Here is a 70724-nt window from a genome sequence, read left to right as displayed (position 1 = left end):
TGATTAAAAGTATAATCTGCTCAATTATACATCAATTGCTTTACGCTGGGCGCATGTGTTTTATTAGCAATTTAAGTTTTAATCATAAGAATGGTTTATCCAAAATTGTTAGTCACATTACACATGAAAATGATACATGCTGCGCAAAGCGCGTGTGTGCAACTAGTGATGAATAATTATGCAATCATGTACTTTTAAGTTTGATCGAGTAATATTTTTTATAATCTTGGCATGTTGTACGGAATCTCCCGCGCTTCGCGCATGTTCACCCCAGGTAAATGTTACTTATTTCCCTTTTCAGTTTTCATGGATGAAAGTAAAGAAATAGAAAGAAGGACCTATTTGACTTTTTTTTAAAAGATAAGCATCTGTGTGCGTGGCTAGCTTGCCTAGCATACAAAAGTCGAGTTGGAGAGTGAAGGCAGCTCCATAAAATTTAGAGAAGTAAATAGTTGGGTTTTGGGTCTAGCTGAATGAAGTAAACAGTTGGATTGTTAAGAAAATTTATAGAATTTTATATGATATCTAGATGCCCGCAATATTGCATTGGTTGCAAATACCTTTCTGCATTATTATGAATAAAGTAATAAAATTTAAAATGGAAGAAGATCAAATAATGTAGACCCATGAACAACAAAACAGGTTTCATTGATCCCTTTTTAATAAATTTACTAGGTTGAAGCCCCAAGCATTGCGACGGGTGATAATTTTGCTAATGATGTATTGAAATTGACTACAATTGGTATAATGAATGAGTAAAAATAGAATGTTAAACATTGTATTATATGAAACAAATGTTCTTTAGTGCATTTTCTCAAACACCTTGAAGCACCATCCCGGAGTGAGTGCTTTTTTCATGGGAACATAACTATAATAGCCATATGGAAACATGCATAAAGCTTTTTGTATTCAGTGTGCTAATGGTTATATCTTCTTCAAATACAAAGATTAACCATTACCCCAAATACAAAGATTAAGCTGCAAGATCATGAATGCCAAGTAACATTCTGCGTTGGGGGGCTTCATGTTTACTATCCTCCTTCATGAGTAAGACAACACATTAAAATGGGTGTAAGTAATAATCAAGTCAAGTGATAAGAGGATGAAGAGTAAAAAATAAAATGCTGAATGAAGACTGCATAACACACACCTCTAAGTTGCAGTTTGTCAACTTGACAGTTTGACATAATTTACCCTTGCTTTCTCGGTTTGTCCCTTGCAAAGTCATGCGTTCAGAGCTTAACCATAAAATGGCAAAATGCAGTTTGAAGCACAAAAAGAAAGCAGAAACTTCAATAGCCTGTGCATTGTTAACGAAGTCTGATACACCTATTTCATTATATAAATAAATGAGCTCACAGAGAAAACTAAGTGTTTATTTTCTCATAGCAAAAGGAAAATACTTTCATCTCTCGGAACTTGGTATACATTGGATCCACAACAAATGACCATTCACGTAACTCCAAAATCTAATACCTCCCGAAACTCTCCATCACCAAAAACCCTAAATCTAAATCCATGACAGCCTCACTTCCAATAGCAAGTTTAGCAACCACGTAATGAACAAAAAAAAGTACCACAGGATCGTCTAGAAATCTGAAGGAAGCAATAATCCAGAAAAAATCCAAAAACTTTATAATTCAGTGGTACTACATCTACAAATTTATCGCCCATTTCAAGAATTGGACCAATAACACAATAAGGCAATTAGAGATCCAGTGGCGTACCTGAGTTTACAGGGGCCCATGTTTTCTTTTTTATTTATTTTAAAATCAAAAATTTTTCTTTTATTGGTTTTTTAATTGAAATATGTGGAGAATTGTTAGTTTTTAATTATTTTTTGTGTTTGGATTAATATAAAACTAATATTTTTTCAAAAATTTGGGGCCCGGGGCGACCTCCCGTGTCGCCCCACCCCAGGGCCGCCACTATAGAGATCATAAGATTGGTAGAACACTATAACAGTGAACCAAGCATTGCATTGCATGCCTAACTACAAGGGTAAAAATTGATACTTTATTGGTCTAGTATGGAAATTCTTATAGGAACTATCTTTTATTTTCAAAAATATAAGATCTCAGTCACGGGGATCTGAGTTATCCCAGTTGTTGAAGTGTATGCACATGATTTAATGTGCATGTAGAACCCATCATTACTGAGGTGTATGTACATGATTAATCTCTCGGGTTATTGGTTCAATCAGTGAGTCATTGGTCGAACCGCAAGTTCAATTAAAAAATAAAAAAAATATTATAATTAAACATAATGCTAAAAATAAAAATAAATACAAAAAATAATGAAATATATATAATCATAAAAAAATTGTATATACTATTGACAATTGACAATGTAATAATAATATATTATATTGACATATTAATTATATTAATATATTTTAATATATTAATATATTTTAATAAGTGATGATTGATATAAATATACATATACTATCATATTATATGTGAAAAAATAAAATACAGATAATGAAATTACAAAAGAATCTAAGGTTTTGTAGTAATTTAACCCTAAAAACTAAACATCTTCGGTTCACATAAAATCGACCGAGTCACAGAGTTTCTGGTCGACCGTCGGATTTGATCAATTTTTGTCGGATCATTTGCTTAAACTGTATTATTGATAAGACCATACCGATTTGATGGTCGGGTCACCGGGTTTTCCGTCTGACCAGCTAACACGGTCCGATTTTTATAACACTGATTGTAATAACCTGATTTATTATTTGTGAAATGAATCCGAGTTAAATTGTCATTGACCTCATGAACTTTTTCTGGTTATTTTTTGAAGACAATTTAAAACTTGCTATTGTTAATATTTTTAACCTCTCAACACCAATCCCACCGCAATGCGGATAACTACCAAGTTTAAGTATGCATAAGTATTTTTTTTTGAAAATCTACAGTCCAGTGTAGTCTCCCCTCAACCCTTGCCTCTACAGACTCTACTAGATGACCTGGCTCGAGTGCCACTAGAGAGAACTCGATAAATATTAAAAAAAAATTAACATTTCGAAGAAAGGTGTGGGCTTTCGCAAGAAGGATAAATAAATAAATAAAGACGGTGAGAATTGGTTGTTTGTTTTAATTAGGGATTGTAATTGTGATAATATAGGGATTTGATTTCAACCTAGTTGCAGTTTGGTATAGGAATTTAAAATTATATATAGTTATAGTTAGTATTGTGATAATATTGGATTAGTGAAGGATATAACTTGATTTCGGCATTATCTAAAGTTGCTTATCTCAAGTGCTATACTTGATGTGGAAAAGTTCAGCAATTATTTTGATTCTACTCGAATTTTTAAAATTGTAGGAGGAGATTTTCGATTGAGAAATAGTATACGAAGGCACCAGAAGTTGATTACTTAGATGCTGCTATTGTTACTCTGCTCCAAATACATGTAACGCAGGAACCTGGAGATGTTTTGATCTTCACTGGCATGGAGGAAATTGAGACGGTTGAAGAAATTTCTCCTTGGGATGAATAACAAGTGAATTTTTAGATGTGTCAGGGACGATTTCTTTGTTAATGTTTTCTTGTGGGTTTAGGGAGAAGTTCGAGAGGCTCTTTGTCGCAAGGCACTGTTTGAAGTTTCTACTCGTTAGATCTATGAATGTCAAAAACACTCATGTCTGACAAGTAGCCGTTAGTTAACGGATCGGGGACGACTACTAATATTTTTCTGGGAAAAATAATGAGTACACGCATGGAGCGGGTTGGATCATACCCAGCAAAATAATGAGTACACGCATGGAGCGGGTTGGATCATACCTGTATATGTTACTACTTTTATATATATATATTATTTATAATACTCATATTTTACTAATTAGTTAAACTCTACAAAAAAAGTTTTTAATAATTTGACATATTCAAATCAAGACAAATCATATAAAGTCATAAAATAAAAAATAAAAATCAAATGAATAATTAATGTTTGCTTACAAGAAAAACAATAATAAAAGATATATTTCAATACATGAGCCTAGAAATACATGTAACGCAAGAACTTGGAGATATTTTGGTATTCTTCAGTATTCATTAGTCAGGAGGAAATTAAGACGGCAAAAGAAATTTCACATTGGGATAAATAATGAATGAATTTTCAGATGGGTCAGGGACGATTTCTTTGGTAGTGTTTTCTTGTGGGTTTAAGGAGAAGTTTGAGAGGTTATTTGTCACAAAGCAAGTTTGAAATTTCTACTCGTTAGATCTAAGGATGTCAAAAACACTCATGCCTGATGAGTAGCCATTAGTTAATAGATCAGGGACGAGTACTGATATTTTTATTGGAAAAATAATAAGTATACGCATGGAACGGATTGGATGGATCATACCCGTATATGTTACTAGTTTTATATATACATTATTTATAATACTCATAGTTTACTAATTAGTTGAACTCTAAAAAAAAGGTCTTTAATAATTTCACATATTCAAATCAAGACAAATCATATAAAGTCGTAAAGGGAAAAAAAACCAATAATAAAAGATATGTTTCAATGCATGAGTCTCTGAAAGTTTTTTATTTACAACTAACTAATTTTTTGAATAGCATATTTTGATCTTATTTGACATGAACATGAATACATGAATTGTAAAACTCATACAGTATTGTAAGGTAGCTACAAACTGTAGAAACAATGATCCAGTAATATAAGTTGTAGATATTTGCTACAAAAAGAGATTTTAATAATTTAACATATTCAAATCAAGACAAATAATATAAAAAGGGAATAAAAAAAATGAATAATCAATCTTTGCTTATAAGAAAAGCAATAATAAAAGATAGGTTTCAATGCATAAGCCTCCAAAAACTTTCTATCTACAATCAATTATTTTCTGAGTAGTATACTTTGATCTTATCTGACATGAACATGAATACATGCAAAACAACCTTGTTTCAATTCTAGCACACAAAATTTTTTTGATTCGCAAGTGTACGAATCTCTCAAGTAATATAGTGAAAGAAGAGTGTCCAACCCACGATGACTATTCACCTATTGAGTATCGAAATTATTCTACTTCTAAATTATTTGAACAAAATTGAAAGTGATTGTTTTGTGAAATTAAACTAAACTAAACTATGCTAATCAAGAACACGGCAACAAAGATTTAACCAAGTTATGAAATACTAAGGCATACGATTCATCTAAACAATCCAATTCAAATATCAAGATCATGCTATCAAATCATTATCAATGCTTATTGACGATGAAATACCCTAACCTATCCAAGACCATCTCTTGAGTAGAATTGAAATTACTCAATACACGATAATCCACAATATCTCTATATGAGAGCACATTAAGTTCTATGGTATTTCATAGCAAAACCGCACAAATTACGTCGGCACATCTCTGTCTTCGTTCAATTCATGGCATATATCACAAGAACAAGTAACATGCGTCCTCTCTCGATTCAACATGTACAATAATTCATTCGAATAGTGATCAATCACTCAAAAACATTAAGCACAATAACATGTACTCAACAAGATTGATAATCATTTCAATAAAATAAATCAATAATCCGAATCATCATTGTAAGGCTACGTCGTAGTCTTAGCAAAAAGAGTTTAGTTCATGCTAAACGTGGTACAATCCATCATAGTCAGAGATTCCATAAGAAAATAGCAAGGTTGGTCATGAATTAGGTCGATGAGTATAATCAGAACATGTCTTATTCTTACACCTTGGCTGCTTTCATGGAACTAATTAAGAGGCGAAGTATTGTGTATCATGGTCCATGAGTTCTATTCAAAGGAATTATCATGGTCCATGAGTTGCTTGGCAAGGTTTGGCTTTTCGGGGTTCACATAGGGCTACTGACTATGCTGAATTATTTGCCTATTAACAGATGATGTAATTGAGAAAATTTCACAAGACAAAGCATGCATAGTTCTTTATGTGGTTGTTTCTATTCATATTTCCTCCTCATATACTGATGTTGTTTGTTAAAGCTCTGAGTGTTTGTCCTCGTGATCACACTCTTTAAAGATGCCTTCAACCTGCTCAATTCTTTTGGGTTTTCCTTATCACAAAACCAGGATAAAGGAGAGGTTCACAAGAAGGGCAAAGGCAGATAACTATAATCTTTATATCAAATTCCTGTGTTTTCTTGCTAAAAGTTCACCCAATTGTCGGTCCGCAGATGTTCGCATGCATTCTGAATACAGACTACTTTGAAGCCCGTTTTATGCCATTTACTACTTTTCATGCTTTTTTTTCATTTTTTTTTTTAGGGGGGAGAGATTAGAAATTCCATAGGAATTTATATGCCTATGCTGACTGGGAAACTGTCAACAAATGCTTTTATAAGAAATGTATAGTTTTTGTCATGTCTTGCCTCCTAGAATGGTCATGGTATATTTTTTTGTCTCTAATTGATATGATATTGATATCAGTCATTGATAGCATGAAATATATTAAAGGTGACCTAAATGTATTGACTGGCTTGATTCTTCTATTACGATCACAGATCTCAGGAGACCCTTTTAAGAAAAAAAAATAGATCCTGGCCCCAAGATATGTCTTGCATGTATTAGTGAGTTTACCCTGATGCTAAACAAATAAAGATCGGATGAAATGTCATTCAAATCTTGATTTATTTGATATTGTTGGAGACCAGGTGATTCTTTGATAATTTTTTGAGATCTTAATATGAATTTCAGCTTGAGGTTTGTCTTTGCTATAAATAGTTTTTTTTTCAATGGAAGGATGTAAAAAGCTATCAAGAAGAGGAACTTACACATGTGGTAGTTGAACCTTATGACACGTGGATGTGAAACTGGATCATTTGTGCAAATATTTTAGGCATCTTATTCTGTTACTAGATGGTATGACATCAAATTCATCTGCTATCATATGTACTAGTTAATCATTGGTTGAAAATTTTGATGAACACAGATTCTGATATGACTGCTTTGTATGCCACTCACATTAATGGTTCTGGCAGTTTACTTTTTTTTTTTTCAAGTAGCCCGCACACAGATTAAGATTGTAATTTTTGCCTTCTCATTTATGCTAGTTTGTGTTTCAACTCCTTGGATCATCACCTACTCCGATACCCTTGCACCTCCATTATGATTCCAGTGAACCAAATTCCGTCCTAAACTGGTTGGATCGATGATCAAAGTCTCAATTTTGGAAACCACTTTCGCAGTCAAAGATACATCCAAATGCAAACCTTCAGGCTAAGCAGGGAGAAAGTCAGACTGTAGAAGCTAAAATAGGAAGGCCAAAGCACAGTGTTAGGAGGATCCATGTTGCAAATAATGTTTACAATAGTTCAGTGCATGCAACCACTGAGATCCCATACAAAAAAAAAAAAAAAAAAACCACTGAGATCGAAAAACCAAAGCGTAACGTCAAAAAAATTTCAAGCCGTCCATCAGAACCAGCACAAGAAAATTCCACAAATTGAGCTTGAAAATGTGAAGCGTAACTTGAGAAAGGTTCATAACCCCAGGGCTGAAAATTCTATTCTGGCCGAGTTTGGAAGTGAGAAACCAAAGCTGATTCTGGCAAAAGGAATCAAGCAAATTAGGGGAAAATATTTTGGAACAGAATGGAAGTGCCTCAGGGGAGAAGAAGAAAGAGACAATTCTAGTGACGAACAAACTTTCAGATGATATGAACGAGGAGACAACCTTGACATCCACCCGGACTGATGTGAGAAGAAAGAGATAATAGGGACATCAGAACCGCCTGATGTGATGAAAATATACACAAACTTCCCAGAATCCAAACAAGACGATGATGAAACAAATCAAGAGCCATTAGAAACGAATAAGGCATTAGATTTACCCCATGATGATCAAGTTGTGGTTGACTCAAATACTTACAATGGTCAGGATGAGAGTCTCCCAATAACAAATGGGGAATCAGGTCGTAAAGGTGATTCGACAAACAATGGGAATCAGAAATCAAGTAGGAAAGCACCCACTCCAGCAAAGCAAGAGCACACAGAGAATGTTCTACAGAGCAGTCCTACATGGCCAAGCTATATATGTCTGTTGAGTGATTTTATGTGTCTGTTACAGGATATTGTCTTTGCCTTCTGTTTATTTTTTTTTGTTTTCCTGTTTCTGTACTCTTAGAGACCTCATTTTCTTTATGGCTAACCAACTTGGCTATTGTTCTAGCCTCTTGTTCATATCTACATATTTAGAAAGGGTAGCTAGCTCTTCATTTGGAAGGTGATGAGACTTAGAAAGGAGTTTTTCATCTAAAGTAGAAAGAAGTTAGAAAGGGGTTATGGATATCCTTTTTTCCGTTTCTCCTGAGACAAGTATCTAACCTCAATTGTTCGTTGCTATTCTTTTCCTCAAATCTTTTTGATAAGTATTCTGGGTTGTGTTTGGTTTTGCAGCAAAGGTGACACAGGAAGAGTGGCGAAGGTGGCTTCTAGTAAGCAACCACATAAGCATTTTTGACCAAAAATTGTTGACTTAATGCCATGTCACGGGAACCCTGACCGAAACTGTGTTAAATCTGACCCCATCCTTAAAAATTATCTCATTTTGAAACATTGGATGATGACATTGTAACGAAAAATCTTTGAATGCTAAAAGTGAACAATCCCTATCTTTCGGTGATGAAAAGTATAATTAACCCAACGTGAATGCTATGAAAAGCTCGAGAGGACATGAGGATAGAGAGTATATACAAAGAGAAGGGACATGAGGACTAGCCATCTCAAAGCCCGTCTACCACAAAGGATATCTTGGTGGATTTTGAGTTGAAGTATGGACCAAGGTCTTCAAGCTGCTTGTAATCTCTGGGAGTTGTGCTCTGTAACCCTTAGAGAGATGAGGACTTGCCATTTCAAAGCAATCCATAGAGAGATGTTGATGTAAACAAGGTATATATCACAAATAACTTGTTACACCAATAGAGAATCACTCTCAGAATGCAATAGGAATCTCTCCTTATCTCACGAAAATACTTTCTTATTACAGAGTTTGATGACAAAACAAAGGGAAATAACTAGTTTAAATAGAGTTCTCCACCATTATGACCGTTGCATGATTTGAGCTGTAATTGCATGATACTAGTTGATGTTGACTCCGTTATTATCGCCTCCTAGACTCAAGCAACGTGCTTTGTTAATGCTCCTCAGATTCACGCCAGTGATTTCTCCATTATCTTCCATCAGTGTTGATTCCGGATCTTGTTCTCTAATGACATCTTGCTGGATTGGGCTTGTGGACTTAGTAACTCTGCCAAGGGCCCATGTGAATAGATTCATGCCAGGTCCATGACCTTTTGCACCAATTCCCTCACTCTCCGAAAGATTCGACTCCGTCGAATGTAAGATTGTATTTGTTTCCTAAGGAGAACGATACCAAACACCTCTTCTTCACCGGTATTGTAGTATCGTCAATCCAACCAACTTGGTAAGGTTTAGGATGGTCCTCCGTTGCCAAACCCAATCGATCTGCCACAACTTTTGACACCACATTCATGCTACTGCCCCCATCAATTACTACGTCCAGGGCTTTGCCATCTCGCTCGAAACGCGTACGAAAAATATTAGTTCTCCTCCAATCTTCGGAGTCGGGTTCCACAATTTGTCCAGTCAAAATGCGTCGTATCACGCACATTGGTAGTTCAGATGGATCCAGTTCCTCATCAACAGCTCCAGCGGCATGATCTGTTGGTAAGACCTCATTCGCGACCTCCATTTCATCACTTTCACAAATCAACGCGATTTTTCTTCCTTTGGTGGGACAGACGTACGCGTAATGACCCAACGTGCCGCATTTGTAGCATTTCGGCCCACTGGATTCGCTTCCTCGTTGGTTGGGAGGTATCGACACAGTTGTAGAATTATCAGTCTTTGGAATGGTTCCAGAATTGGATGATGTACCTGTCAATCCACGTGGACTACGGTAGTCCATGTTGTTCTGGAAACGTCTGCTTGATTGGTTCTTCAGTCGGCTTTCTATCTTCAAAGCCAATTGAAAGGCTTCTCTCACATTGTCTAACCTGGCAGTTTCCATCTCTTTGCAAATCTCCTCCCTCAGCCCCTTTTTGTAACGTGCCAGTGTTTGTTGCGGATCCTCTACGATACGTGCACGAACATTCAATTCGTTGAATTTGGTGTTGTACTCTCGTACTGAACCATTACCTTGCTCCAGGGTCAGCAGCTCATGATAGACAACTTCTTTGTAGTTGTAAGGGAGATATTCTTCTTTGATGAAATCCTTCATGTCTCGCCAGTCCGAGATAGATGATAATCTTGACTGATAGCGTTGTTCTTCGAGACTTTGCCACCAAACACATGCTTGCCCTTTGAATTTCATCTTAATGAATCGTACCTTCTGCTCCTGCGTCATTCCAACCCATTCAAAAAAATTCTCCACTTTTACCAGCCAATCCATGACCTCGTGAAATTCCATGTTACCGTCAAATTCAGGAACATCCGCCTTTATCTGTCGCATCACTTGTTCAGCTGGGTCAAAGTGACCTTGTTGCTTGTGGCCAACACGCTGGAATTCAGGTTCAACGTCATATTGCAAATTGTGATAACGTTCACCGGTACGATAATGTCGTCGGTGGTGATAACCATCTACAGAGGCCAACCCTTCAAATTCATCTGCCTCTTGCTTGTCTTTCACTCCACTTGTTTGTGGTACGTCTGTTGAAGCTCGACCAATAGGAGTTGTTTTTCCAACCATTAGTTGTACTTGCTCTGTCAACAGGCTAACCTGTTGCGCCAAGTTTGGCAATTGTTGAAGGGCCTACGTAATAACTGGAAGTTGTTGAACCAGTGCTGCCATAAGCTCTCCTTGTTGAGTTGGATCTGTTGGGTCAGACTCAGACCCCGTGTAATCTTTACCCGTGCGTGTAGGCATAGTGTTGGATCTGGATGCTTCGATACCAAGTTGATGTAAACAAGGTATATATCACAAATAACTTGTTACACCAATAGAGAATCACTCTCAGAATGCAATAGGAATCTCTCCTTATCTCACGAAAATACTTTCTTATTACAGAGTTTGATGACAAAACAAAGGGAAATAACTAGTTTAAATAGAGTTCTCCACCATTATGACCGTTGCATGATTTGAGCTGTAATTGCATGATACTAGTTGATGTTGACTCTGTTATTATCGCCTCCTAGACTCAAGCAACGTGCTTTGTTAATGCTCCTCAGATTCATGCCAGTGATTTCTCCATTATCTTCCATCAGTGTTGATTCCGGATTTTGTTCTCTAATGACATCTTGCTGGATTGGGCTTGTGGACTTAGTAACTCTGCCAAGGGCCCATGTGAATAGATTCATGCCAGATCCATGACCTTTTGCACCAGATGTGCTATACCCTGGTAATATTTGCAAAAGAGACCGTAATGTCAAGGTCTTGAAGCTGTTTTTGCAATGAACAACTACTAAAAATCCCCTGTTTTAACTTTGGTGTCATTATAAAAATTTTAAAAAATGTGGGTTGATATTTATAAGGGGTGTTTTAGTAAAAAATGGGGGTGACTAAAGTTATCCCACGTTTCGGCCTCTATTTTGAGCTTGTTTCTGGGCTGTTTTTCGGACCCATTTAGCCTTTGTTTTGGGCTGTATTTCAGACCGGTTTTGGACACATTTAGGCCTCTATTTTGGGCTTGTTTATAGGCCCTTTTTGGCCCATTTAGCCTTTATTTTGGGTTATATTTCAGACCAGTTTTGGGCCCATTTTGACCTCTATTTTGGTTGTTTCTGGGCTATGTTTGGGCCCATTTTAGCCTCTGTTTTAGGCTGGATTTGAGACCTGTTTTGGGCCCATTTTGACCTCTATTTTGGACTGTATTTCAGATCAGTTTTGGGCACATTTTGACCTCTACTTTTGGCTTGTTTCGGGGCTGTTTTTTGGGCCCATTTGGCCTCTATTTTGGGCAGGATTTCAGACAAATTTTGGGACCATTTTGACCTCTATTTTGGGTTGTTTCTGGGCTGTTTTTGGACCCATTTTAGCCTCTGTTTTGGGCTGGATTTCAGACCAGTTTCGGGCCCATTGTGGCCTGGATTTCATACATGTTTTGAGCCCATTCTCACCACTGTTTTGGGTTGCTTTCATCTCCATTTGGACTTTATTTTACCTCTGTTTAGGGGCCAACATTTATTTTATTATGTAATTGTTTTGATTTCCAAAATCGGGATAGCTATCATCCAAGACAAAGACGGTCTTTACCGCCCACTTACGAAAAACAAATTTAATCATAAAATGGTTATCGTTAAATTTAAGAGTGGGACATTTAATTCATTTATTCCTTTGCAAATATTATTTTTGACTCTCCTCCAAAAAAATGATGATTTTTTTTTCAATAAAATTATGCAAGCTCGCGTACTCCTTTTTCAATGGATTTTGTCCCCGTGTAAAAGGAGTTGTTTCTAACAAATTCTCTCATTCTCAAAAATAAAAATAAAAATCTTTTCACAAGCTTGCATACTCCTTCTTCGAGGGATCTTGTCCTCGTATAGACGGAGTTCTTTCAAAAACCTCCATTTTCCAAAATTCTCAAAATATTTTCATTAGTCCTTGTTTAAGTCTTGATAACCGTGCAAGTGGGTGTCGTAGGGTAGGATGTTAACACTTTCCCTATGCTCAATCGATCCCCGGACCCAATTTTCAAAATGACAGACTAATATCTTAAAAGATGACTAATTGCACCTCCTAAATAATTGGTGACAACTTCATTGTTTTTATAAATACACTCGAAAACGAACGTTTATTTTCCTCAAAACAACGCGATTCCTCATATCATTCAGTTTTTTTAATAAATATAAAAAAATACATTTTATAGTTTTAACAAAATAAAAAATTATTATTTAAAAAAAAGAAAAATTGAAAAAAATTAATAATATAGTAGAATTGGAATTTAGGTGTAGGGCACAGTCCAAACTCCAAACACGAGTTGGCGGGAGAATTCTCTCACCAGTTGTTTTCTTTTCTGTCAAGAATTCTCTGGAACATGTCTATCTTCCTTCTCAATCTTGTTTGGATAGGACAGAGAGATAGAGAAGAGAACCAGAAAGCGAAATCTGGAGATGGGATTGGAGGATGTTGGTGATTTGGCTATCCATGTTATATAACTGAAATTGGATCCAGACGACACCGCCAAAGTGGCTTGTCTCAACAAGTTCTTCAGGGCTTCGGCTTCTGTAGATTCTCTCTGGTCCAAATTTTGCTTTGATGATCTTCTTCTTGCTTCCCCTCTTGACCCTGCCGGTGACACCGCTCCTTCTTTCAAGGTATGTAAAATGAAAATCAATCCATTATCGTTTCTGGGTTTTCGTTTTTTTTTTTTTTCCATATTTTTATTTCTGGGTCTTCTTCATGTCGACGATGTCGCCAGTCTGTTGTCTATCTTATTTAAGTATTATTTGCAGTATTTTAGTTGTTTAATTATACTTGTCTTAATTTCTTGTTGCGATTTCAACATGAAACAAAAAGAAAAGGGAAATTTGAGATACGACGTGTGCCAGTTTACAATAGATGCTTTATCAATTATCCACTGATCCCTTTTGTTGATTTTTATTAGCGAAAACTTCTTTTCAAAGCATGTCATTACAGAATCTCTTAGAGCATAAGTTTCTTAATTTCCTGGTAGGATTTGTTTAGAATATAAGGGGCATCACTTTTGCGGTAACTTGCCGATGTTTTGACTATTTAGTAGCAAACATATAAGGGTTTGATTTTGCAGTTGCTCAAATCTGTTTTCAAGAACGTATGTTGTATACCATCAAAGTATGCTACTAATGAGACTCACATTATAAGGATGATTCATGTTTGAGATAACATTGGCTAACTTTGTGGTACATCCAATGCTTTATTTGAATTTAATGGGGTTATTGATTGTTGTAGAGCTTATTCTGAGCCTAAGGTCCTGCTGTGGCTTTGTTTCTTTTTTTTATTTGTCTTTTAGATTAATAATGCTACTTTTCTGATTTATGTTTATCTCCAGGAAGCTTATCAAAGATGGCGAGAAGCTTTTGGTATGTACCCTTGGCCCCTAGTCCAACGAGTTAAGAGATGTTGGGATCAGCTTAGAAGCTGGTTGGCCACAAATTTCCCTGAGGCTGAGGCCACACTTCGTACTGGTGCATCAGAAGATGAAATTCGAGAGGTTGAGAGAATTTTGGACGTAAAATTGCCTTTGCCCACTAGAATTCTGTATCGTTTTTATGATGGTCAAGAATTTAAAGTAGACGATCTTTCAAGAAGTAGCAATGGCTGCTCATTAGGTGTCATAGGTGGCTATGCTTTTTATGATCACTGGGTCAATGTCTACTTGCTGCCATTAAGTCAGGTAGTCTTGGAGACGAGGAGCGTCGTCCATCACCTAGGAATTTCTGGTAGATCAAAGTATATTATTGTGGCTGCTTCTGCCACATTCAGTGAAAAGCTATTTTTCCTCAATTGTGAGAATGGCCAGCTACATGTTGGCACCAGGAAGCTTCCAACCGATGGACAAATGATTCAGTGTGTGCCCAGTGATATGATAAGCTCAGTGCATGATCTTAGCAGTGATGGACAGCAGAATGCCATGCTGCTTTGGCTTGAAGAGCATGGTCGTCGCTTGCAGAATGGCATTATCAAACTTCACGATGACAAAAATTTCAGAAGTATCTCTCTCTTTCCAGAGGAACCTCCCCTCTGTTCGACTGTTGTAACCAATGGTGTGAAGGTAAATATTGATGCTGACGCGTTGGTTTGGACTATCTGCGACTGCTAGTATCATCTTTATTTTGCTTTCTAACATTTAATATCTTTGAACTACATTTTGGTCCCAAATCCTTCTCAACTAAACAAAAACTCAGGCTTTGGCCTCAAAAACTAACATTTTTTGGGCTTGACAACCTTAACAACCATGAGTTGAATAGCCCTATGGTATGTTGCAAGAACACTATTTAAGATGACACGTACATCGTAGAGATAGCGGTGCGGCAGTGGGTAGAATTGAGAGAAATTGTATAGGAGAGAGTAGGAAGTAAGAGGAATGACTTGAAGTAGTGACGAATGATATGGATAATAGTAAGGATTGATGGAAGTATGATCTTTGACAAAAATGAATAGCAGAAACAAATAGAAGGAGTGGATTCCCGTTGATTTTCGTAGACTCATGTAGCCGATCCCAAAATTTTGGGAGAAGGGAATTGAACAGAGATATTTCTATATTTGCTTCTTTTAGTTGTCACTAAAGTTGTTTTATGTGCCCACTTCTACCATGGTCTGTTGCTGCTCCAATCACTGTCATTCTTCTTTTCATGTTTAGATGCTAATAATATTGATTATCACTTCAGGTTCGTGCTTCTGCGGTCTTTGTTCCCGAGTTATCGGACCTTCAAGATGGATCAGAGAAGTACTGGTTCACTTATTCGATCCGCATGTCCCTTCTTCCGGAAGGATGCATCATCAATGGAATGTATTTCAGCTCTTGCCAACTTCTTCGGAGGCGCTGGATCATCTGTGCTAATGATACTGTGGTGTCTGATGTTAATGGAGAGGCTGTTATAGGCAAGGTATAACTCAAAATTAATTTGTTCTTTCCTTTTTTCCCCTTCCTTTAAGTGAAAATTTTACTTCACTTTTGTTTCATAGAATTCCAGTGTGACGGTGCTTTTTTCCCCAAGCATTTTTTCCCATCTGAGGGTTTATTACAATGACTAGAAGTAAAGAACTCTCTCACAGAACTCAAGTGGTACCAGTTCTTATTTTCTTACTAGTACTACTAAAATTGTCTCACTTGTTTCATCAAAGTATGTCCTAGGTCCAAAATTCTCTGTTAAAGGAAGAAAGATGACCAATCCTCTTTGGCCACTCTTTTGTTGTCATTTCACACATACTTCACAATGGTTACTGACCATCATTTGAGAAATTGTTGTACTTTTCTGCTGTTTCAATTTAAGTTCTCCATGGATTGATGAGTCGGAACTGATGCAACTTGTCCTTGGAGTTGTTCTTGAAGAAAACTTATGAGTTGGACTTTTGCGGCAGTTTACCACAGATCCCGTCAAATAAACTGAAAACTGTCATATTTCCATGGCATGGCCTGTGTCAAACCATTTCATCGTAGCACACAAAATTATTTAAAAATCTTCTGCTTCTTATTTCCCTTGGAAATCACTAAATTTTTGTGGTATTCTTAAATTGTAATTAGGTAATAATTTGAATGAGTGACGAAAGTCTAAAAGTGTTCTTAAATTATATCTCGCTCCCTGTCTCTTATATGCTTTCAGTTCCCACTTTTGGAATCTGGTCAGAAAGAATTTGTTTATGAGAGTTGCACGCCTCTACCTTCTTCTCCTGGTTCTGTTGAAGGTTCTTTCTTGTTTGTCCCTGGCAGGTACTCATATAATTCCTTATATGTTTAAATTAGTTTTTTAAGCAACATGCTAACAGTCCTTTCAAACTTATCATCATGATGCCACTGCAATAAGTTTTTTTCACGTTTAAAAAAAGAAATAAAGTAAGAAAGTAAGAAGACGTTGTTAGGGCGCAAGGCTTGAATATTAGACTTTTTTTATGAGTATCCTTTTTATTAGACTTAATGTGTTTGAAGCTATTTAATCTTTGACTCTTTGTTTATTACAATGATTATAAATCCTTTGAAGTTTCAACTTGGCAGATAATACATATTTATACAACCAGCATAGTAGTTTTTTTATAAGATGGTTGTATATTGTATAGTTGTCTACTACAAATAATGATAAAACTGTATATTGTCATATATAGTCCCTTTGAGGACGTCTGCTCAAATCCATCTTTCTATTTCTAGTTGAGTGTGTCTGATGTGTTCTAATTGAAAAGTATACTTTTTTCTTTTGTACTTGGGGTGAATCCCATTTGATCTTTTAGGATAAATGTAACATGAAATTATGAATATATTAATATTACCATTCCGTGGGTCAAAAAATCTTGAGATAATATATCGAAGAACAGTGATATTTGTCTTTACTACTTCTATCTATAGATAGAGGTAAAATTAGTGAATCTATATTAGTCGGGGATATAATATAATCTCACTCCCGAAAACAACACATTAACTCACCGCATGAGGCTTGGAGGAAAATGGACATATGACTGATGAGAATTGTGCTTGAGTTTGACTAGTGGCTTTATTTCATTTGGAATCATCTATTTTAGTGAAGGCAGTTCTTCTTGTTATTTTCTGAAGAAATAATAAGAAGAAAAGAGTTCATTAAAAAGGAATAAATATAATTTTCTTGTTACTCTAGAATGGCAGACCCTAACGGCGGTCCCTTTGAAGTTGAAGTAGCACGATTTCCCCTGATAGTGCCAGACTACATCTTCTGATGACATTGCCAGGTTATTTTCTTGAACTGGAGATACTGGCCAAATTTATAAATCTCTTAAATATCTAATACTGTGCAACTGCAACAATATCAGTATGCTAAAGTAAGCTCATAGCTCTCTTTTTTCCTGCTCTTCTGTAGTGTTTTTTTTTTTTTTTTTAATTTCGATATTTCTATCTTTAGATCAAGAAGACCATGGTAAGATCTTTTGGGAAGCTTTTCTTGGCGCATCAGACGTATTTCCTTTTGCGTGAGGTTTAAAGCGAGTAAATTGACATCGTCTTGAACCTTTTTATGGTCCCTGTTGCTTGTTGCTCAATCGAGCTGCTGGTGTTCTCGGCATTTTTGCTTGTGTGCTTGGAAGCTTGTATAGTGCTTTTTTCCTCCTTCTGAACGTTGAGTCCTGTTCGATGGAAGTTACCTTCTATAGTATAAATTTTTGAGTTAGTTATATGTCAATTTGGATGTTGGAATGATTTTGCATTGGCAATGCATATAAGGTCGAGATATGGCTAAATTCAATTATCATCATCAATTATTCTCAGTGTTACAGCAACTCTCTAGCCAACAAGCATTGAATACACCAGAATTACCCATCGGCAAAAATGTATTTTTTGTCCTTCAAAAATGGATGGGGTTTCATTTTCGTACTTTCTCTTTTTTTGTCCCATTTTCGTGTCCAAACTGTTGGCAAGTACCCATTTCGTCCTTAAAGTGAGATTGTCCTACTAAAAATCTGGTGTGACACGCTGGAGTTTGCAAACCTGACAACCTATCCATAATTTGAACGATATATCCCTAAAGTATTGAGATTTGAGACACTAGTCCCCCACTTTATAAGAAAATAGACACGTCCCTGTAACATCCAACTTCAAATAAGCAAGAAATGACATATCAAATACACGTTGTCCCTGCAAATTATAGCATAAATTAACAACCAGTTTAACAACCAATTATGCAGCTAGATTCACACTTACAATCCACTAAAGAATATCTATGTTAGCAACCACAGAAGCAAATGATCAATGCTCCTACTCTTCATCAATTCCATGTTTTCTTATTGCTTCCATCTAATTTGTTGGTCTTCTATCAATGCTCCTAATCTCTATCTATTAATCTCACTCATGTATTAAATATCTATTAATCTGCATACATACAGACTCTAGTATTCACAATCTATTCAAAATTACACAAATCAAGAACTAGGTTTGTTATCAAAAGCTTCTTACATTACACCACGAAGTACCAAATCATTTAAACAACATGAGTGGAGCATTCCTCTTCTTTTTGCTTGAACTTTCTCCTGACCCCTTAAATTTTTAAGGAAGAACAAAACCTAACTTAGATCCCACCAAACCAAACAGAATTGAAAGAAATATATAACGGAACGCTTTAAATCTAAAATTTCACATTGTTAGGGTTTTAGAGCTCCAAGTGGAGCTAAAAGAAACATATAGCACTGAAAAACCTCAAAACTGAAATTGGTCTTTCTTAGGGCTTCACGGCAACTAATCAAGTCCGAAAGAAGAAAAACAAATAGCTTGGCTGCACTAATATGCAGCGGTTGAGACGAGTTTCCTAAAATTTTCACTGAAAACACACGATATTGAAAATTTTGATTTAGTTGGCGGCGTCTGTAGTGACTTAAAAGAAGAAAAGAAGAAACAGACTTACTGAAGGCAGTGCAGAAGGTGGAGTTGATTCGGTAGTGGAGGCCAATCGAACTGTCAGTGATCACAGAAACCAAACGAAAGGGTTAAAATCGAGATCTGAACCAAATATCTCACCATATTGTCTTCGTTTTGGTCTCCTGCGTGCAAGAAATTCGTACTCTCATTGAGAGATATCGCCAATCTCAATCTGCTACAGTACTCACTTCCCATAGATTATACTCGTTCAATGCCAAGCATGAAACCATCCTGAAATTGCTGGACGCTCTTGCTATAAAAGATTCTATTTTGAAGCTTCTTAAAGCTCAATGAAATAACGCTCAACATGAAGTTGAAAGGATCCAGCAAGAGAAGGAGGACTTACAACAAATATTGACCGCGGAATTAGAGGCAGCTCCAGAGCTGACTGAGGGGTTTAATGCTTTGAACAATGCCAGCATTTCATCTAGGTCAACTATTGAAAATGATGCAATCCTTCATGATTGGGAGAAACTTCGTGCCAACATTTTGGCTCTCCAACAATTTTTAGGCCATTAATTAATTTTTTTTTTTTTGCAATGTTAGATGGACGTTTTCGTCATTTCTTTTAGTGAGATAAGTCTTTCTTTTTGCTAAACAAACTACATTTGTAATCAGAACCATTTTTCAAAACACAATTTAGTTATTTCTTTAACATTCTCCAACGTATTTGGTTCAAGATCATAATGATATAGTCCTTTGGCGTTTCAACTTCTAATAACTACCACGCCATGTATTCAAAGACTTCATAAATGCAACTTTTAATTCCTTGAACCAACTCTATCTTTGGAGCCCTATATAAAGGGGTATTTCGTCACAATATCCTTTATCCTTGTTTTTCTTTCTTTAGACCCTTTTGGGGTTTATTTGAAGAGGCTAATTTGTTCGCATGGTATATAACTCGTAAATGTCAAGGTATTCTTGGTCCAACCATTTTGTGATTACCATGGCGTTTGCAGTTATAACCATGTCAACTATCAAGCCATGACTACTATCGATGATGTTCTAGAGGCTCCGTTTGTTTATGCTAACTGGTTTGCAAGGTTTGAAATTTGAAAATGAGAAGGCCGTGCAGCAGATCTAACCATTCTGAGTTCACTTTTTTGTTTTCAATCTTAAATCGTGTCAACCATTTAGCCTTTTTTGCCGTTGACAATCCCTTTTCCGATAATGGTGTTGCTAGAAGTTTTACTTGTTTGTCCTTATAGTCTTGCTTTTGGAAATGGTAAGATCTTCTTGATTAATAATTCGTATATTTCTTACTGTTTTCTCTTTTTTGACCATGCCAGCTATTCAGTCGTTGCTACCTTTGACGATTCTTTTCCAGCAAAGGTGTTGCTCCAAAGTTTTGTTTGGGGAGACTAATCTGCTTGCCTAGCTCTGATGTTGCTCCGTACTCCATTTTTTATATTGTATTACGGACATGTTCGTCCTGCTCTTTTATAGAGTTTCATGTTCCCAAACTGATGGAACATATTTTTTCAAATATTTGCCATTTATGGCACGAATATGCATATCTCCATCTAAATCCTTCAAATGGTATGCCCCATTAGGCAACACATATTCCACTTGGTATGGTCCTTCCCAATTGGGTGACCATTTCCCATACTTAGGGTCTTTTAAATCGAGAGGCAATCTAGCCTTCAATACTAGTTCTTCTTGCTCGAAGGATTTAGCCATTACCCTTTTATTGTAACACTTGGCTACCTTTGCCTTTTGTATCTCAATCCTATTAAGTGCTTCTAATAAGATTTCATCTAAGTCTAATAAATTTTGCATCATGGATCCTATATAATCTTCTTTGTTCAACTTATTTTGCAAAGCTATTCGTATTGATTGAACATTTATTTCTACGGATAGAACTGCTTCTTGTCCGTATACTAATTGAAAATGCGTAATATTAGTAGCTGAACGAGGACTCGTCCTGTACACCCATAATGCTTGTATTAAAAGTTTCATGCCATTGTTTAGCGTTCTGCTCAATCATTTTCCTTATAATATTTTTAAAGCTTTGTTGGACGATTCAGCCTGCCCATTTGACTGAGCATAATAAGGAGTCGAATTGACTAACTAGACGCCAAATTCGTCCAAGAAACTTTTTACCTTTTCTCTATTGAGTGAAGTTCCATGATCGACCATTATCATTTGAGGAATCCTAAACCTGTATATAATATGGTTTTTGATAAAATCGATCACGCTTTCTTGAGTTATTTCTTTCAAAGGTATTGCTTCAACCCATTTGGCAAAGAAATCGATAGCCACTATGATGAAAGTATGTTGTTTGGACGATGGGGGATAAATTTTCCCTACCAAATCTATGGCCCAACCTCTAAATGGTCGTGGCTTGATGATAGGCACCATCTCTTTAGCAGGTGCCCTTTGGATAGGTCCATGTTTATGGCAAGATTGACAACCTTACGCATATTGAGCACACATTTCTAATGGGCCAAAAATAACCATGCCTCATAATTAGCCATCTCATCTTTACACCAGCTTGATGAGCCCCACATATTCTTTCGTGCACTTCAACCATTATGGATGTGGCTTCTTGCAGACTCACAATTTCATGCAACATGAGCAGTGAATGACTTTGGCATTTGAATTTTCCTATCATTTGGTAGATTACAAGCTGAGAATCCCCTTTTATTCTTACATTTTTTACTACCATTTCTATCAAGATTTCCAGGCCGATGATTAATGCTTCTTATTCGGCTTGATTATTTGTACACACCTCTTCCAATGTAAAATAGAATTGATATGTTTGGTTTAGTGGTGTTATGATAACAATTCCCACTCCTGCCCCTTTGGATGTTTTTGATCCATCAAAATATAGAATCCATGGACTGATGTCTATTGCACTTAGATTTTGTTCTAATTCTTTAGTAGTACTTAGACATGGGTGGTCGGCCAAGAAATCAATCAGGGCTTGATCGGTCCTTTTTTGACAAGTTTAATCGACCAATTGATCGGTTATCAGCGATTATTTTGGTTATTTCAATTATTCAGTCGATAACTATTCGGTTCGCACTAAATATTTTTCAAAAATAACCGATAATTTGGTTCAATTTTTGGGTAATTTCTTTATTTCTTATAACCCTACGTGAAAGTTTCTCATTTTTTGATGATCGAGAATGATATCATACATATTTGCCCTTTGGACATCTGATATGAGAATAAATTCGGGTCGTTAGACCCGCGCGTGTAGAAGTTTCCCCATGATGACATGATAAGTTGGGTCAAACTCCAACGCATGGTGACAAGGGTATTGCTCACCGTGAGAATCAAACTTCATAACCTTTTGAGTCTATACAATTTTGCTCTAGAGAAGTTCACCAACAAGTTATCACCCAAGTGGTTCCAATTCACATGTTGCATAAACTATTAATCTCAGCAGGCTTGCTTCGATTGATATTTTGGAGAGTAAGTGAGGAGGGTTAAGAAGGAAAGGGTAACTTCACCTTGCTTGGATTGCATGAGGGATGGTTAAATGGGGGGAAGGAGGGGGAAGTTCCCCACACTTAACTCTCCAACTTCACATTTTGTAACCCCTCAATTTGGAAGGTTTGTGAGGTGAGAGAAAAATTTGTTGGTATTTCCTAAATCATCCCGTTAACTCACATCTCTTACCTTTCATTAACTCCTATTCACTTTACTCTCTATCCAAATAAGGGTAAGTCAAGGTAGTCCCCCTCTTATAACTCTCCCTGACATAACTCTCCCTGCATTAACTCTACTCTACTCTTCATTTTTCAATCCAAGCAAACCCTAAAATCTTGGGAATTTATAGATAGATAGAAATTGGAAGATAAAAACAAAAATTGATCTATCATCTCACACCCACCTTAGAGCGCATCTACCTAGTAAGAATATGGCTCTATGTGATAGAACAACTATGTTGATTTCCAATGTTAGCTGTTAAGCCGTGAAAAAAAACTGGGGTTAAAGCTGTGAAGTGTTTGGTAAAGCTGTTAATTGTTGTTAGTGGTTAAATTGTGTATAATATATTTTGTTTATATTTTTTTAATTTTAACTATTTTATTTCAATATAAATATAAATTATTATAATTATAAATGAATAAAGTTGTGTAAAATATATTTTATTTATATTTTTAAAATTTTTTACTATTTTATTTCAAAATTTTAATATAAATATAATTTACTAAAATTGATTAATTTATAATTATTATTAATTTATATGTATAACTTTTTAAGTAAAAATTGTAATTACTTTAGTTTAATATTTAAATAAGTTTTTAATTTAATATATACTACATATATGAATGAAAGAGAAGGTCAAATTAGAAAATATATTATTATAATTATTAATATTAATATGATATTTATTTAATTATAAATGTAAATTATTAAGTCTAAATATAATTTAGGGATAATTTATTAGTAATGTATTTATTATTCAAGTGGGTCCACCATGTTTTAAAAAAAAAATGAAAAATCTAACTTTAAAAGTATTGTGGGGTCATCTAAAAAAAGGACGTTACTGTTTCAAAAGCTTCATTGCAGAGCTTGTGATTTGTGAACAGTACTGCTCCACAAGATCTGATATTTGGCAGAGCTTTTTGAGCTAGCTTAACAGCTCTACCAAACACACGTTAGTGTGCGTTTGGTAGAACAATTGAATTAATTTTTAATGTTAACGGAAAAGTATTGAAAAAAAAAACTGAGTTTAAAGATGTATGATATGTTATGGAGTGTTAACAAACTAAATATGGACGATAGAGAAAACGTTGTCGAAGTAAAATATTAGATTTTGTTATATTTACATTAAATTTAATCTAATAAATATAATTTTTATCAAAACTAATTTTAAGTATAAATTATTAAATATTTTTACATCAAAAGTAAGATGATTATCTTAAAATATTAATAAAATATAAATTATTTTTTAGGTGGAATAATTTAAAAAAATGTTAAGTAAATAATAATATATAGTAAATTAATAAAAAATGATAAGTAAGTCAATGTTAAGTAGAATAGTAAAATAAATTAATAAAAAATGTTAACGAATAGTAATATAAACGTGGGTCTCACCTTTTTAATTAAAAAATAAAGATGTGGGACCCACTTAAAAAATTTTAAAAAATAAATGTTCCTATCTGAAGCTTTTGAAATGTCAACGGATCCCAACAAAACCCCTGACATCTTGTACCTGTTTGGTGTTGTGACACTATATTTATTATGTAAAATAAATTATGGGCGGAGCGCCCGTTGTGGCCCATTTGACTAACTTTTTGGCCCAACCCAGACGTTGAAAGGTCTGTTAATTTTCAAAGCGGACCAAGACGAGAGTTTTAAGAGTGAGAAGAGCATCAGAGATAACTGGGGCAATTTGCCAATCTTGAATAAAGGTTAGGTTGTTGTGAGTAAGAATGACAATTAACGGAGAATCACCTTCAGTCTTGAATCTCAAAATTTGCTCAAATGTTAAAAGTTAAAACTTAATGAAAAATGATATATGTACATAAATGAAAAATGTCGTTATGACGATATGTGTAAATCCTTCGCTACTTTGACAGATTTGGCAGCTGACCGCGAATCTAATTATCAAACCATAATGGAATGGATCGTTGCATCGTTGAGAAACATGACAAGTATCCATGTTTTGATTAGGGGTTCATGCAATTCAAATGATCCAATTGTTGCATAAACTGGGTTAAACACATTTGTGTGCTCACAAAACCAATATTGCAAAATAAGATAATAATGTTTTGTTAGTTTGAATAAACATGTTTCCAACAAGTAAGGACATATGTATTTACTTGTCGACATCACAGTCACGCATCCCGTCACTTTGTGTGGACTTTTATTATAATTCTTAATGGATACTAGCAAATTGTCCGATATTGCCTTTGACCAATTGTTCCTTTTCACATTTTACAAGTCATCAACATACTTGATGAATGTCCATGGGATATTATAAGCTCTGGTTGAGAAAAACAATGTTAGACAAGTATATAACATCAGCAACCGAGCAACATCATCAGCAGCAACATTGTCTCCTTCTCCATCTAATGCTTCTGTCAGTGCATTCTTTATATTCATTGCCTTCATATTGTTGATGTTTGCAAACCTCCTGTCAACAAATGGTATGTCAATTGGCTTCTTCTTCCTGCCCATTTTCATTGTTCTTGGTCCTGAAACTACTCCAAAAATAAGGGTTATGTCATTGTCAGTTAAATGGACCTTCTTCTTCCCCAACACAAAACATCATTTGCTCTCGTCAAATGTAGAAATTATGTCACTTATCACTTTTTCTTGTTTCCTCGTCTTCACTTCAACTTGATCGTCTTTCATAAACCTTTTGTACATACACCAAAATGGAGTCTTCTGAAGACTTCTTTCTCTATATTCTCTTAAAATTAAGACTCTTAATTAGGGATATAATCCCTAATATATTCAATCTATACTGATTGGCCGGACTCTTCTTCAATGATGATGGAACCACTTTCTCTTTTGAAGAAGAGGCAACCATATCGCGTTTCTTATCAATATTTTTATCCTTCACTGTTCTAGTTTTTGTCGTCCTGAAAACAATGAACGTATAATAGATCCATTAGAATGTGTGATTATAGCTAACATGTTGCCAATGTGTTAACTAAATACTAAGGCACTCAATTATGCGTTTTTTTGGAACAAATAATATGTAATTTTTGCAACTATAACCCATATCCAGGAATTAAAACATGTTCTTCTGAAAAAATTACCACATAATTACATGGCCATTTTGGAATCACAGCCTCAGATACCTTGTAATATATTTTTAGTTATATGTATTACAGGGCAGAACGTATGCAATTATAAGTAAGTTACAAACAAGAAATCAAATACCAAGAAACTAAACAAAATCAATTATGAATTACTTTGCAAAAGAATTGTGTACTCGACATAGTGTGACAACGGCCATCAAATATGTAAATACAACAAATTTCAATGTATCAAAATTCATCCTCCAAAGATTTAACCTCTATAATGTTCGAATAGCCCATCAAAAAGAAAGTTTTTGAAAGATTTCTGATAAATTGGGTCAGTGGCACAACCACAAACCCAGGTCTCCCCACCATCTCGGCCCTTTGGGCCGTGGCAGTTCCTAGGCCCCTCCATAAGGAAAAGACCTAGGCAAGTGGTTGAAGGCCTGCACCAGCTTATATGCTGGATACAAGACCTCTCAACAACCGATGTGGGATTTTATCCCTTAACACTCCCCCGCACTCGTGGACTGGGCATTGCCCAAGACCAACGAGTGGATTTCTTATCGGGGACGAGCACACCTGCTCCGATACCATCTGATAAATTGGGTCAGTGGCACAACCACAAACCCAGGTCTCCCCACCATCTCGGCCCTTTGGGCCGTGGCAGTTCCCAGGCCCCTCCATAATGAAAAGACCTAGGCAAGTGGTTGAAGGCCTGTACCAGCTTATATGCTGGATACAAGACCTCTCAACAACCGATGTGAGATTTTATCCCTTAACAAGATATGCCAAACAACTTCAAACGGTTGAAGGCCTGTACCAGCTTATATGCTGGATACAAGACCTCTCAACAACCGATGTGGGATTTTATCCCTTAACAAGATATGCCAAACAACTTCAAACTACAGTGGTTCAAGAACTAGTACAAATTGAAGAACTTACTTGAAAACTTTGTCGAAATAGTTGGGTCTTCTTATAGAGATCCTTTCGCCCAAGATTGCGCGACAGAGAATCAATTTTCTTGCAACTTCAATTTCTAAGAATCGAAGTTATTCTCTGGAATTTTGTCTCAAACATAATGTCCGATTTTTAGGGTTTTCGTCCTTTTTATTTTGTCAAATGTTGCTCAATTATTTTTTTCCGTTTAAAATTTGAATTTAATTTCACATTGACAAGTCATTTACGCCAAATCCAATCAGCAGTATATGTGGCATACCACATGTGTTATGTACAGACTTTTATGTACGGTTAGCGCTATGGAAACTTAAAAGGAACTAAGCAACTAGCTATAGGAAATGCGGGGGCACTTAATGGGCCTTACTTATTAAAAACAAATTTAACGGTGCATTGGGCCCAATTAAAATCCAGTGCAACCCAATATCTCTGGTCATACCGCCCAGCTGCGATTCCCGTCACGCTTGGTCGCTTGTCCTCTTCTTCTCCAGATATATCCAAAACGAATCATCGACGATCCCATCGAGAGAAATGGCAGCACCAGACCAGCTCTTCTATCTGCGAAACAACTTCTACTTGGGTGCTTACCAAGCCGCGATCAACAACAGCGACCTCTCTCCGGAGGACGCCGTCGAGCGCGATTGCCTTGTCTACCGCTCTTACATTGCCCTCGGCAGCTACCAGGTCTCATTTTCCCTCTCTTTCTTAGAGAATTCCCTTTTGCGTTTTCTTAATAGAGTTTCACTTGCTTATAGTGGTGTTTGTTTCTGTTTTATCAGCTTGTGATCAATGAGATCGACTCCTCGACTGCTACGCCTTTCCTAGCCGTGAAATTTCTTGCTCTCTATTTTTCCAGTCCTGATAATTGGGTTTGTTGTTTAGTTATTTAGATTGTTATAAGAATAATTTGGACGTAGCATTGTTTCATCTCTTGGATATTGGGATCTGATTGCGATTTGATCGTTTGGTTTATGAGTGCATTTGATGCATGATAGATTAAGTCCTCGGAATTGAAACTCCTTCGGTTCTCATATACAAATTTCCTTGTGGTGTTTCGTAGCGCTATGATTTTGTTAATGGTTTTACGTTATGTTTTGCGGTTTCTAAGGATAGTTTGTAAAGGACATAGATCTTACTGTTTTAAATAAATCCGAAGTTCCCCTCTCAAACACAATTGCACAACCTAGACTCTGTTCAAGAATCAGGTTTCTGTAAGTTTTTGTAACTGGAAAAACTTAGTATGGAGAAATTAATTGCGAGTTTGAACTTTGAAGCTGTTGAAGTCAGTTAGCATAGGAAGTATAACTGAGTGGATTTTTTTGCACTGTTAATTAGATGTAGAGTCTTTCTTGCAGGAATCAACAATTTCAAGCTTGAAGGAGTGGTTGAATGATTCAGCCATTGGAAGCAATCCTATTTAGCGGCTGATATCTGGGACCATATTCATGCATGAAGAGGACTATAATGAGGCTTTGAAACACACCATTACTTTGGTTCATGCAGGGAACATGGAACTGTAAGTTGGATATGATCTCCTCTTTAGCACATCTTGCAATCACGAATGAAATCATTCCTGTCTTTGATCTTTGATCTGTTCCTCAGCTTGATGCTTGTTATCTTCAGTGATTTTTCCTTCTGGGGGTTCATTTATTTTCTGAAATTGTAGATTTGGGTATATTACTTATAATAAGTAGCTATAGATGATCAACTAGAGACCCATACCATTGCAACATAGTGGAAGGGCAAAATGATGATCTGAGTCTTAACATGTCGGTGACAAAATAACTACCACCAGCCAACTGAGGGCAGTAAACAATCTGGCTCCATCGGACCAAGAGATCTAACCTAATTAGTGGATTCTGAAAACAGGTCAGGTAGTTAGGTATTTAGAACAGTATGAAAATAGTTTGTTGATGGTGATGTAATTTCTCCTTTTCGTGTGAATCTGTGGGTTCTGGGTGAGAAATGGACTGTAGGTTAACTTGCGAAAATAATATTTTGAGCTAGAGAGGTCAAATTAAGGCAGTGAAAGAGGAGGACGTCTTTCGTGAGGTTATGGGTCTGGAGGCCATTTTGTTGTCGTCTCAGTGGATTCTGGCTTTGGCTCTACCTCTACAGTTCTCATCTGCAATCTCGTGGGTTTTTTTCCTGAAGTTCTGGTTGGATCTATGATATCCTTACCCCTTTTGACTCATGGGTTAGGGATTTCTTTTGTTCCCCTTTTGGGTTTGACAGGTTGGGTTTCAGGTTCTTGGTTTGATTTCTTCTGTTCTTCTTGATTAAGTTCATGCATCTGCTTTTTTTGGAGCTAGTTCCTGATTTGGGTTTTTAGGTCAGATTCGTAGTATGCTAGTGTGGTCGTGAGGCTGGTTTTCTGGGTGGATTGTTGTGGAATAGGGATTTTGGGAGTGAGGGTGAAGGCAATTCTCATGCTGTTGTTGTTGATAATTCACTTTGATAGATTTCCCTTATTTCATTATTTGAAAGATAAAAATGAATTAATTAAAACAAAATCGAGACCTTCAATGTGAAGAAGAGAGATGAAATTTGTGGCGGGATTTCGCCAGAGAAATCATCTTAGGTTTAACTTTTTTTTTTTTTTAATTAGTTTTACACGTGTAAAACAAAAATTATAATAATAACATGTTAATTGCCACGTGGATGCCACATCAGCATTTTTGCCGGAGTCAACATCGGAATGCTGACTCGGGACAAAAATGATGTACAAAATGATAGTTTAAGGATACAAATGAGAAATTAAATAGTTTAAGGACATAATCGAGAAATTTGTGATAGTTTAAGGACATATATAATACTTTTGCCAAGTTATTTCATTGTCTAGGATCTTAAGGTTGCTAAGCAATTGGATCTACGGCTCACCTTTCCCTCTCAGCCTCTCATCGAGCTTGTAAAGGAATCTCTCCTATTGCAAACTCTTGCTTTAAAAATTCAGTCTCTTCCTTTATTTCTGTGCCAAGCAAGCCTTCACCTTTCCTTCTTAGCCTCTCATCAAGCTTGTAAAGGAATCTCTCCTATTGCAAACTCTTGCTGTAAAAATTCAGTCTCGTACTTGTAGTACCCGATTTTCGTCCGGCTAAAATACAAAAAAATACAAAAATGAGAAAAAACACAAAAATGCAAAAAAACACATTTGTTGTACCTATAAGCCCATAAATATTCTCTTTCTTGGATTCTTAAGCCCACAAATACTCATATCTTAGCCCAATTCATACCAACCTATGTTCAACATTTGTTGGCCCATTTCATGAAGAGCTAATTTGCTTGTGTCCACTACCATCTTGACCAATGTCTTGATTATCATTTGAAAGCCCACCACATGATTTGTCAAACCCATTACTATTTCCACCTATACATATATACACATATATGTATATCTCTCTTGACATCATTCCATGCATCACCATCATTTTAGTGCAAATTGATGTGCAACTCCACTTAAATTCAATGGTGGTGACTCCATTTACATTCAATGGTGGTGAATCCATCATTTTAGTGCAAATTCAATGGTGGTGACTCCATTTACATTCAATGGTGGTGAATCCACTTACTTAGTGCAAATTGGTTATTCAATGGTGGTGACTCCACTTAGGTTGCCATGGTTGGTCATTCAATGGATGGGTAGCTCCTAATTTCCTATAAATAGAGAGCTAAGGGAGAGAGCTAAGGGAGAGAGTTAAAGGAGGAGAGCAAGATAGAGAGCTAGGGGAGAGAGCTAAGGGAAGAGAGCAAAAATAGAGAGCTAGGGGGGGAGAAAAAGAAAAAGAGAGAAAGAAAAGGGGAGAAACTTCTTGCTATCAAGTTCATCAATCATCAAGCTTTCCTGTTATTTTTTTTGCTACAACAATCTTCTCCAATGCGAGCCTCTACAATCAAGGACTTCAAACTGCAGGATTTTCAAGACCCTAATCTGTCCGAGATTAGCAGACTGCTTTAAACTTTGAATTTTGCTCTGAAATTTTGATATAGTGTTTATTGAGGTGTTGTGACATTGTATATAAAATTTCGTTGCATTTCGACCTCATTTGATAGGTGAAATCAGAGTTGAAAAATCTGTGCGCAGTGTGTGGTTTGAAAATCTGTTTTGTGCAAATCTTGATTCTTTGATATGTTGTCATTTCAATTAAGGAAATCATAAGTTGATTTCACTTATCTGGATTATGGACCATATTTGATTTCATTTATGAATTTGCCATAAGTTGGCAATAATGGATTAAATTGGCAAATGACCTTTTTTCCAAATAATCATTTATACCATAAGTTGGTGTTCAAAATTAAACCTACCAAAAGTTGGTAGGGTATTTTATCATTTACATCATAAGTTGGTATTTAAAATTAAACCTACCAAAAGTTGGTAGTACATATAATCATTTATACCATAAGTTGGTATTTAAAATCAAACTTACCAAAAGTTGGTAGGGCATTTTGTTCAATAAACCATAAGTTGGTATTTAAATTTAAACCTACCAAAGTTGGCAGTGTATTCCCAAATAAAAACTATCATAAGTTGATAGTAATATTCCAAACCTTTTTTCAAACACTACCATAAGTTGATAAGTGTTATTTCAAACCCTTTTTCCAAAGCTATCATGAGTTGATAGTATTTTTCATACCAACCTTTTTCTCAAAATAATTATATCTTGCAAAGAGCAAGTTTCCATAAGATAGCCATTAGATTAATCTGGGTAACCGTTTTCAAACGGGAGTTGTGGGGTGCCTAACACCTTCCCCACACTCAATCGATCCCTGTACCCTTTTCTCTGGTTCGTAGGTTTTTTACGGTGTCTAATTGCACCTTAAATCAATTGGTGGCGACTCTAAACATTTTTCATCCTTTCAAATGTCGGACTGCGTCGTGACCCCGGTTGCGACAGTACTTTATTTCTGTGCCAAGCAAGCCTTTGAATGAGGTTTACAAACATTGTTTAAGGAAACGTAAGGATTCCTAAACCTTAATGACCTAGATTAGTATAATCACTTGAATCTAATGAAAAGGGAAACCTTCACCATAAAGGATTCCTTGACTCTTAAAAAGAACAAATTAAAAAGAAAAACAAAATTAATGGCTTCCTGCATCAAATCATCTTTGATAGCTCAGCATACTGTTCAACCTTATATTTTTAATGCTCTCTAGATAAAATCTTGAGCTGATGTTATGGTTTATCAGTTTGTTGAGTATGGCATCCTGTTCTACTTTTTGCACGCATGCATTAAATGTCCAAATATACAGAAATCTGATCTATGCATCTTTATTGAACCTAAATTCCTTGACACTAATGTATAGCTCCTAGATTCTGGCAATGGGTTGACGTGGTCTTTTTGGTAATTGATATAGGATGCCAAGGATCCAGAAACTCTAGCCAATCTTTTTGTGGTAAATCCTCTTCACGTTATCTCAGGTAAATGTCTCTTTAGTTATTCTATTATCTCCTCAATTCTCGAATATAGTGAAAGAATCTAGGTAACACAAGAGGGGGGTGAATTGTTTTACCCTTAAAAATATGTCAAATTTGAGTTTAAACTTGCTGATTTCAGATTACTTTAAATCTTATAGAAACTTGATATTAGTGAATATAAGCTTGAGGTCTAGGTTAGTTCAAGTAGGAATCAAGTACTAGAATTAAATACAACAAGCACACACACAAATAAACAAGTAAAGAGTAGGGTAAGAGAGTGCAAACAGATTTATAGTGGTTCGGCTACGTATAGTCCTACATCCACTCCTCAAGGCTCCTCCTTGAGAGTTTGAATCCACTATGATTTGCTTGTTGAAGAGCCAAGCCTCTCTCTTTACACCAGCTGTTGTTTAAAGTGCCAACTTCACTTTACAATGGCTGTTTTGGCTTACCAAGTGCCAGCCTCACTTTCTTGTGATTTTGTAAGCTAATCACCAGCACTTAGACTCTTAATTGTGTGTACAAAGTGACCCTATAATGATCAAGGAGTGTACAATGAAGCTTGAGTATTTCTGAGTAAGAATGAAGGCTTGAATGCTTGAAAAACTCTCAGAGAATTGGAATGGAGTTCTGTGTGGTTCTATGGAGTATATAGAAGCATTTATATGCACTAGAATTCCTAAACATGACCGTTGCATGGAGCTAGACCTTTTTGACTTTTAAGGCTTTGTGATCTTGAAAGATTTCAGCTCCCATTTGCAGCTATATTTCACTTCTTGTCTTCTCCATTTATTTCTTCATCTCTTCAATAATTCCAACTTCTTTTACAGCCAACTTTGACTTCTTATCTCTTTCACCTACTTCATTGCTTTTCTTTTCAACAATTGCAGCCATCTTTAACTTTTTGCAGTAACTTGAACATATGATGTTTGTATGTGCTAGGAAAGTCTTCATAATTTAATTTTTAGCATGCTTTGCTAGCTGCCATTTCAAATCAGTTGCTAATCTTTCTTTTCTGCACTCATTCATTGAATTTCAGCAAGCTTTGACTTTATAGGATGACAACTTGTGATATGCTAACTTGTGTAAGAGTAGCAAGGGCCAAAACAACAAGACAATTCATAGTGAAATCTGGAACCTGAAACTTAGTGACTTGTAAGCTTGATTAAAAGCTTCATGTGTTGATCTTTGTTAGCCTTGCAAATTAAAGCATTAAAGGATAGAAACAAGTTCAGAATATAATTAAGAATGCATAGCAAACATAGAACACATATTTTGATCAACATATAGAATGCACACTTCATCATTAAAACTCATATCATAACATTCTCCCCCTTTTTGATGATGCCAAAATATGTATGACTTAAATCAGATTTAAGTCTTGATGTTTGTCAATGTTTCTCCCCCTTTTTGGAATAATCAAAAAGAATAATATTGAATGCTCCCCCTGAAATGATGCATGGTAGAAACTAAGATGTTTGAGTTAATCCTAGTTCATGTCTTAAGAATTTAAATCTCTCAGAATTCAAGGGCTTTGTAAAAATGTCAGCAAGTTGGTGAGTAGTGTCAATGTATTCTATGCTAACATTACCCTTTATGACATGGTCCCTAATAAAATGGTGCCTAACATCTATGTGTTTGGCTTTGGAATGATGCACAGGGTTGTTTGATAGATTGATTGAACTTGTGTTATCACACATAATTGGGATTTTTGAATATGTGAGTCCAAAATCACTTAGTTGTTGTCTTATCCATAATAGTTGACTACAACAGCCCGCTAAAGCTACATATTCTGCCTCTGTGGTTGATAGAGCCACACTGTATTGCTTTTTAGAATACCAGGAAACTAACATTCTTCCTAGAAATTGACATGTGCCAGAGGTACTTTTCCTATCAATTATGCTGCCTGCATAATCAGCATCAGAGAAACCAAACAAATCAAAGTTTGATTCTCTAGAATACCATAGTCCTAAAGTAGGGGTACCATTTAAGTATCTAAAAATTCTTTTGACAGCTTTTAGATGTGATTCCTTAGGATTTGATTGAAATCTAGCACACAAACATACACTAAACATGATATCTGGTCTACTAGCAGTTAAATATAGCAAAGATCCAATCATGGATCTATAGAGTTTTGAATTTACCTCATTGCCTTCTGAGTCTATGTCAAGTTTAGTTGTAGTTGCCATAGGAGTTGGAGAAGGTTTAGCTTTGTCCATTCCAAATTTGATCTGAAGATCCTTTATGTATTTGGTTTGATTGATGTGTGTTCCCTTAGGCGTTTGTTTCACTTGTAAGCCAAGAAAATAGGTAAGTTCACCCATCATGCTCATCTCAAACTCCCCCTGCATTCTTGCAGCAAATTCCTTGCACATACACTCATTAGTAGCTCCAAAAATCACATCATCAACATATATTTGTACTAGTAGTATATCTTGATCTTTAATCTTAATAAACAAAGTGTTATCAATTTTCCCACGGCTAAAACCACATTGAATTAAGAAGCTGGACAGCTTCTCATACCAGGCTCTAGGAGCTTGTTTTAATCCATAAAGAGCTTTATTTAATTTGAAAACATAATCTGGATGTTTCAAGTCTTCAAACCCTGGTGGTTGTTTAACATACACTTCTTCATTAATTTTTCCATTCAAGAAAGCACTTTTAACATCCATTTGAAATAATTTTATTCCTTTGTAACATGCAAATGCAATTAATAGTCTTATGGCTTCCATTCTAGCTACGGGTGCATAAGTTTCACCAAAATCAATGCCTTCTTGTTGATTATAACCTTGTGCAACTAACCTGGCTTTATTCCTTGTAACTACACCACTTTCATCCATTTTATTTCTATAAATCCATCTAGTACCTATGATTGATTTATTTTCTGGTTTTGGAACTAGTTCCCATACATTACATTTTTGAAATTGATCTAATTCTTCCTGCATGGCAATAACCCAATCATTGTCATCTATAGCTTCACTTATATTCCTAGGTTCAATCTTAGAAATGAGTGCAACAAAATTGAAAACATTAAGAGATGATAACCTGGAATTTCTGGTCTGAATTCCTTCATGTACATCACCAATTATTTCTTTTGGTGAATGATATGTTGTGTACCTTGGTTTCTTTGGATCCACTACTATGGTTGGTATTGAAGTTGTGCTTTCATGAGTTTCATACTCATTTTTCTCTTCTTGTTTCTTTGTTCCAAAAATGTCAACTTCCTCTTCAGAGTCATCTTCCTTCTCTGGAGAAATTGTACCAGCTTTTTCCTTGTTTGTTAAATCTGCAATTTCTGTTACTATATCCACATTTTTCTCACAAGAAGGTGTTAGAGTAGATAATTCATCAAATTTAACATGTATTGCTTCTTCAACACATTTAGTTCTTTTATTAAACACCCTATAGGCTTTACTAACTAGTGAGTAGCCTAAAAAGATACCTAAATCAGATTTGGAATCAAATTTGTCTAGATTATCCTTGGTATTTAGAATAAAACATTTACATCCAAAAACTTTAAAATAGTCAACTCTAGGAGGTCTTCCATTCCACAACTCATAAGGAGTTTTCTTAAGAATAGGTCTTATTGTTAACCTATTTGAGACATAACAAGCTGTATTTATTGCTTCAGCCCAAAAATACTTAGGTGAATTGTTTTCAAGCATCATAGTTCTTCCAATTTCTTGTAAAGTTCTATTTTTCCTTTCCACCACACCATTTTGCTGTGGTGTTCTAGAAACTGAAAAATTATGTGAAATACCTTGTTCATCACAATATTTTACAAATTCATTGTTCTCAAACTCACCTCCATGGTCACTTCTTATTCTAGATATGCAACAACTCTTTTCATTTTGCAATTTCTTTACTAGTTTTGAAAATTCAGTTAAGGCCTCATTTTTATGTGCTAAAAATAGAACCCATGTAAATCTTGTATAGTCATCAACTAGAACAAAAGCATAAGATTTTCCACCAAGACTTTTTACTCTACTAGGACCAAAAAGGTCCAAATGCAATAGTTGTAATGGCCTTGAAGTAGAAACTACATCTTTAGGTTTAAAAGAGCTTTTCACTTGCTTGCCTCTTGTGCAAGTATCACAGACACCATTATTGACAAAATTCAGATTTGGAACTCCTTTAACTAGCCCTCTTTTAGTCAATTTAGCTAAGGTGCTCATACCTATATGTCCAAGTCTTCTATGCCAATTTTCAATTACTAATTCAGATGCAACTAAGCATTTTATAGAACTTGAATGTAACATTTCCAAGTCAATTTTATAAACGTTACCTTTTCTGAAACCAGTTAAAGCTGTGACATTTTCAGCACTTGTTATAAGACATTTTTTCTTAGAAAAACACACATTAAGATCTCTATCTGTTAATTGACTAATACTTAATAGATTGTAAGATAAACCATCTACCAAGAGCACATTTTCAATGCAAAAAGAAGAGAGATTACCTATAGACCCTATACCTAGGATCTTACCCTTTGCATTGTCTCCAAAAGTTACATATCCTCCATCTTCTTTCTTTGTGAAGGACGAAAACAATTTTGGATTTCCAGTCATATGTCTAGAACACCCGCTGTCCAGAAACCATTCACAAGCTTTAAGGCTTGATTTTAGACAAACCTGCAGAAAATTTGTGTTTATTTAGGTACCCACACTTTGTGGGGTCCTTGGTGGTTAGTATCAACAACATATGTTCCTTTAGGAACCCAAATTTGGACAATTTTTTTTATTTGTAGTTCTTGACCTGAATCTGGAATTTTTAATTACTGAGCTGGTAGAGGCATTAAAATCAAATTTGCTTCTTTCTAATAATGTTTCCTTCAATTTAGTAGGATTGTATCCTATCCCTGTTTTATCTAGATATGGTTTTTGCATAGATAGGATGTTATCAAGCTTGTCTGAACTAGCATAAAATTTTTTAAAAGACTCTTCTAAGCATTTGTTCTTTTCTTTTAGACATCTAAGTTCTTCTAGCAAATCTGAATTATCAGGCATAGTAATGTCCTTAAAATTTTTCAGCTCCTCTAGTTCTATGTTTAAGTTGTTAAGCTTGCTTTGTAATTTACTTATTTCTTCTAGACATGCTTTCTCTTTATCTTTCAAGCTAGTATTTTCCTTTTTCAAGTTCTTGTTTACAAAGATAAGTTTTTCATTTTGATTGCACATTTCCTGGAAAGATTTAAATAATTCATCAATAGAAATATCTTCATAATCAGAGTCCAAATCAGATTCACTAACCTCTGCAGAAGAATGAGCTTCTTCCTTAGCAACTAGGCAAAAGTTTGCCCTGATATCTTCATTATCAGATTGGTCCGACTCTGAAGAATCTAGATCCCAAGTAGATTTAAGTGCTTTCTTATCTTCTTTCTTCTTATCTATGTAGTGTGCTCTTTTCCTCCTTGGACATTCATTTTTAACATGTCCTGCTTTGCCACAATTAAAGCAAACAACTTCATCAATTGTTTTACCTTTTTCATTTCTTTTGCTTCTGTTAGGAAACTTCTTCCTGTACTTCATAAATTTTTTGAAATTTTTAACCAGCAAAGCTGTATCAGCATCACTATCATCTTCACTATCTTCATGGGAACTATGTACAGCAAGTGCAGTAGTTCTTTTCTTGCTGTCCTCTTCTTCCTCTACTTCTCTATCCTTCAATTTTAGCTCATGAGTCATTAGAGAACCAATGAGTTCCTCAAGAGGTAATGTCTTCAAGTTCTTTGATTCTTGAATTGCTGTCACCTTGGCATCCCACTTTTTAGGTAGAGATCTTAGGATCTTTTGAACTTGATCCGCATCTGAAAACACTTTACCAAGAGCAGTTAAATCATTTACTAAACCAGTAAGCCTTCCATACATATCAGATATTGACTCATGAGGTTCCATTTTGAACAACTCATACTTATGAACAAGAATATTTATTTTAGAGTCCTTAACTTGACTTGTCCCTTCATGCTTAACTTCTAATTTTTTCCATATATCTCTAGCTGTTACACATGTAGAAATATGATTATATTCTTGTCTACTTAGTCCACAGTGTAATATGTTTTTAGCTTTTGCATTATAGGACACTAACTTCTTGTCATTTTCACTCCATTCACTTCTAGGTTTATCAATCTCTGATTCTTCTTCACCTTTCTTGATTTGTTTTGTTGGTTTATATGGTCCATTTGCTACAATTTCCCATAACTCAATGTCATTTGATTGTAGAAAAATCTCCATTCTATTTTTCCAAAAAGCATAGTCCTTTCCTTTAAAGAATGGTGGTTTATTGATTGACATTCCAAACTCTTCAGCCATCTAATTCTCTAGAATGTTAGTTCTTATGAGAATTTAAAACCTTGCTTCGATACCAATTGAAAGAATCTAGGTAACACAAGAGGGGGGTGAATTGTTTTACCCTTAAAAATATGTCAAATTTGAGTTTAAACTTGCTGATTTCAGATTACTTTAAATCTTATAGAAACTTGATATTAGTGAATATAAGCTTGAGGTCTAGGTTAGTTCAAGTAGGAATCAAGTACTAGAATTAAATACAACAAGCACACACACAAATAAACAAGTAAAGAGTAGGGTAAGAGAGTGCAAACAGATTTATAGTGGTTCGGCTACGTATAGTCCTACATCCACTCCTCAAGGCTCCTCCTTGAGAGTTTGAATCCACTATGATTTGCTTGTTGAAGAGCCAAGCCTCTCTCTTTACACCAGCTGTTGTTTAAAGTGCCAACTTCACTTTACAATGGCTGTTTTGGCTTACCAAGTGCCAGCCTCACTTTCTTGTGATTTTGTAAGCTAATCACCAGCACTTAGACTCTTAATTGTGTGTACAAAGTGACCCTATAATGATCAAGGAGTGTACAATGAAGCTTGAGTATTTCTGAGTAAGAATGAAGGCTTGAATGCTTGAAAAACTCTCAGAGAATTGGAATGGAGTTCTGTGTGGTTCTATGGAGTATATAGAAGCATTTATATGCACTAGAATTCCTAAACATGACCGTTGCATGGAGCTAGACCTTTTTGACTTTTAAGGCTTTGTGATCTTGAAAGATTTCAGCTCCCATTTGCAGCTATATTTCACTTCTTGTCTTCTCCATTTATTTCTTCATCTCTTCAATAATTCCAACTTCTTTTACAGCCAACTTTGACTTCTTATCTCTTTCACCTACTTCATTGCTTTTCTTTTCAACAATTGCAGCCATCTTTAACTTTTTGCAGTAACTTGAACATATGATGTTTGTATGTGCTAGGAAAGTCTTCATAATTTAATTTTTAGCATGCTTTGCTAGCTGCCATTTCAAATCAGTTGCTAATCTTTCTTTTCTGCACTCATTCATTGAATTTCAGCAAGCTTTGACTTTATAGGATGACAACTTGTGATATGCTAACTTGTGTAAGAGTAGCAAGGGCCAAAACAACAAGACAATTCATAGTGAAATCTGGAACCTGAAACTTAGTGACTTGTAAGCTTGATTAAAAGCTTCATGTGTTGATCTTTGTTAGCCTTGCAAATTAAAGCATTAAAGGATAGAAACAAGTTCAGAATATAATTAAGAATGCATAGCAAACATAGAACACATATTTTGATCAACATATAGAATGCACACTTCATCATTAAAACTCATATCATAACATATAGTAATATACAATTTGAAATGGGATGAAAGTTGGCATAGAGGTGGACTTTCTTTAATGTTAGTTAGAGAATACTGGCTCAAATCATGAAAGAATGCATCTCAGTTATGCGAGGAAGGCCATGTCGCAGCTATCCACTCTACAATCCCCTGTGGTGGTGGGAGCTTTCCTTGCTTTGACTCCTCAGTAGCGGGAGACACATCTGATCTTAAAATTTTTGGTTATGCAACTTTGTTTGAATTTGGGAGGAAGAAATGGATGATGATGAACCAAAATTCTAGTGAGAAGTGAGGCTTCTTTTGCTTGGTGGTCATTGTTGTAAGTGGTTTTGCTAGTAAACCTATTTTGTCACATAAATGACAAGATAGAAGTAGTATCCGTATTTTGGAAGCTGGTTATTTACATGCCATTCCGTTGCTTTCTAACATTTAAAAGAATTCTTCACAAGTTTTGCTTGATCACCTTGAAACAAATTGTGTGTGTTTGATTGCACAGATTAGAGCATGAAGAGAAGAAGAGATGAGCGAATGAAGAAGATGAAGTTGAGATAAGAAGAGACAGAGAAGGATAGCTGATGAAGAATTCTCATTAGCTTACCTTGCAACGGCTCAATGGAGCCTTATGTACAGACAGTTCAAAATTCAAAGACACTGTCAACGGTCAAAACGATTTGACCTTATAAAAGTATAAAACAATTGTAAAAAGATTAAAAGATAATGAAGGTACAAATAACTAAACGCCCCTTTTCACTTGGTATGCATATTGGACTTGAGTGATGGGCTCAGCAAGACAAGAGACAGCCAGCCTATTGAATGAGGCAGCCAGCCCATTGCAGAATCGTCACCATCTTCAGCAGCTCTAGTAGAAGCTTCAGGAAAAGGAAATGGTGTGAGACACGCAGCAGAGAATGGCGTGAGAGAAGATATCATCTCTCAGGTTTATCACCCCCCCGCAAGCTGATCATGGTGGGAAATCATGTTCAGCTTGTGAAGGTACTGAATTTGATGCACAGCAAGAGGTTTAGTGAGCAAATCGCCAGGTTGATATTCAGATTTGAGGTGAGCCACTTGAACTGAGCCTTCTTCAACTTTCTCTCTACTGTAATGAAGATCAAGTTCTATATGCTTGGTCCTTTCATGAAAGATAGGATTAGAAGTGATGTGAATAGCGGCTTGATTGTTGCAATAAAGGTGCATGGGTTGAATGAACTTGATCTTGAGTTGTCTGAATAAATTGTTGATCCATGATAGCTCACATACTGCCTAGCCACCCTGTATTCTGCCTAAGCTGATGAGTGGGAAACAGTCTTCTGTTTTTTAGATTTCCAGGAGATCAGTGCTTCACCTAGTTTGACATAATATCCCGTCGCTGACCTTCTTGTATCAACACAGGAACCCCAATCCGAGTCACAAAAGCTTTGACCTGCAGATTGTTAGTCGCAGGATAGAATAAACCTTGACCTAGAGTTCCTTTGATGTATTTGAGTACCCTATGAGCAGCAGTTAAATGTATATTTGTTGGTTTATGCATGAATTGACTTAGGGTATTCACAGAATAGGTGATATCAGGTCTTGTGAGAATGAGATACATTAGTCTCCCTATTAGCCTTCTGTAAGTGTACACTAAAGGATCATCTAGGGGCTTTCCTTTTGTGTTTGATAATTTTGCATTTGTGTCTGTAGGTGAGCAGCTAGGTTTGCAATCTGAGAGTTTGGTATCTTTTAATAGGTCAGATGCATATTTTCTTTGGCACAAAGATAAACCAGAGTTCAATCTGTGAACTTCTAGACCTACAAAATACTTACGTAAGCCTGGATCTTTTATTTTAGAACAAGAAGCAATATATTGTTTGAAATCAGTGATTAGAGATACATTATTACCTCCCAATGCCATATCATCAACGTATAGGAGAAGTAATAGTATATTTCCTTGCTTAATATATATAAATAGTGAATAATCTGCTTTGCTTTGTTCAAAACTAAAAGCAATTAAGGCTTTCTTACAAGTTTGATTCCATTGTCTAGAGGCTTGTTTCAATCCATGTATGAATTTTCTTAATTTGCAAACTATGTTTTTATCTTTATTTGGATGTCCTGGAGGAGTTCTCATATAAACATCTTCTTCTAAGTCACCATTTAGAAAGGCATGATGCACATCTAAATGGTGCACTGTCCAGTTTTGCATTGCTGCTAGGGCAAGGAAGATTCTCACAGTGGTAATTTTAAGCGCTGGAGGGAATGTTTCCTTGTAATCAAAGCCCTGATCTGGCTTTGTATCTTTCAATACACCCATCTGCATTGTATTTTATTTTATATATCCATTTACATCTAATAAGTTTTCTATCCTTAGACAGGGTAGTTATTTTCCTCTAAAGCTTGCATCTCTGCCTGCATAGCTATGCACCAGTTTTTATCTTTTAAAGCCTGCTGATATCTAGAAGGTTCCTGGTGCTTTGTGATTGCAGATATAAAATGCATATCAGACAAGTCATAAGTATGATGATGAGATGTATGTGGTGAAGAAAATGCACCACAATGATAATCAGAAAGGTATGCTGGTGTTTTGTTCATTCTCTTGTCCTTTGATGGAGAGTGTGTTTGTTTATTTACTTCTGGAATTTCTGTGTCAGATAACACATTCAAGTCATCTGTTGTACTATCTGCCAGTGTCCCATTTTCTGTGTCAAACCACTTTGAATCAATGTTATTAAAACCGACCCGGGTCACTGGTTCAATGGTTCAACCAGTGGATCAACGGTTTAACCGCAAGTTCAATTAATAAATAAAAAATATATTATAATTAAACTTAATGCTAAAAAATAAAAATAAAAACCAAAATAATGAAATATGATCATCCAAAAAATATGTATGTAATATTCACATTTAACAATGTAATAATAATATATTATATTGACATATTGATTATACTGATATATTTTGATAAGTGATAAGTGATATACATATATTGATATTATCATATTATATGTAAAAAAAATGAAATACATATAATGAAATTACAAAAGAATTTAATGTTTTGTAGTAATTTGACTCTAAAAAATAACCTCTCCGTTTCATGTAAAACCGGTCGGGTCACTGGGTTTCCAGTTGGATTGCCCGGTTTTACCGGTTTTCATTGGGTCACATGCTCAAATGGTAATATTGACAGAACCGTGCCAGGTTGGTGGCCGGGTCACCGGTTTTCCTGTCCAACTGGCCGGGCGGTCCAGTTCTCACAACACTGCTTTGAATTTTTAAGACTCTAGCAATGTTAAGGATGTGTTGATGTTTTCTTTCCACAACACCATTTTGTTGTGGGGATGGTGTTGTGGGGTGTATGGGCATGATTTTTGATGTAAAATTCCTTGTGTGATGTAATAACTATCCATGAGGAATTCTTTTCCATTATCTGATCTTATTTGTTTAACTTTCTTGTTAAATTGAGTTTGCACATAGTTAATAAAACCTGTGATATATGTCCTAGTCTGATCTTTAAATTGCATCATGTAAATGCAAGTCATCCTAGAAAAATCTTATGGTGATAAAATATTTAAATCCATCCACGGAAACAATAAGATTTGGACCCCAAATGTCCATATGTACTAAATCAAAAGCTTCATTAGATAAACTGAAACTTATACAAAAAGGTTTCCTTTTGATTTTTCCTAGGTGGCAGTGTATACATTCTGGAATTTTATCACCTAGGATCTCTGGTAAAAGCTTGGATACATATTCAGAAGGGTGTCCCAGTCTTAGATGCCAGATACTAGAAGATACAGCTGAGTTGATTAGGCTTGTGTGGCTTTCATCTTTTCTTGGTGTCTGGTTGAGGTAGTAGAGTCCTCTATTCATCAAACCCAGCTCAGTTCTCCTCAAAGAATTTGTTTCGTGCAATTCATAGGTTCCTTTTGTAAATATGACTGAATAAAGATTTTCTTTTGTTAGTTTTCCTACAGATATCAGATTGAATGTGAATGAGGGCACACACAAAACATATGTTAACATTAAGTTTTCACCTAATGTCACTTTCCCTATGTGTGTGATCCTATGTTTTTCTCCATTAGGCAGTGAAACATGTGAATCATGTATGGAATGACACGCATGATATAATGCTTTATGACATATAACATGATCACTAGCCCCACGGTCAATGATCCATTTGGCAGTATGTTTATTAACAGTGGTATAGAGAGTACCTGCCACAGAGGCTGCAGTAGCAAAGCACTGGGCGTCCACCACATTTTCACCCTTATTGACTTTGCTTTGCAGGAAGGCAATTAGCTGATTGCACTGGTCATTGGTGAGATCCACTGGACCAGTAGATTCAAGCTCACTTTGACTGACATTTGCCACTTGATTTGCTGAATACCACCTTGAGGAGTTGTTCTGTCTTGGCCTCTTCTGAGGATTGTTTGGGTAGCCATTTAATTTGTAGCATTTGTGATTGTTCTTCTTGCAATAAGTGCAGAACATCCCTTCTTGCTATTTTGGGAACCTTTGTCAAGACTTTTGTTGTTGTATCCTGTGTTCTTGATTGTCATAGTCATAGCTTCCACAATCTTCTGCTGTTTGGTCACTTTCTGTCTTGTCCCCTGTTGTTGAACTAGATTGAAGCCCTTGTCCACAGAAGGAAAAGGATTCAATGGCAGTATCTGACTGCTCACATGACTAAAACAGTCATCATTTAATCCCATCAAGAAATGCATCGGTTTCTCCTTATCCTTCTTGGCCTGCAGAGGCTTCATGATGTTACATGTACAATTACCACAGCTGCATGCAGACAATTGATCATATTCTTGCGGCTCATTCCACAAGGATTTGAGTGTAGTGTAGTATTCTGTGACGGAAAGCGTTCCTTGCTTTATGTTTCCCAACTCTATGAGGATTTAAAAAATCCTCGTTCGTTTATTGCAGAATATTTGCTTTTTAGATCTGACCAAAGCGCCCTTGCTGTCTTCTAGATAGATATACCCACCAGGATTTTGGGAGAGACGCTGTTAGAGATCCATGTCTTTATAAGTCCATGGAAGCAGGTGTTTTGGATATAGCATCTGTGGAATTGGTAGAAAACCATCAAGGAAATCAAGCTTGTTCCTTGCTTCCAGAGCATTCAACATGTTGGCATTCCACACATGGTAATTCTCTCCTGTCAGTTCAAGTGAAATTGGTTTGGTTACACTAAAATCACTGGGTAGAAAACTGATGTTTACATCTCTTGAGACCTTACTAATTTGGTTTTGAAAGTTTTATTCTCTAGTTTGTACAATGATGTTTCATCTATCTCTTGGGACATTCCTGCAACATTTATCCATTGGGGAATATTAAAATGCTATCTACAGTTGCCTTTTTACATGCCTCCACAAACCCCTTTACTGATCTACCTGAGAACAATAATATGACAAGTCATGTGCATCCATGATAAACAGAGAACAATTTATTTATCTATCAATTTACCTTTTCGACTGTACACTTTGTAGATTCCAACTTTGCTAGGAACTGCATTCTGGAGAGCTTTCACATCAATATTATTAGTCCTGGACAGGGTTAATACCACTTTTGGTCACCGAAAGATTTTGGATTTTCCAATTTGATCACCCAAAGTTCAAATGTTACAACTTAGTAACCGAATATTCGTATTTGTTCCAAACTGGTAACTCGGGTAGATTTTGACCATCTCGGGCAGTCAACACATCTAAATGGCATTAAAAAATCAATTTCAACTATTTTTTTGCTGTTGTGGCTTGTAAAAGTGGAAAATGAAAAAATATTTTAAAAAAACAAATTTTAAGAAATTGAATTCTTCTTCCTCACCCATTACCGACTCCCCCGATGCCCAAAATCACTGTACGGCCATTATTTCTAACGATCGACCACCCAAAACACTTGCTTGCCTCACCTCCACAAAAATCCGATCATCCCCACAACAGATCGAATCACAATACCGCAAGTGATTTCACTTCCATGGTAGCTTGGTCAGGATATTTCACTTATAGAGTCTAGTTTTGGTTTTTGTTCCAAATGACAATCTCCTATTGAAGAGAAGAAACGACTTTCGTCACTAAAAATGATCACTTTCATGGACAAAGTGCTTGGACTCTCAAATCTTCAACCACCCAAAACTCCTCTGTTAAAGGTGCGACCAAAGAGGGTGAGTGGTTGATGGTCGGAAAAGGTACAGAAAAAGGCCTAGCATAACAGGAGGCAATTCTGAAAATCAAATGTCTCTAGACCGAAATTTGAGTTCCTAGTTAGATCTTTGCCTGCTAAAGAAGGAGCTGTTGTTGGGCAGGAGGCGTTGGGTATTGAATGGGTCAATTAGAGAGTTTAGGGTTTTTTGGGATGAAGGAGAAGATGATGAGGTGGACTTTGCATAATTTTTTTAAAATTTAATTTTTTCCTATATGATTCCACATAATTCACGATTTATAAAAAGATCTTTTTTTTACTTTTGTATGACACATCAGCTATTGGACTGCCCGAATATGGATAAATCTGTCCGAGTTACTGAATTGAAACAAATTTAAACTTTAGGTTACCGATATGAAACATTTGATCTTTGGATAATTAAATTGAAAAATCCAAAATCTTCGGTGACCAAAATGATATTAACCGGTCTTGGACACAAGTAGCATCAGGGCAGGGGTTTTATAGTCGGTTCCTTTAACCTGCAGGGATGCCAAAATTTGAAATTAGCATAAACCCCATAGGAATAGGAATGTCTCGAATATAAAATTAAGCAGCATGTTGGATTCGGTAGAAAAGAAAAGCAATCGCCCTGGGTCTGTTCTAAGTTTCTTAACTATTAAGGGAATCGGAATCCGAATCCGAATCCGAATCGAATTAGAGAGGACCGTTTTTTTTCCCTTAAAGTATCACAAATCAACCTGGAATATCACTACTCACTAATCTATCAGGCTCCGTTTTCTCCAGTCGATACCAGTGAAAGAGAGGCACAGCCGCATCGCCGCAGACCGTAGTGACAGAGACGGAGAAACCTACCTTCGGAAGCGGAACCCTTGAAATACAGTCGTTTCCTCTTCTTCATCTGCCGCCACTAGCCAGACACGAGTTTCACGATCCACGATTTGCGAAACCCCAACAGATATTGCTGTTCGGTTACTCCTCATTCCTCACAAATTCAAATTCGTTGAAGATGGAACCACACAATTTCAAATTCGCCAGAGTTCCCAGAAAAGCGTCTGCCGTAAATCTTTATGAGGAACAAAAAAAGGAAGCTGCTTTTTTAGCTAGGAAGCAGAAGACTTGTGCACTGATAGATGCAGATGATGATCATGCTAGTTCTTCTGGTACGGCTGCTTCTCTGCCCATTAGAGAAGACCCACAAAAGAAACGTTTCAGGAAGAAAATCGAGACTCAAGAACACGACGAGGCCAAAGTAGAGAGACGAGTTAAGAAACGACGGACTTATGAAGATGATGATAGTTCAGAGTCAGAAGAGGAGAGGTTGCAAGACCAAAGGGAGAGGGAGCAACTAGAGCGAAATATAAGAGAACGTGATGCTGCAGCAACGAGGAAGTTCACTGAGTCGTCAAAATTATCTCGGAAAGAAGAGGCAATACGAAGATCGGATGCCTTGGAGAACAATGGCATTGATACTTTAAGGAAGGTGTCGAGACAAGAATACTTGAAAAAAAGAGAGCATAAGAAATTGGAACAACTCAGAGATGATATAGAGGATGAACGATATTTGTTTGAGGGTGTTAAGCTCACTGAGGCAGAGCATCGTCAACTCAGATACAAGAAGGAGATATACGAGCTTGTAAAGAAGAGGTCAGAAGAGGATGATAATACTGGTGAGTACAGGATGCCTGAAGTCTATTACCAAATTGGAAAGGCCACGCTGAAGTTTGGTTCAAAAAATAGCAAGGAAATCTCGGATGACTATGAGTTTGTGTTCGACAACCATATAGGTTTTATCAAGGCATCAGTGATGGATGCAGATAATTACAACGACGATGAGGTGCTAAAAGAATCAGTTGAGAACTTAAGGACAACATCAGCTCTGGAGAAGCATCAGGAGGAGAGAAAAACGTTACCTATATATGCTTATCGGGATGAGCTTCTCCAAGCAGTTAATGACCACCAGGTTATTGTTATTGTTGGGGAAACAGGTTCTGGGAAAACCACACAGATACCACAGTATCTTCATGAAGCTGGTTATACAAAGCGTGGAAAGGTTGCTTGTACACAACCACGCCGAGTTGCTGCTATGAGTGTTGCTGCCCGAGTGTCTCAAGAAATGGGGGTCAAACTTGGCCATGAGGTCGGTTACTCTATTCGATTTGAGGATTGCACGTCAGATAAAACAATTTTGAAATATATGACCGATGGTATGTTGCTGCGTGAGTTTCTCTGCCAGCCGGATTTGGCAAGTTACAGTGTGGTGATGGTGGACGAGGCACATGAAAGATCTTTGTCGACTGACATTCTATTTGGATTAGTGAAGGATGTAGCCCGATCTCGACCAGATCTAAAGCTGCTTATCTCAAGTGCTACACTTGATGCGGAGAAGTTCAGCGCTTATTTTGATTATGCTCCGATTTTTAAAATTCCAGGGAGGAGATTTCCGGTTGACATACATTATACCAAGGCACCGGAAGCTGATTACATTGATGCTACTATTGTTACGGTGCTCCAAATCCATGTAACCCAGGAGCCCGGTGATATTTTAGTCTTCTTAACGGGTCAAGACGAAATCGAAACAGTTGAAGAAATTTTGAAGCACAGGACAAGAGGGCTGGGGACAAAAATCGCGGAACTTATTATCTGCCCTATCTATGCCAACTTACCAACTGAACTTCAAGCCAAAATATTCAAACCTACTCCTGAAGGGGCACGCAAGGTTGTTCTTGCAACAAATATTGCAGAAACCTCATTAACAATTGATGGGATCAAGTATGTCATTGATCCAGGTTTCTGCAAGATGAAATCTTATAACCCAAGGACTGGGATGGAATCTTTGCTGGTCACTCCTATCTCTAAGGCTTCAGCAAATCAACGTGCTGGTCGGTGCGGACGAACAGGTCCAGGTAAGTGTTTCCGTTTATATACTGCTTACAATTACCATCATGATCTAGATGATAATACGGTACCAGAAATACAACGAACCAATCTTGCCAGTGTTGTCCTAACCCTGAAGAGTCTTGGTATTATTGACTTGCTACACTTCGACTTCATGGACTCACCACCTGCTGAAGCATTACTGAAAGCATTGGAATTGCTTTTTGCATTAAGTGCCTTAAATAAGCTTGGTGAATTGACGAAATTGGGTAGACGAATGGCAGAATTCCCTCTTGATCCCATGTTGTCTAAAATGATTGTCACTTCTGACAAGTATAACTGCTCAGATGAGGTAATTTCCATTGCTGCTATGCTTTCTATCGGGAATTCAATCTTTTATCGTCCCAAAGATAAACAAGTTCATGCTGACAATGCACGCTTGAACTTTCACAGGGGCAATGTTGGTGACCATATTGCTTTGCTCAAGGTCTACAATTCTTGGAAGGAAAATAATTACTCAACACAATGGTGTTATGAAAATTATATTCAGGTTAGGAGTATGAAGCGCGCCAGAGATATCAGAGACCAATTAGAGGGACTATTGGAGAGGGTTGAAATTAAATTATCATCCAATGCAAATGATTTAGAGGCTATAAAAAAGTCATTAGTATCTGGATTTTTCCCTCATTCTGCGAGGCTTCAAAAGAATGGATCTTATGGAACAGTGAAGTATCCGCAGACTGTTCACATACATCCAAGTTCGGGTTTGGCTCAGGCTCAGGTACTGCCAACTCTGCCACCAAGATGGGTTGTATACCATGAGTTGGTTCTTACCACCAAGGAATATATGAGGCAGGTGACTGAATTGAAACCTGAGTGGCTGGTGGAAATGGCACCTCATTATTACCAGATGAAGGATGTTGAAGACACGGGATCAAGGAAGATGCCACGAGGACAGGGACGTGCATCGTAGGGATTGTTTGCACCTCGTTGGGGGTGTAGTAGGACTATTAATACTTGTGGAGACTGGAGATAAAGAGAATTGTATATACCTTGGAAGATTGTGTTGGTTCAAGTAGTTCGAAAATACAATCTTGTTGATTTAGTGTGCATCTTTAGTTGGTTTGTAAATACAATTTTGTTGGTTCAGTATTTGAAAGCAATCTAAAGTTTGCTTGTGTTGGTTCAAGTAGTTCGTAAATACAAATTTGTTGATTTAGTGTGCATTTTTAGTTGGCTCATAAAAACAATTTTGTTGATTCAGTATTTGAAAGCAATCTAAAGTTTCCATATACAATTAATGTAATGTTTGTGGGGTAATTTCTGTGTTTGTTTAATTTGATATGCAGGGTAGTTTTTTTCACGCTTTGGACATTTCATGCTGTTGTTGCCAGAGGAAGATTTTCTTTACCTGCTCCTTCAGTTCTCCATAATCGCCATGTATTCTTTTTGATACCTATCCATAGAAACTGTTTCTCAAAAAGTAAGATACAAATCCCAACTCCTTTCTCTTCTTCTGGATATGAAAATGTGATATTAAAAGATCTTATTGACTTTATATATACTATTAATTTTTTCTTACTTTCTTGACCAGTGGGCACCTTGCCATGCAATTGTCACAAAACCATTGCTTATTGCATTTGTGCTGCTCCTTTGTATACATCTGGAAAGTGTTTATGCCTTATGGTATATAATCAACACCCTAAAATTATTCTATATTACTGAATATTGGCAACTAGGGTGGTGTTGTCTTTCTTTCCACCCCCCACCATACACACACACACATAAATGTTGGAGTTCTTGTAGCAATTGTAATGTAGAATTGATTGGAAATATTAGTTCCTTATAGTATTGATTGGAAATATTACTTCCTTATAGTACTTCATAAGCATTTCATTTTGTGACTATCTGCGTATGATGTGTGTGCCATTGTTGGCTGAATAAAATAGTATAGCTCGAAACGAAGAGCTTTTTTTATTCTTGTATAACTCAATGTCTTTATGTCTTCAAGCTTACTAATATTCTGTTATCTTCCACAGTTAATGGTTCTGCAGCAGTAAACTTGAAGATTGTCTTTTTTTTTTCTTTTATTGCTGTTTGAAATCATTGTTTTAATTGACAATTTCAGGTATGCTCAGCATTCATCTCTCTAGAAAATCATATATTAGTTCCTGTTGCCAAGGTGGTCTTAACTCTAATTCAATCAGTGATCCTTTTACCGCTAAACATATTGCTCTTTCACCCATTTTATTGAGATATACTTCATTAGTTACATCTCATTTTTACTTTTGTGCTGGTTTTATAAAAAATTGACCGGATGTTTTCTGCTGCTTCTTAAAAAAATATTTCCAGCTTATTCTTTTGTAAGTGATCATGGAAAAAGTGTAGAGCGAGTGCGATATAATCCTCTATGAACCCTGGTTTCTCCATCTATCGAGGCAAGCCTCTATAGATAAAAAGTTAAATGCATGCGGAGGTGTTAATAGGTTAACGAAATGCGGAAAAATGTATACAACTTACTAGTAGAGGTGCTTACAGATTTAAAGATGCACTCTTTAATGCTCTTTTTGGAGTTTTAAGACCCAGACTCATGCGAGAATCATTCTAGGGGCATGTTTGTTCAGTGTGTAACAAGTTGGAGGAGTTTGCTTCCTAGGTTAAAGTGTTCATCCGGGTTAATTACTTGTCCCAAAATTAGAAACAATGCACCCTGGGGGGTATAGTAAAGGATAGTAAAGCTAAAATTCTACCCTCTTTTTGCACTCATCCGTGACCTACTCCAGTAACAATTACTTCAATGGCAGGCAATAAAATCAAATAGTATATTTGAAATCTTAATATTCTCCTTACCCCTGCTCATGTTGAGGCTGTACAGCCACTCATTTTCCGCCGTCATAATCATTGTTCTACTCAAAACTTCCATTACTAAAATGAAAAAAGAAGGGAGGATAGCCTTCTCTCAAACCTTGACAAAACCCATTTCTGCCATCTTGCCTTTTGTCTGCCACTTTCTCTCTGTTTTCTCCATTTTTTTTCTTTTAAACTGATTACATGAAGGAACTTATTTGATAGGAAATTTGGTGGCTAGGATACTAATGGTGGTCCAGCTCTTTTCAATCTTGTAGTAACATTATCCGAGATATGTGTATGAATTACAAGGGTAATATGCATATTTTAAGAAATTGCTGTTCTTGTATTAATGTTTCATTATATGATACTTGTAGAAGCAAACCTGGATTTACCAATGGATGAATGCAATCACACACAACTGCATGCCAGTTTTTAGATTTTCAAAGTTGATGTATTTAACATGTGTACATTCTGTCTGGTTTCTCAAGCAAGCTAATAATTGAAGAATATCTAATTATTCTTCAACTTGGCAATTGATTTCATTTGTTATACAGAATGCGTAGGGCTCTCATGCCAGGAGATGAGGAAAGCATGAGTGATGAAGAAATATGGGAGACCCTACCTGTAACTTTTCTAGTTGTATGTTATACCCAAGTTTACTAGAGGCTAAATTTTTACCAATGGCTTTGAAGAGTTTTTATGCCTATTTAACTTGTTTCAATCTATTGTCTGTAGCACTTCTGGGTGGCAATTTCAATGGTTTTCTTTGTGGCTGCTGCTGTTTTCACCCTCCTATGTGATAAATTTCCTAAGCGCTCTCTCTCACATTATTTAGTTCTCTCACCTTTTATCAGATCCCTCCCTCACTTGGATCTTGATGTAACTGCCGATTATCTTTGAATGATTTGGCTGCTCTACTGTATCTTAGTGTATGTCTATAGCTGTCTATAGATGCTGTTTTTATATGGGTTAATGGTGGCTAGTTTCTGATTATCTGATGCATTATTTCAGGAGATGTAGGTGCCCTTTGTTGGTGGGACTTATTTATAAATTTTGGGTAATTCTTGTCTGATATTGCCGTGAAACTTTTGTTTGCTTTATTGTGTGTTGCCTTGAGTGGATGGATGAAGAATATTTTGTTTAAGATGTAAAATAGTGATGTATCTGCATATCTTTTCTGCAGCATCACGGAGTGCTTTCCCTTTCTTGTTTTTACAAAGTGGTCTAATCCGGTGATTCACATAAATTCTAGCACAAGAGAAGCTACTTCATCTTCAACTACTGTCAGATATCTTGACTGGAATAGTAGTTTTGTAAGTTCTTCCAAGGAGGATCAGCAAATGGATGGAATGTGCGGCCTGTGGCCATGTTATGAAAATCCCAGTAATTGGTTTCCAAGTGCTCCTTTGTATGCGCTTAGAGGTACACGGGCTTCTGGTTTCTGGACATGGCTTCTTGGTTGGATGCCTTATAACCCCCATATGTAGTGATTAAAATTTCAGGGAACACCTACTGATGCTAGAAATATACGTCTACCTCATCTTTTTTCTCCTCTTTTCGTACTTCAAGGAGCTGGTGTTATATTTGCTGCTTCTAAGTTGGTGGAGAAATTTGTGCTTTACTGAAAAATGGGGCTGGCTCAGGAAGATATTTTACATTCTCTTCAAGAGCTTATGACTACTTGGATTTCTTGCATCATGGTTCCAGGTAAGGCAGGCTTGTTTATCAGGAGACAAACCTTCAAGGCATGAACTTACCTCTTTTTAATCGGTACAAGTGTCCAATGCTTGGGAATCACTGAATTAGTAACTCTGTACTTCTGCTTTTGCAATCTGTGAAGTTTAGGTTATTGGGTTGGTGGTCTATTGATGAAGGAAGTCATGAGGAACAGGCTCGACTTTTCCAAGAAGGGGCTTATGGGTTAGTCCTTTTATTCACACTTCAGCTTTTGCAATTGTACAATTCATTTTTCTCTTTGTGCTGCTTAATAGTGAAATGGAATATCCATCATAGAATGGAGAAACAACTAGGATGGGACAGTTGCAGAAAAAACATTGATGTTGAAAATATTCAGTTAAGTTCTAGTGGTTGGGGGCTTAGATTTAAAATATTATAGGCATTGATTGTTCTTTCTTTAAATGTTTGAAGCATCTTTGTTCATGGCCCAATAAATACCCCATCATCAATCATCAATCATCAATACTAATATATAATGTCAATACTAATATATAATGTTCATAGAAAAGGCATCATATCCGGGCGAGTTCGGCCGTTTTTCTATAGTCGCGCGAGTGGGTGTTCTTGTGTCTTACGATTGGAGGACGGCGACGTTTTGGGTTTGTCGATTTTTGTCTTTTAACGACGTGTGATTCACGGTCACGCGTGGTTGATTGTTGGGGACTTCGGTTATCCAGTGTATGCACCTGCCACAATTTCCTTCGACCGTTAGATCTTTTACTGCCCTTTAATCTTGCCGTTCCACAAATGTGTGCATCTTCTCTCCTCTTTTATCTCCCTCTGCACTTTAACGCCTCCGCTTCTCTTTCATCCAAGAATCAATCTACGAAATACAGAACTTCCGACGTGCGTGCATCTGTTGGGTGGATTCGTAGCGTGCATCTTCGAAAGGCAATCACGTTTTTTCCTGTTGAGATTGTTAATCCAGAGTCTCACTTTGTTTGTCATCAAAGCCTTCATCGAGTGACTGTGGGTCTTTGTTGGTCAGGTTATCGGTGTGGTTCCTAACAGGCTACATGGGTGATTCATGCTCTTTTGATCAGAACGCTCAGGTAAGATGCCTCAAATCCATGCTTCGGCTTCATCTATCCTTCCCTAGACTTTAGTTGTGTCAGTTCTGGATTTTTTTGAGTTTCTGGTGGTTCGTTTTGGGTTTCTTTGGGTCTTCACAGGTTATTTGGGTGATTCTTGATGTAAAGTTGGGTTTCTATTTCTGGCTGGTTTGGTGCGTTATTTAGTCTCAATCTGTCAGGGCTTAACTTTTGTTTGCCGATTAAGGTGGTGGTTCATGGTGCTGATTATGTTGATTCATGGGTAGTGACGAATCTTCCTTTCGTTTGAGATTATTCTGTTTTTCACTTGTTTTCATTTTTGCTTATTCTGTTTCTGATGGTTGTGTGTGTGTTTTCTTTCTACGGTGAAATGAAGACGATGAACAGCGAGGATTAAGGTTCACGAGCTGAGACAGAAATCGAAGGCGGAGCTCTTGAACCAGCTCAAGGATCTCAAGGCCGAGCTTGCTCTCCTCTGTGTTGGTAAAGTCAAGCAACCATTCTCTTTTTCATGTATGTATGCGTATCCTGAGTTATAATTGAATTTTTTTTTTTTTAGTTATTATATGAAGCTGTGCTTATGAATTCGATTTTTTTGTGAATTATTCATAAATCAGGTTAGGATTGACTGAAATTTGTTAAGTTGCTTATGTTGATAGAAATCTTGCTTTTGTCAATTGAAGTCATCCACTGTATTTGTATCATTCAGTGTTCAGGTGTGTAATTGGAGTGAGGAAATCCATCTACCTGCAGCTCGACTTTGTGCTTCTGGGCTGGTTTTTTTTTTTTTTGGTGTTTCCAGGACAGATTGAAAGGCATGAGTACAAGAGAGATCAAATCACCAGAGGACTGCCAAATACACCAGCAAGTTTTGATGGAAACTTCGATCATTGAAGCATGGCATTTGGAAATTTTGATCAGAGACGCGCCATTGACATTTTTTATGGGCTTGGTTTCAACAAACATGTGCATGCCAACAAAACAGGTGGCTGCATTAAGAGTATTGCAATAGCACTGAGTTTTTTATGAATCTAAAAATGTTGTTACTTCATGACCCTACCAGTTATGCCAAATACAAATGTTGCTTTTTGTCATTCTATCCAATTTCCCCCTGAAATAAATACTGTTTTCAACTTTGATCTAGATCATAATAACTATTATTAATTTATACATATTATCAACGTTAATTCTTCTCATGTGTGCTTTCAACTACTTTGCCATTTCATCTCATGGTCAAGCCTTTTCTGCTGTAGGATCTAGGATTTTGACAGAAATGGCGCCATGAGCTTTGAAGGTAAATTGAATGTGTTTCCATTGTCTTGAGAATTTTTCTTCTGTGTCAATTTAATCCATTGACGCTGCAAGTTGTAGTATTTGTTGCGCTCAACAAGTTCCTTCTTAAGGTTAGTTCTTTTGATAACTTTAATTAGTTGCTATTACCTAATGAGGTTGGAGGAGCAGACTGGAGGAGTAGCCAGCTTAAGTTGCTGACTTCCTGGCAGAGGCTGCTGAAGTTGATGAGTAATTGCTGCAGCAGGATCTGTGTTTTGGTTGGTATTGTAGGGATGAGCTTTTATGGAGTACTCCGGCTTTAATTGCATACCTGGCAACGCACTACAGGGGCAAGGGAATAGCTGTGAAAGATGTATTTCACGTTTGTCCGATTTATTTCAATATATTTGATTGTGTTCTGTTCAATGTTTTCTCCCATTTTTCTTTAGCATTGTTTTTTCAATACCTATCAATGCAATACTTTTTGTAGTTTATTCAAAGTAAGTGCACTATCTTTCATTAAAAGTTTCTTGGGCTTTCTCTGGGTTTTATTAGTTATTGAATGCTATTGGTTTATTCAATTTGGGCAAATTGAAGTTACTATTGCTGTAAAGGTAGTAATGGCTATCAAGTAAGTGTTGTTTCTTTTATTTGCAATGTTCACATTTCAAAATTTATTTTAACTTTCATTGAATATGTTTTTGGTCAATTATTATCATTATTCATTTGTATTGTCCACTTGGGCAAATTCAAGGTTTTTTGGTTTGGCTGTAGAAGTTGAATTGTGAATTCTTATTCGTGGGATGTAAAGCCGGAACTCTTGCTTGGTTATACCTTGAATGGTTCACTCTTGCAATTGTTTGATATATATGGTGGATATAGCTGTTGTGTATGAGTAGTTGAATGCTGACAAGCACAACTTCAACTACCAACTTTTTACTTCTAACAGTATGTAGTGTGTCATGACTTACCTTGAGAATTGAAGGATCATGAGCTAATTTGTTTTCTTTGTGTTTTCATGATAGGTTGAAAGATATAAATACCAGAGAAATCAAGTCACCTGAACATGTGCCGGAGACATCAGCAAGTTTTGATGGAAACTCTGATCAAAACAGAGGGAAGAAGCTTGGGATGTTCTTCATAGAATATGATAATCGAAGGATGGCTTTTGGGAGAGGATAAACCGAAGGCACTACACCTCTTAACATTCAATGAAAACCCATTAAGGATCTGTCGAAAACTGGTGGTTGGTTCTTAGCAGATGTTTATTCCTCTATATGATTTTCTTGCTTTGTCACTAACTATCTCTTACGTTCATATTGTTTTTTCTTCTGATTGTGAGGCTAGAGCCAGGGGGTTTTCATAAAAAAGTTGGAACCCTGGTTGTGGACTTTTTATCAGTGAATGAGCTCTAAATATTTGGGTCTGTGCATAAACTGAAGCTCTAATTTTTTTTTTCAAGGCACATGAATCGGGGCTTTGGCTGATTCTTTTTTGGTTTTGCTGGCATTTGGCGAGAAAATTTAATGTTTTTGCATACTGGGTTCTGAAAGGCAAAACATTTGAAAACTCATCTATGTTTTGTAGATTAACTTTGATGGTTTATTGTAGAGTATAAGAACATCAGAAGACGAAAATAGGTATTCTTCATCAAGGAGCGATCCAACAATTCCAATCTCTGATTGAAAAGGGTGAGCATTGACAAACCCAGTACTTTATTCTTCTTATTTAATACGGAAATCACTAAAAATTTTCCGTTTCATTTTTTCCTAACAATGGATGAGCGAAAACAGGTGACGTTAAAGGTTGGCTTCTGTTTTATTCACGTTTGTTTCATTCAATATTTTGCTGCAACATTTTCTTGGTTTGTGGAGTTTTTATGGGAGAAATAAAATATTTTATCTGTTTGCTGAATTTTGAATCCTTGTATGTTGTATATTTATGCTACATCTTCTTTTGATAAATTTTGTTCTTCCAATATGATGTTTGTTGTAAATCTTCTGATGCTCTTCATCGTTTCCTGATTTTTGTGCTAAAGTTGATGATTTTTGTGAAAATAATTCATGATTAAATGGACTATTAGGGTTTTGGTTTTCTCTTTCTCACAGATAATTTTTTTATGTTCATATCCTTTTATGCCATCTATTTTATTTACTAATTCAATGTGACAGTTTAACAACTATATCATGCTTGCATACGTTGTCTATAAAGTTCAAGTGTGTTGAGCTAAAGGGCTAATTTATATGCTTCAGATCAAACCCTGACTCAGCTAAAGGATAGAAAAATCAGAGGAATGACGAGGGCTATGTTCAGCCACCTAGAAGAAGCAGCAAAAGATCTTCATTTGGCTTCAAGATTGAATCATGAAGACGAAATTGGTTTGATACTTAAAAGGTGATATGCCTTCCATCTCCTCTCTACTTTTTCTTATATCCTTTGGGTAAACATGCTAAGAAAGCAAAACATCTCAATTTTAGTTGGAAGATCTACATTTAACATCATTTTCCGTGAATGTGTAATCCCTTGAAGTAGTTTTCATGGATTATTAGGAAAACCCGAGGGACATATTATAACCCTTTTCTTCTCTTGGTCATTGACGTTACAACAATGATTTTTTCTTCAAATTGTTGTATTCGAAGCTGAGATGTCCGAATGGTTTTTATTGGGGTTCCAAATAATTGCAACAACCAGAGTGCAGGGATTTATCAATTGTTGACACAGGCCGGCGTCGTTTCGCATCTTTTTGCCTGAACCTGAGTGAGCAATATGACGCCGTTGTGCATCTACTCTGACATAGCTTCTTGATGATGCGCTTTGTCGGGAGTGCATCAATTCACCCATGTGTCGTCTTCACCATCTCACTATTGCTTCTCCTATCTAAGCCTGGGTAACCTCTTCGGCTTGCATGGTTTGCCTTTCGATCATCTCTGATGATCTCTGATTTTCTTTTGCTCTCTTGTGGTTTCGTTTTTGCCTTGCGTTATTTGCCCGGTGATCTCCGATTTTATTTTGCTCCCTTGTGGTTTCTTTTTTGCGTTTTGTTATTTGCCTTATTTTCTAAGTGAAGGGTGGGAGCTCCTGGTTCTCCCACACTTCTCTCATCACCGAGATCATCATGAACAACTTATTTAGGAGATTTTATTGTATGTGTGAAGCTTATTTAGGAGATCGTATGTCTGCGTGATAGCAGCTTGAAAATCCTAGACATTTTCTGGATTTGACAGTAGATATCGGCTGCCGGAGGAAGTGATGGTATTGGTTGTTCTGCTTCTGATTCAGATCTCTCTGTTTTGATTACTACCAAAAGGAGTCTCTGTCCTTCTTAGCCTCTCGATGAGGGTGGGATTTTTCCACTGTAATCTCTGCTCTACCGCCATGCCCGGGTTATTTCCTTACCCAATTGTCAACTAGCTGATGAGGAGCTGTCGGAGTGCAAGAGAGCCGAGGTTGTTTCAAATGCTAGCCGTGATGTTGGGTCTAGCTATTGATTACAGAAGGCTTGTGGGTTTGACATGGGGGATTTAATATTCTTGCTGAGAATTGCTTGGTTTGTGCCTTTATTTCAGTTCTTCCCGCTGTATCTGATCCTGGATATTTCCATGTCAAGAGAGCAGCATCAATGTAAGTTCATTCACTTGAGCCAATGGTTTTTCTATTAACTGTTCATAATTTCTGTCAACCCAAAACGTCAACGTAGGCATCTTTGTTCTTTCTTCTCGTCTGTTTTTATTCTGCTTTTTTTGGGTGTTCTTCGCTGTTTGGGTCGGGGTTATTGAGGGTTATTGAGTGCCATGGATTTTCTCTCATTATTTATTTTTGAGAAATATTAGTTTATTTTTCGGTGACGAAACAATATGTCGAATGTTGTTTTTCTATTGTACAGTTTCATCAGTACTATCTGGTCGTACAGTTGGCTGAACTCATTCTCAGATTGCTCCGGGAACTTTTTAATAGATATGGGAAAATGAGGGAAATGGCATGACAGACTTCTTATTCCCATTCTTGATTTTGTCCCAGAGAAGCAGTCAACAGCAGCTCAATACCTTCTTCATCTGTGGATCAATGCAGGCCCTCGCCTCATAGGGCCATCTGTGACTTCTAAAGAAAACCAAAGCCTTAGTCAGGCTTTCTCTGCTCTATACCAATTGATTATTATTTCTTTACTTAAATGTTCCCGCTTTATTATTGCAGGCAAGAGCAATTCAGGCCCAGGATCAGCCTCTGTCTTACATCTGTTGAGAAAGGTTTTCTTTTTGGTTTGGTGAGCTTTTGTTTTGGGATTTTCTTGGCCTGTAGTCTTTCTTTCTTTTTCTTTTTTTTTTTATGTTTTCATATTTGATAACATTGATTTCCTTTGTTATTCTTTAAGTCGTCTCCCTTTAAAGTTATAGGTTTTTTTTTTTCCCTATTGTTTTCCCAGATTTTAGATTAATTTGCTGATGTTTCCAAGTAAGCCATATTCATCAAATAATTTCTATGTTTTATTGAATCCAATGAAAACATACTCTTCTTATTATGCTCTGAGCTGATCCTTTGAAGTTCCAGAACCAGGATTTTCTTATTTAATTTACAGAAGATTTGTAAAATTTGCTTTTGGTAGAGTTCGACCTGATAACCTCTCATGCCTAAGATAAATGCTCTAATCAACTAAGTCATGACACTTCGTTTATTTAACTATATTATTATAACCATCATCAAACATGAAATATTTTTAATATTTGATGTATTTTCTATATTATTGTGAGTATTATTATAAACAATGAAATATTTTAAGTATATAAAATAATTTATTATGTTGAACCCTGTTGAATCATTGAACTTTGAATCGAATAATTTTATGGTTAAATGGTCGGTCCGATTTTTAAAACCTTGGTTCCTAATTCCTATTATATGTACTCGACAAATGTACACACAGTTAATGATATATCGTATATATGCACCATCAATCATCTATTAAAGACAATAAAAAATTGACCTCATTTTCTAAAAGAAGTCCTGTCAAACTGCATTTCTGATATCACTGTAGTGATGCGTAAACGAATCAATTATATAAACACATTATAAGCAAGCTTAATCCCCCAATCACAAATAATATCCAAGTCTCACTTCTCCAAGTCCTCCAATCACAGACACAGTACCAATTTTCTTGAATTCGGATTCGGTCCTGCCTAGGGCGGCAATCTCCAAAGTACTTGCCATCTCTCTTATCTCTTTTTTTTTTTTTTTCTCTCTCCCCTTCTCCTTTGGCAGAATGATAAACAGTAGCTTATAAACCTTCCGAAAATGACATATAACCCGTCAGTTTGATAGTCCATGAGAGTTTGAAATAGTTTTATTTCCACTTTTTTATCCTATAATTCATTGTCTATAATTTATTGTTTTAATATAGATTTTATTGTGTTTTAAAGCACAGTTTAAATTCATTATTTTAGTTCTGAATTCATTTATTTTGAAATTCCATTGAAAAATCAATAGCATTAAGATTTACTTGATAAAACTCATCAACAATGAATCTTGATAGAAAGAGTTTTACCCGATAAAACATTTTAAAATTTTGTTTAGATTTGAGCTCCCATAAACTACCACTATATAAGCTACCTAGCACTACTGTAAACCTCCAACCCTCATTGTACATAAAAAATATACTCCTCATGCGTCCCTACTTTTAAGGCAAATAATTATGACTTTGGAAATTCTTCTGACTGCTACAAAATAGAAACAGTTGAGATTTTCATGCCTAAAATCCACAAATACCAAATAAAAATAGTTTTTTAAAAGAATGCATGTACAAGGCCCGTTTGATTCACCATTTTGGTGGACAATATATTGTACCGAGACAATATATTGTACTATTGGTACACCAAACAACATTTTTTGGCACAAACTCCCAACGATTTTGGGTCAATAATATTGCCCTTTCAAAATGGTGCCCTTTTGGACAATTTTCTAACATTTTTACCACAAATTTTCATTTATGTCCAATAGTTTAATTGATTTTTCGATTTTACCCTTGCATAAATGAGGGTTATGCTGCAAGGTTTTTATTAATTTAATAATTTATTAATAATAATAAATTAAGTATTAAATCTGATAATTGTTCATTTATTAACCTGAAATTATTTATTAAAAATATATAATTTTATTATTTATCTTATTTAATTAATTTAATAATGTTTTCATTAGTATTAGATATTTGTTTAAAATCTATTTTGTTATTTATTTAAATCTGTTATAATTTAAGATGAACATTATTTGTACCCCATTTTTTACTAAATACACCCGACTCTAGTGTGTTTTTAAATGGTTAATGGGGTGTACTCAGTAAAAAATGGGGTTTAAATGTGTAATATCCCTGCACGTAAATTGTCACAACAATTTCAACACTAATATGCTAACAGTAAAAATACAATTAAACACTTAGAAGTATTTGAAGAACCATATCTGCTATTATTTATTATCACCATATATACTATCACATTATATGCTATTATCAAAATTGTCTGCCAAACAGACTCACAGTATTATGCGAGACCTCAATTTTGGTTTGACATAAATTTTACAGAATCTACTTCTAGTATAATTTTTGAATCTTTGCATGGCATGAACCTACCTTAAAATCCTTAGCAATAATCATACAACAATAAAAGTGCAATTAACAACAGGATTCCCTATATAATGAATAGAAAATAAATTGTTCAAGAGTAATTTAGAGATCGATTAATACGTACCTCAAATGATATGAAAAAAAGGGTAATAGTTTGAGGATTTTTAGTGCTTGTCAACTCTTAAATCAATACAATTCGTAACCTACCAAAACTCTTAAATTGAATATTCAAAAAAGATTAGATGATCACGTAGAAATACAAAAGATTTTGTTGTTACAATATTATAATAAAAAAGCATTTTGTTTGTTAATATTTCCTCCTATTCCTCTATCTTATTATCCACAATATCTTTGATTTAAAAAATATTTTAATGTTGATTTAGGAGAGAGAAAATTAATTAATACTATAAAAGAATCTCTTAAGTTTAGGAAGGAAAAGAAAATGAAGTGTATCATATTTTTATAAATATAATAATATGAATAATGTTTGAGATTCTAAAAAAAAAAAATGAATTGTCGACCGTGGCCGCAAAAAAATCGGTCCTTTCAAGTCCCACCAGGTGCAGTTACTTCAAGTTTAGGATTGGACGAGCTAGTTTTGACCCCTTTTTGGACAATACAAAACATTTTCATGGACGATGTATAATATATTGACGGTAAAAGTGATAATAGAAAGGAAAAGGTTTGTGGACTGTTACTGGTAGAGTAGGCCACCAGTCTTCAGCGGTTTTCTTTTTCTCGGTTGTTCTATCTTGCAGGTTTTTCTGTTCATGGGTTGTCTCCATTTTGGTAACTGAACTGTAATTTATGCTAAAAATTATGTCTTTTCATCTGGGTGTTGCTTGATGTCTGTTTTTATTTGACGTTCTTGCTGCTTTCATTGTCTGTTTCGCAGTGGTTTTGTAGAGTTATCTGATCTCTCATTGGTTCTAAAGGGGTAAGTTGGGCAGAGAGTATAAGTGAGATAGAGGGAAGATAGAGATGGGGGAGAAGGGTGAAGTGTTGGAGGCAGTGTTGAAGGAGACTGTTGATTTGGTAACAGATCTGACAAATTTGCAGAGATTTCAGTTCTCTAAATATTTGTGCTTGTAGTTCAGTTCTCATACCCTTTGAGCTTTCTTGAATGCAGGAAAACATCCCCATTGAGGAAGTGTTTGAGAATCTTAGATGCTCCAGAGAAGGTCTCACCACTGATGCTGCTGAGGAGAGACTGGCCATTTTTGGCCACAACAGGCTTGAAGAGAAAAAGGTAGCGACCTTTTCTTCTATCTCCTTCTTCTTTATTAATTACGATTTGCTGTTTGGTTTTCTCAAAGATTTTTCTTCTGGATGTTTTCTTTTCTGTAGGAGAGCAAGTTCTTGAAGTTTTTGGGGTTTATGTGGAATCCTCTGTCATGGGTTATGGAGGCTGCTGCTATCATGGCAATTGCTCTTGCTAATGGAGGAGTAAGTAACTATTGTTGGGTCATTTATAGTTTTTCTCATGAAATTAAGTTTTTGTTTTGACAATTGAAATTACTCTTCTTTAATAGGGAAAACCCCCTGATTGGCAAGATTTTGTGGGTATTATTGTTCTGCTATTTATCAACTCTACCATCAGCTTTATCGAGGAAAATAATGCGGGTAATGCAGCAGCTGCTCTAATGGCTCATCTTTCGCCAAAAGCCAAGGTTTTGAATTTAAGTAACTTGTTCATTAATTGTATTTTGACGCGTTATCTTTAAATTTGTTTATATGCTAGTTAGTTGAAAACAATAGAACATGTAAGTTAGCGAATGGTGGTTGAATTGGTTTTTATATTGATTTGGTGCCCTTAAAGTCAAATTTCAATGCTTTGTTTCCTTTTACGCTGTATTGTTATAAAGGTTCTTCGAGATGGAAGGTGGAGTGAGCAAGATGCGGCCATTTTAGTTCCTGGTGATGTTATTAGTATCAAACTTGGAGATATCATACCTGCTGATGCTCGTCTTCTTGAGGGGGATCCATTGAAAATTGACCAGGTGGGTCCGCTGACTCTGTTGTTTAACAGTGTTTTTCCTGTCAAAATGGCTGATTTATTACTTAAGTAACAACTTTATCTTTTCCTAGTCTGCGCTTACTGGGGAGTCCCTTCCAGTTACAAAAGGCCCTGGAGATGGTGTGTACTCTGGTTCTACTTGCAAACAGGGAGAAATCGAGGCAGTAGTCATTGCCACTGGGGTACATACCTTCTTTGGGAAGGCTGCTCACCTAGTTGATACAACTAACCAAGTTGGTCACTTCCAAAAGGCAAGAAAAATTAGCGTATTGTGTTTTGTTCTGGATGCTTTGTGTGGCTGGCAATTCTCATTTCTCTTGTTTGTTGTGCATCATATAGGTGTTGACTGCGATAGGGAACTTCTGCATCTGTTCAATTGCTGTAGGGATGATAATAGAGATTATAGTTATGTATCCTATTCAAAACCGGGAATACCGTCCTGGGATTGACAATCTTCTTGTGCTTCTTATTGGAGGAATTCCAATTGCTATGCCCACAGTTCTCTCAGTGACGATGGCTATTGGTTCACATAGGTTATCTCAGCAGGTTGGTTTAGGTTCCTTCTTAATGTATTAGTTAAATGTGGTTTGAAGATTCCAACTTCCAAGTAGATGATGATAGGATATGTTAAAAATGACTGCAGGGGGCTATCACAAAGAGAATGACTGCAATAGAAGAGATGGCTGGCATGGATGTGCTTTGCAGTGACAAGACAGGAACTTTGACTTTGAACAAACTTACTGTTGACAAAAACCTAATTGAGGTCAGATATGATAAGTCATTCCTAGCAGTCTTGTCACACTTATTCTGTGTATATTTCAAACTCTTATATTGAAAATGGAGGCTGAATTTTATTTCAGGTTTTTGCAAAAGGAGTGGATGCAGATACAGTTGTTTTGATGGCAGCTCGAGCCTCTAGAGTGGAAAACCAAGATGCAATAGATACTGCTATAGTTGGGATGCTGGCTGATCCAAAGGAGGTAATTAATTGAAATCAATGTCTTATGGACTTTTTTCTGATTGCTATATGCTCTTCATGTTGCCACACATGATTTCTATCTTCATCTCTGATTTTCTTTCATGATTCTGAAGGCACGTGCTGGCATTCAAGAAGTACATTTCCTCCCTTTCAATCCTACTGATAAGCGAACAGCGTTGACCTACCTTGACAGTGATGGTAAAATGCATAGAGTCAGCAAAGGTGCACCGGAGCAGGTAAATTGCACATATACCCATGCACACTCAGTTGCCTTTGATTTTCTGAATTGCTTCTTAATTTTTGTCTGCATTATGGTCCTAGATTCTAAATCTTGCGCACAATAAGTCAGACATAGAGCGGAGAGTTCACGCTGTGATTGATAAGTTTGCAGAGCGAGGTCTACGGTCTCTTGCTGTAGCGTATCAGGTAACTGAAGTCTGAAGTGAAAATAAGTTTAATTTCCTTGTGTTTGGGTGAGACATGGGGGAGGACTGATGATAGATGTTATCAAGTTTGAGGGTGCACTGTATAATTATGCCCTTGGACTTGGAGGCTTGTAATTTGTGTTTGTTCTGGTGTTGTTATACATCTCCTTCAGTTTATCTCATTCTCTTCTCAAGTGGGGAGAAATTACATGTGTCTTGGGAAATTCGGGCTCTCCTCTCCTTTTCCTTTGTTTCCCTATGCACATATATGCTGAAACAAATTTTTTTATCATTTCTTCAAACTTTCGTCCGTTTTCTTCCCATCCCAACCAGCTGTTAGGAGATACATGTTGTGGATACTGTGTATTGCCTTTTGAAGTCTCTGAATACTGTTAGTTTCAAATGCTTCTCTGGCTTTCAAGTACTCATTCATTCCTTATTAAATATCTTGGTTTTGTTATCGGCCAATCTTTTCTTTATTTTTTCATTTTCTCCCCTTTAATAAGGTCTGCCACCTCTTTTGTTATTGTTTAATGAACTACTATATGTTTTGAGAAGGTTGAATTTCAGGTATGGAATCTTCTTTATTTAGTCTACTAAGTCTAGCATTAATCCTTATTCTGTTGTTTCTATTTTTATGCAGGAAGTTCCAGAAGGAAGGAAAGAGAGCCCTGGAGGCCCATGGCAGTTCATTGGTCTCATGCCTCTCTTTGATCCACCTCGACATGACAGTGCAGAGACAATTAGGAGGGCTTTGAATCTTGGAGTGAGTGTTAAAATGATTACAGGTACGCTAGTTTTGTTTGATGAAAACAAGCTTTAGTGTTGTATGATTGAGATGCTGCGCAGGCCTTTCTTAAACAATGAAAATTAAAGCAAAATGTTTTTCACATGAAGGCACTTTATAGAGATCTGCGTATCACCACATCATCAGTGTTTATGAAGTGAAACTACGCAAAATTTGTCCCCCTCGTTTATATACTGCTTTTGAAGAATGATGTCTAACAGCCTAAAAGGTACCTAGTAAGGCTGGATGCTGATGAGCTCTTTTATAAATGTATAGAAGTGTTCAGTCCAATATAAATGTTGCCCCCTCTGCAGAAGTGCATACTCTATTCGAATTCTTGCATAAAGGTAAACAACTCGCTTCCGTTGTGGCCGGACTCGGGGACATGCAGGATGTACGCTGATCTTACTCCACATAATATGTGGAGTTTGTTTCCATGAATTGAACCTGTGACATCTAGGTTATATCCCTACAACTATATCACGGGGCCACATGTTCGACTGTATTTGAATTCCTACATACGGTTTGAAATTATTGATGGTGTTAGAAGGGAATCCACTACGTATATTCGTTTTCGCCATTCATTCCTATCTAGGATCATACTTTCATCAGCTCCTATTGAATCCATACTCTTTTTACTTTTTGCTTCCTACTATCTCCTATACAAATTCTATCGATTGTTCATACCGCCGCACCGCTATCTCTATGTTGTAAATGCTCATACCATCTTAAATGGTTTTTTTGCAACTTATCTTGAATTGGTGCTACTTCTACATTAGATCTAATAATATCATTTTTTATCTTATCTTCCCTCGTGTGACCACACATCCAATGAAGCATTCACATGTATATTTAGGAGAAGTAATCCACTAAAATTCTTTTGATCATTACTTGTTTCAATTGCACTGTCATACCATGATTCCGCTTGTCTTTATTATACGCTTCAGTTAGAAAGGGATACTAATTTGGGTGTCTTGTTAGCTATCTTAATATGATGTTCTGTACATTAATCCTCAACTCTTGCTGTGGTTAAATTCATTTTGTCAAGTTCTTTATACTTCTTAATTTGGTGATAATGAATTTGTGGTACTCCTTCTGAGAGATTCTTCTGGCTTCTATCAGGTGATCAGTTGGCAATAGGTAAGGAAACTGGCCGTCGTTTGGGAATGGGGACCAACATGTATCCTTCGTCTGCTTTACTAGGACAGGATAAGGATGAATCTATTGCTGCTTTACCAATTGATGAACTGATTGAAAAAGCTGATGGCTTTGCTGGGGTTTTTCCTGGTATTTTTCTTTCATCTTGTTAACTGTTCTATGGCGATCTGTTTGCCTAAGATATCTGCTGGCAATGAAATTATAGTTGCTACATTGGTACCCAAAAAGGGAGTATTGTAGATGCGCCTATGCTATTGATTGACTCGTAATGTTTACTGGTTCAGAGCACAAATACGAGATAGTAAAGCGGTTGCAGGCTAGGAAACATATTTGTGGGATGACTGGCGATGGAGTCAATGATGCTCCTGCCCTTAAGAAAGCTGACATTGGTATAGCCGTTGCTGATGCAACTGACGCAGCTCGCAGTGCTTCTGACATTGTGCTTACTGAACCTGGCCTTAGTGTCATCATAAGTGCAGTCTTAACCAGCCGGGCAATTTTCCAGAGGATGAAAAATTACACTGTATGTATTCGAGTCTTTCCATAAAATGTCAATTCTTTTCAATGAACTATTACTAGAGTTTGACATTCTAGTGCTATTGTCACTGTCGTTACTTTGGGCCATGTTGGCTGTACATTATGCATTGTAATGTAATTGTCAGCTATATGATTAGGAATCAACTCAGTTTTTCTTTTACCTTTTTCCTCTTCAGATTTATGCTGTCTCCATTACAATCCGTATTGTGGTAAGCTTGGGGTTTTTTTTTCTTTTTTTTTTCCCAAAATATTACTAATATTTTTCTAGATAGAAGATTGATATTGTTTTCTTACATGTTTTGCTTATTGAACACGGTTACAGCTGGGTTTCATGATGCTGGCTCTAATATGGAAGTTTGATTTTCCACCTTTTATGGTGCTTATAATTGCCATCCTCAATGATGGTTAGTTCTTGTTCTTCACAGCTGAAATTATGCTCTGTTACTCCCTCTCTAGTGTTTGTACGGTCTCTTCCATCTGGCAAGTAACAAACTAGCTATAATTGGAAATGAATAAACAGTCAGGATGGCTTATAAATTATAATTTTACCGTCTCAAGGAATTTCTCGGAAAAGTTGGTATCATTTCTCAATGATGGTTAGTTCTTATTCTTCACAGCTGAGATTATGCTCTGTTACTCCCTCTCTAGTGTTTGTACGGTCTCTTCCATCTGGCAAGTAACAAACTAGCTATAATTGGAAATGAATAAACAGTCAGGATGGCTTATAAATTATAATTTTACCGTCTCATGGAATTTCTCGGAAAAGTTGGTATCATTTTGCACTAGTGTCACCATAGCAAGCTTATTTATGCTCAGTAACTGGTGACATTTCCTCTTTCTTCTTACCATTTGAAAGAAATCTAGGTTACAACTAAACTTGACTATTTTTGGCAGATCACATTAGTTCTGTGTGATTTTCAGGCACCATTATGACTATATCCAAGGATAGGGTGAAACCATCTCCTTTGCCGGACAGCTGGAAGCTGGCAGAGATTTTTACCACTGGCATCGTCCTAGGCAGTTACCTGGCAATGATGACAGTCATATTCTTTTGGGCAGCATACAAAACAGACTTCTTTCCTGTATGTTCTCTTTCCTGCTTTCTCCTGTTTCGGCCCAAATCTTTGTCTTTGTTTCCTTTTTGTATTTTCAGTAATTGAGCTAGTTCAGTTTTATATTGCTTGAAGCTGATTCTAGTACAGCACTTCCAAGAATGATAGTTTGAAAGGCTCTTTCTTGTCTGTTTCTTACTTTACTTACTTAGTCATTTGTTTTGGGGGGCTCTCACTCAATTTGCATAGAGGATTCCCCTCAGTTGTTCTTGTCAACATGACAATCGTTTGAAAACTCATTTGTTTGCACTTTACATTTGGCAGAGGACATTTGGGGTCTCAACTCTTGAGAAAACAGCACATGATGACTTCCGAAAGCTTGCTTCAGCAATATACCTGCAAGTGAGCATTATTAGTCAAGCCCTTATATTTGTGACACGATCTCGCAGTTGGTCTTTTGTGGAGCGCCCTGGGTTATTGCTTGTGGCGGCTTTTTTTGTTGCTCAGCTGGTAAGCCAAAAGTGCCCATTTTGTTCAGTTTCTTTAGTTGAGAGAGAATGACTTATTACTTACCATAAAAAGGGAAATAACGACCGATCTTGTTTATTCGATTTTACCAGATTGCCACTCTGATTGCCGTGTATGCAAATTGGAGTTTTGCTGCAATTGAAGGAATCGGATGGGGCTGGGCTGGTTTGATCTGGCTTTACAATATCATCACATACATCCCACTTGATTTTATCAAGTTCTTCATACGCTATGCTTTGAGTGGGAAGGCCTGGGATCTGGTTATTGAGCAAAGGGTATGCATGTCAAGCAGTGATTTGATTTGATTTGATTGGGGTGCTTATTTCGCGGGATCTTTCTTGTTGATCGTGTTTTGATGGAATTCTTTGTTGTGTAGCTTGCATTTACTAGGCAAAAGGATTTCGGTAAGGAACAACGTGAACTGCAATGGGCACACGCACAGAGAACGTTGCATGGCTTACAAACTCCAGACACCAAGATGTTCACTGAGAAAACCCATTTCACGGAACTGAATCAGATGGCCGAAGAAGCCAAAAGGAGAGCTGAAATTGCAAGGTAGACGGAGTATATTGTTTTTCTCTTGGGGTCATATATTGTTACTTGTTCACTCATTTTTTGCTTCATTTGCTGGAGAAGATATCGTGCTAAATGATATTACTGCTTGAGCAAATACCTATGGAAAAGCTAAATATACATCATCTGGTAGATTTACAGGACGTGACCCATTGTTGTGATATCATTACCTCGAGTTCTGTAGCTATGTAGTTTCCGGTATGATTCCAGATTTTTCTGATTCATGTCTATGATGTATTATTGTTCTTGCAGGTTGAGAGAACTAAATACGCTAAAAGGTCATGTAGAATCAGTGGTGAGGTTGAAGGGGCTCGACATCGACACAATTCAACAATCATATACAGTATGAAAGAGAACCTCTGGAGTACATTACTACCGTAACCGGAACATTTTATGAACTGATTG

The 70724-nt window shown here is 36.3% G+C and overlaps 4 protein-coding genes and 1 pseudogene across 33 annotated transcripts in view; all 5 read left to right on the top strand.

The window, feature by feature from the left end:
- Positions 1–13000: 13000 nt before the first annotated feature.
- On the top strand, positions 13001–17875 carry LOC119987472 (annotated as a pseudogene).
- A 9232-nt stretch (positions 17876–27107) lies between these two features.
- On the top strand, positions 27108–45044 carry LOC119987269 (coatomer subunit epsilon-2-like). 10 transcript variants are annotated; one of them, XR_005465419.1, is made up of 8 exons: positions 27108–27364; positions 27460–28196; positions 32034–32097; positions 40227–40789; positions 42196–42280; positions 43397–43628; positions 43997–44143; positions 44642–45044. XR_005465419.1 is itself a non-coding variant. In XM_038832139.1 (5 exons), the coding sequence occupies exons 1-3, from the start codon at positions 27212–27214 to the stop codon at positions 28099–28101; spliced, it is 309 nt and encodes a 102-aa protein (XP_038688067.1). In that variant the 5' UTR covers positions 27108–27211; the 3' UTR covers positions 28102–28196; positions 40227–40789; positions 42196–42443. The 10 variants fall into 10 exon arrangements, 1 of the variants encoding a protein (XP_038688067.1); XR_005465422.1 differs by lacking the exons at positions 43397–43628; positions 43997–44143 and having other exon boundaries at positions 44642–45043; XR_005465418.1 differs by lacking the exons at positions 43397–43628; positions 43997–44143 and having other exon boundaries at positions 44689–45042.
- Positions 45045–46493: 1449 nt separating this feature from the next.
- LOC119987267 (pre-mRNA-splicing factor ATP-dependent RNA helicase DEAH1-like) lies at positions 46494–49441 on the top strand. The gene is made up of 2 exons (XM_038832135.1): positions 46494–49100; positions 49202–49441. Exons 1-2 carry the CDS (start codon positions 46881–46883, stop codon positions 49214–49216), a joined length of 2235 nt encoding a protein of 744 aa, XP_038688063.1. The 5' UTR covers positions 46494–46880; the 3' UTR covers positions 49217–49441.
- Positions 49442–50206: 765 nt separating this feature from the next.
- On the top strand, positions 50207–60164 carry LOC119987268. Of its 21 annotated transcripts, XM_038832136.1 has the most exons (8): positions 50207–50231; positions 50343–50434; positions 50877–50930; positions 52153–52222; positions 52334–52397; positions 52610–52655; positions 52782–53518; positions 54764–55423. In XM_038832136.1, the coding sequence occupies exons 4-7, from the start codon at positions 52154–52156 to the stop codon at positions 53083–53085; spliced, it is 483 nt and encodes a 160-aa protein (XP_038688064.1). In that variant the 5' UTR covers positions 50207–50231; positions 50343–50434; positions 50877–50930; position 52153; the 3' UTR covers positions 53086–53518; positions 54764–55423. The 21 variants fall into 21 exon arrangements, 1 of the variants encoding a protein (XP_038688064.1); XR_005465397.1 differs by lacking the exons at positions 50207–50231; positions 50343–50434; positions 50877–50930; ... (1 more) ...; positions 52334–52397; positions 52610–52655 and adding exons at positions 54324–54387; positions 54588–54649; positions 57912–59280; positions 59543–60163 and having other exon boundaries at positions 52878–53305; positions 53444–53518; positions 54764–57350; XR_005465401.1 differs by lacking the exons at positions 50207–50231; positions 50343–50434; positions 50877–50930; ... (1 more) ...; positions 52334–52397; positions 52610–52655 and adding exons at positions 54324–54387; positions 54588–54649; positions 57912–59280; positions 59543–60163 and having other exon boundaries at positions 52878–53305; positions 53439–53518; positions 54764–57350.
- A 2729-nt stretch (positions 60165–62893) lies between these two features.
- LOC119987262 (ATPase 11, plasma membrane-type-like) overlaps positions 62894–70724 on the top strand; it is a 7922-nt gene continuing 91 nt past the window's right edge. Inside the window, exons 1-22 of the mRNA XM_038832129.1 lie at positions 62894–63052; positions 63159–63298; positions 63393–63512; positions 63611–63709; positions 63796–63933; positions 64129–64263; positions 64352–64531; positions 64620–64826; positions 64924–65043; positions 65141–65260; positions 65373–65495; positions 65581–65685; positions 66328–66472; positions 67594–67758; positions 67914–68152; positions 68343–68375; positions 68489–68570; positions 69088–69248; positions 69543–69728; positions 69839–70021; positions 70123–70301; positions 70572–70724. The exon at positions 70572–70724 is cut by the window's right edge and continues 91 nt beyond it. Coding sequence (XP_038688057.1) covers positions 63245–63298; positions 63393–63512; positions 63611–63709; positions 63796–63933; positions 64129–64263; positions 64352–64531; positions 64620–64826; positions 64924–65043; positions 65141–65260; positions 65373–65495; positions 65581–65685; positions 66328–66472; positions 67594–67758; positions 67914–68152; positions 68343–68375; positions 68489–68570; positions 69088–69248; positions 69543–69728; positions 69839–70021; positions 70123–70301; positions 70572–70668 — 2871 coding nt within the window. The 5' untranslated portion in view covers positions 62894–63052; positions 63159–63244 and the 3' untranslated portion in view covers positions 70669–70724. The remainder of the gene's footprint in view (positions 63053–63158; positions 63299–63392; positions 63513–63610; positions 63710–63795; positions 63934–64128; positions 64264–64351; positions 64532–64619; positions 64827–64923; positions 65044–65140; positions 65261–65372; positions 65496–65580; positions 65686–66327; positions 66473–67593; positions 67759–67913; positions 68153–68342; positions 68376–68488; positions 68571–69087; positions 69249–69542; positions 69729–69838; positions 70022–70122; positions 70302–70571) is intronic.

This window comes from Tripterygium wilfordii, chromosome 20, assembly GCF_013401445.1.
Source record: "Tripterygium wilfordii isolate XIE 37 chromosome 20, ASM1340144v1, whole genome shotgun sequence".
NCBI classification, from domain to species: domain Eukaryota; kingdom Viridiplantae; phylum Streptophyta; class Magnoliopsida; order Celastrales; family Celastraceae; genus Tripterygium; species Tripterygium wilfordii.
This window is presented reverse-complemented; position numbering and strand designations above follow the sequence as displayed.

Excerpts from the sequence above, each read along its gene's own strand:
- LOC119987267 (XM_038832135.1), top strand. The coding sequence starts at position 46,881 with ATGGAACCACACAATTTCAAATTCGCCAGAGTTCCCAGAAAAGCGTCT.
- LOC119987268 (XM_038832136.1), top strand. The coding sequence starts at position 52,154 with ATGCGTAGGGCTCTCATGCCAGGAGATGAGGAAAGCATGAGTGATGAA. Across the intron at positions 52,398-52,609 it reads TGTTTTCACCCTCCTATGTG|GAGATGTAGGTGCCCTTTGT; the intron begins ATAAATTTCCTA and ends GCATTATTTCAG. Across the intron at positions 52,656-52,781 it reads GACTTATTTATAAATTTTGG|CATCACGGAGTGCTTTCCCT; the intron begins GTAATTCTTGTC and ends TCTTTTCTGCAG.
- LOC119987269 (XM_038832139.1), top strand. The coding sequence starts at position 27,212 with ATGGCAGCACCAGACCAGCTCTTCTATCTGCGAAACAACTTCTACTTG. Across the intron at positions 27,365-27,459 it reads TTGCCCTCGGCAGCTACCAG|CTTGTGATCAATGAGATCGA; the intron begins GTCTCATTTTCC and ends CTGTTTTATCAG. Across the intron at positions 27,550-28,035 it reads TTTCCAGTCCTGATAATTGG|GAATCAACAATTTCAAGCTT; the intron begins GTTTGTTGTTTA and ends TCTTTCTTGCAG.